Source organism: Bufo bufo, chromosome 6, assembly GCF_905171765.1.
Source record: "Bufo bufo chromosome 6, aBufBuf1.1, whole genome shotgun sequence".
In the NCBI taxonomy this organism is placed as follows: Eukaryota; Metazoa; Chordata; class Amphibia; order Anura; family Bufonidae; genus Bufo; species Bufo bufo.
Window position 1 is genome coordinate 302,926,307 of NC_053394.1, and position 72,089 is coordinate 302,998,395.

Sequence of the window (72,089 nt, forward strand, 5' to 3'; positions counted from 1 at the left end):
ATTCTGGATGTCAGACGAGTGTTGCAACGGTTACGAGAGAACAAGCTGTTCGGTAAGCTTGAGAAATGCGAATTTCACCGATCCCAGGTAACCTTCTTAGGTTACATCATTTCCGCTGAGGGGTTCTCCATGGATCCTGAGAAGGTTTCGGCTGTCTTACAGTGGCCCCAGCCCAGTGGTCTTCGTTCCCTGCAGCGCTTTTTGGGCTTCGCCAATTATTATCGGAAGTTCATCAGGGACTTTTCCATGCTAGCCAAGCCTCTCACGGATCTGACCAGGAAGGGCAGTAATTCCCAGGTCTGGCCGCTCGAGGCCATCCGAGCTTTTGAGGCTCTAAAGTCCGCCTTTGTGTCGGCTCCGATTCTGTCGCATCCCAACCCTGGGTTGCCCTTTGTCCTCGAGGTGGACGCGTCTGAGACGGGAGTAGGCGCCCTTCTGTCTCAGCGTAGAACACCAGAGGGTCCTCTGCTTCCTTGTGGGTTTTACTCCCGGAAACTGTCTTCCGCGGAGTGCAACTATCAGATTGGTGACAGGGAGTTATTGGCCATCGTGCAGGCCCTTAAAGAATGGAGGCACTTGCTCGAGGGTTCGGTGGTTCCGGTCCTCATCCTGACGGACCACAAGAATCTGACCTACCTTTCTGAGGCCAAGAGATTGACACCACGTCAGGCCAGATGGGCTCTGTTCTTGTCACGTTTTAATTACGTGGTCTCCTACCTACCCGGTTCCAAGAACATCAGGGCGGATGCCTTATCACGGCAGTACTCCGAGCTGTCCAGGGAGGAGTCGATTCCGACTTCGGTCATACCTCCGAATCAGATCTTGGCCGCCATTCGCACCAGCCTGACCTCTCCCCTGGGTGAGCAGATTTTGGCGGCTCAATCTGGTGCTCCCTCTGGGAGACCCAACGGCAGATGTTTTGTGCCTGAGGAGTTGCGCACTCGGTTGTTGCGAACCTACCATAACTCCAAGACCGCGGGGCATCCTGGAAAGAATCAGCTGTCCTGGGCTGTTTCACGTCTGTTCTGGTGGCCTTCCCTACGTTCCGACATCGCCGCATATGTAGCGGCATGCTCCGTTTGTGCCCAGAGTAAGTCCCCTCGGCACCTTCCGTTGGGCCTTCTGCAACCCATAGCCACCGGGGAGCGCCCATGGTCACACCTGGGGATGGATTTCATTGTGGACCTCCCTGCATCCCGAGGCCATACGGTCATTCTCATGATTGTAGATCGGTTTTCCAAAATGTGCCACTGTGTTCCTCTCAAGAAGTTACCCTCTGCACAAGAGTTGGCCACGATTTTTGCCAGGGAGGTCTTCCGGTTGCACGGTTTGCCCAAGGAGATTGTGTCGGATCGGGGGAGTCAGTTTGTGTCCAGGTTCTGGCGCGCCTTTTGCTCCCAGTTGGGGATTCATCTCTCCTTCTCCTCGGCCTACCACCCTCAGTCCAATGGGGCCGCAGAACGATCCAATCAGGCCTTGGAGCAATTCCTTCGTTGCTATGTCTCCGATCACCAAGACAATTGGGTTGACCTCCTGCCTTGGGCTGAGTTTGCCAGGAACACGGCGGTGAACTCTTCCTCTGGGACGTCTCCCTTCATGGCCAATTATGGGTTCCAACCTGCCGTGTTACCGGAGGTATTCTCTCCCCAGGATATTCCGGCTGTGGAGGATCACCTTTCCGTCCTACGTGCTTCTTGGGTACTGATCCAGAAGTCCCTTGAGGTCTCTGCGCAGCGCCAGAGACTCCAGGCTGATCGCAGACGAGCGCCTGCTCCTTCCTACCAGGTCGGAGACCGTGTATGGTTGTCCACCCGCAACCTCAACCTTCGAGTGCCCACTCCCAAGCTGGCGCCTCGCTTTGTTGGTCCCTTCCGAGTGCTTCGCAGGGTAGACCCGGTAGCCTATGCCCTTGCGCTTCCTCCTGGCATGCGGATCTCCAACCTGTTTCATGTCTCCCTGTTGAAGCCACTGGTGTGTAATCGTTTCACTTCCTCGGTTCCTCGGCCTCGTCCGGTCCAAGTGGGTAATCGTGAGGAGTATGAGGTGAGCAATATCCTGGACTCACGCCTGGTCCGCGGTCGGGTGCAGTTTTTGGTCCATTGGCATGGTTATGGTCCAGAGGAGCGTTCCTGGGTTCCCTCCGCAGATGTCCATGCTCCTGCCTTGCTCCGAGCCTTCCACGCACGCTTCCCTCAGAAACCGTTCTTTACTCCGCGGAGGAGGGGCCCTTGAGGGGGAGGTACTGTCATGGTCTTACCTTCTTGCTGTTCTCCTTCGTTTGACATGTGCTGGCGGCCACCTTGGTTTCTGGGTTTCTTGTAGCCTCCCACCCTGCGGCTCCTCCTTCCCACTGGGAGGAGCTGGATGCCTAGCTCATATATATAGGAGGTCTGTGGCTTCAGTTCCTTGCTTGGTCCTCCTGTGTTCACATGCTTCTAGACTGCTGCTGCTTCTGGTTCCTGATCCTGGTTTCGTCCGACTACCCTGCTGGTTCCTGATCCTGGTTTCGTCCGACTACCCTGCTGGTTCCTGATCCTGGCTTCGTCTGACTACCCTGCTGGTTCCTGATCCTGGCTTCGTCTGACTACCCTTCTGGTTCCTGACCTCTGGCTTCGCAAAGACTCTGCTTCGGTTTCACCATCCGTTTGGACTTTTGCTTTTCAGCTTTATTTTCAATAAAGCCTTCTTATTTTCACTTATCTCTTGTTGTACGTCTGGTTCATGGTTCCGTGACACCAACACAGAAAAATACCGGGCTTGGCCTAACTTCTCAATAAGCTCATCTACTTCAGTTTGCGGAAATCGTTACAGAACCGCAATGTCCCGTCCCGGTATTAAGACTATCGGACTGGCCCATTCACTTTTTGACTCCTCGATGACACCCAGCTGGAGCATTAGCTGCACTTTCTCCGCGATGGCTTGCAGAGTCTCGGGTACCCGGTATGGTTTTAACCAGACTTTTGCCTGAGGCTCAGTGACAATGTCATGCCGGATTATGGACGTGCATCCAGGGAGGTCCGAGAACACATCAGTGTTCCGATTAATGAACTCCCTGGCTTCCTGAGCCTGTTTAGAGGAGAGGCTGTCAGCAATTTTCACTGTGGCATCAGCTTCCCTTGGTTCAGACAGAGGGGCCGAAACCGCTTCCCCTAGGAACCCTGGTCGTGGGCTGTCTTCCGTACAGGTTTCCCTATTTTTCCAGGGTTTGAGCAGATTCACATGTACACCTGCTCCGGCTTTTGCCTCCGTGGCTGGTGTACTTTGTAAACTACCTCTCCAATTTTTTCAAGTACCTCGTAGGGCCCCGGCCACCTAGCTATGAACTTACTGTCTACAGTCGGTACCAGAACCAACACCAGATCACCCGGGTTAAAGTTCCGGACCCGAGCCTGCCTTTTATAGACCCTACTCTGGGCTCGCTGTGCTGCCTCCATATGCTCCCTAACCAGAGGCAACACTGTTTCCATCCGTCCCTGCATCTAGGTGACGTACTCAACAACACTTTTGTGCGGTGTGGGCTGTTGTTCCCACGCCTCTTTGGCGACGTCTAACAGACCGCGAGGGTGTCTGCCGTATAGCAGTTCGAAGGGCGAGAACCCAGTAGAGGCCTGGGGCACCTCTCGCACTGCGAACATGAGATAGGGCAGAAGAAGGTCCCAGTCCCTCCCATCTTTAGACGGGAGAAATCCGTTTGTGGATGATACACGGACGTCGGTAGCTGTATTATGTAGAGCAACTTACACAGTTTCCTCATGACCTTGGACATAAACGGGGTCCCTTGGTCAGTCAGAACCTCCTTAGGCAGACCCACTTGAGAAAACAACTCCATTAACTCCTTAGCTATGAGTTTGGCTGATGTATGACACAGTGGCACCACCTCCGGGTACCGAGTGGCCTAGTCGAGGACGACTAAGATGTGTTGGTGCCCTCTAGCGGACTTCGGTACTGGCCCTATGAGATCCATAGTGATCCGCTCGAATGGAACCTCAATAATCGGGAGAGAGACCAGGGGACTACGGAAATGTGGCTGGGGGCTGGTTATCTGGCAAGTTGGGCAAGACTTGCAATACTCTTCCTCCTCTCTGAACACACTGGGCTAGTAGAACCGCTGTAGAATCCTGTCCTGCGTTTTCTGATGGCCCAGGTGTCCCCCAAGAACATGTTGGTGGGCTAACTCCAACACGAGCTTGCGATACGCCTTGGGCACCACCAGCTGTTCAATATGCTCACCCCGAAGTTGATTTACCCGGTACAGCATCTCCTGTTGAACCACAAAAAGGGGAACATAGACTCGGCCCCTGGTTGTTGTGGCTCACCCTCAACTACTACCACATTTCCCCAGGCTTGAGATACAGTCGGGTCCTGGTGCTGTGCTGTACCAAAGTTATCTCCGGAGAGGTTGAGGTCTGCCAACTCCGGACCCGGCGGCAAGTCCTCCACGTCTCCCACCATCACACTTAGTGGGGTCGTCTCCCCCTCTTCCACCGAAGTGGCGGTCACCCCTACCATTGGCCATTCGGACTCAGGTTCCCAGGGTTCTGGTCTCCCCCCTGAGCTGGGCCACTCTGCTAGGGTCACATCTGTCTCCCGGGTATCAGTGACTTTCGTTTCCGGCCATAGGGAAGTCTCTCCCAATTATTAGTTCATAGTGCAACTTTGTTGCGACGGCCACCTCATGAGTCCACGTGCCGGCCACCGTGGATAGTGACACCAGGGCAGTGGGATAGTCCTTTAAGTCTCCATGGATGCACACTACGCCTACTTTTCGGCCAGTATACTCGGCAGGCTGCACCAGGGCAGCTCTTACCAGGGACACCAGGCTCCCTGAGTCCAGCAGCGCCACTGCCAGGGTATCTCCCACTTACACCTGGCACAGGTGACTATTGTCTATTGCCTCGGGGTTACCGGATGACCACAGCCTGCTGACATACATTGAGGGGCGGTAGACAAAGTTAGTGTCCATGGGTTCACCCCAATGGGAACAGTCGGCCCTTATGGGGACAGTCGGCCTTATGTGTCCAGGCTCGTGGCACCGCCAGCAAACCACCAGGGCTGGGTCTGCAGGGGGTACGTCCCGGGCGGGTTTGTCTGGCACCAGCCGCCGGACCTGGGGTGGAGATTTCCGGGGTTTGACCCTCCCAAAAGAACCCCCCTGCAGATTTCTGGTGGCCTCGTAGCGCTCCACCAGGTCGACCATCTCTAGGGCATTACCAGGAGACAACTGGTCGATCCAGTGCTGGAGAGGGTACGGCAAAGCCCTCCAGAACACATCCGCCAACAGGCGGTCCATCATAGCAGTGGGACTCAGTACATCAGGCTGCAGACATTTTTGCAGCCGGTGTAGCAGATCATAATACTGCGGTCTGGCGGGTTCAGCCGGGTTAAATTCCCACTGACGCACTCGCTGGGCCCGGACAAATACATTCACTGCCAGTCTTGCCAGAATCTCACCTTTTACGGTCAGGTAGTCGGCCGTTTGGTCAGCTGGTAGGTCGAAAAACACGGAACGGAGCGATGACCTCAGCCCATTGGTCTCGGGGTAACTTTTCCCGCACGGCCACCTTTTCGAACACCGCCAGATACGTCTCAACATCCTCCGATTGGGTCTTCTTAGGGATCGCCGCACGAACAGCTTTCGGTCATCATGGACGTTCTGGGACGCTCCTGCTGCTTGTAATGCCATCATATGCTGTAAAAGCGGCTGGTTGGTTTCCTGCTGCTGCTTGTTTGCCTCCTGCTGCTGCAAGTTAGCCTCTGTGAGGGCTTATCACGACCACCTCCATTTTGTCAGGGGACACTGGTCGTAACCTTGCCGGCTTTATAAAAGACATACACCAGTGCCCAGGGAAAAAACTAAAACTCACTGCATTTGCCCACATCCGACACCAAATGTAGGGGTTTGCTCTGGTAGGCAGCTTAGCGGACGCAGTATAGAGGCAATCACAAAGTCTTTACCTTAAATAGTTCAGTGTTAATTCACACAAAAGGCAAAACAAAATAACTGTTTGCAGTATTGGTGTACGTTCACACCATAGAAAGTCCACAAAACACAAACGTTCACCTGGTTAGCAGTTTTTTATCAGCCATCCACTGCAGGCTTTAGGGGGCCTGTTTTCCAAGCAATGCGGCTCTCAGCCCTTTAGCACGGCACACCTCATGCAGATCCCAAAACCACAGAGTCTCCAAAGCTTCACTGTGAAGTGGAGGATAATCCACACAGCTGAGACTGCTGGCTGGGTTTTTATATCCCAAACCAAAACCTGGCCTGGAACATGGGGAGAAGCCACCCACCTTGCACTTTGGCTGCTCCCAGTAAGAGCCAGCCCGGATCGGCTCTACAGCCATACTAAATAACAAATAGTGTCAGTCAGCACTAACTGCCGCTGACACTTAAAATTACCGGCTCTTACTTCACCAAGGCCAGGAATCTCGGTGACACATACCTTCCGTCAATGATGGACCCTTGCGCCTTCCTACAATATATATAAATATATATATATATATACAGAATTAGAGCACTACTACTCCTATCTAGATTTTTAGGACACTGATACAGAGACAGATACTTGTCCTCAGGATAGGTCATCAATATCGGGGGGGTGTTGTAGAAAATTTGCTTTGTGGTCAGAGTCACTTCTAGCTACGCCCTGGTAAACTGTTTGAGGGTTTTCAAAAAGATGCTATCCTGGAGTATCTCAATAATAAATAAGTGTATAACTCTATATAACTCTATATCAGCATGGGTTTATGAGGGATTGATCCTATCAAACTAATTTAATCAGTATCTATGAGGAGGCTAGTCAATGGATGTCAATGGATGTTATATATCGACTTCTCCAAAGCATTTAATACTCTGTCACATATTGGATCATCTTAACCAGTGTGGTAACACATGGGTCAGTATTGGGCCCTATTCTCTTCAATATATTTATTAATGATCTTGTAGAAGGCTTGCACAGCAAAATATCTATTTTTGCAGATGACACTAAACTGTGTAAAGTAATTAACACGGAAGAGGACAATATACTGCTACAGATGGATCTGGATAGATTGGGGTCTTGGATAGAAAAGTGGCAGATGGGGTTTAAAACGGACAAATGTAAGGTTATGCATATGAGAAGGAATAATGCAAGTCACCCGTACATACTAAATAGTAAAACACTGGGTAACACTGACATGAAAAAGGACCTATGAATTTTAGTAAACAGGAAACTAAGCTGTAGAAACCAGTGTCAGGCAGCTGCTGACCAGGCCAATAAGATAATGGGTTGCACCAAAAGGGGCATAAATGCCCGTATTTAGAACATAGTTCTGCCACTTTACAAATCACTAGTCAGACCACATATGGAGTACTGTGTACAGTTCTGGGCTCCTGTGAACAAGGCAGACATAGCAGAGCTGGAGAGGGTTCAGAGGAGGGCAACTAAAGTAATAACTGGAATGGATGGACTACAGTACCTTGAAAGATTATCAAAATTAGGGTTATTCAGTTTAGAATAAAGACGACTAAGGGGAGATCTAATAACTATGTATAAATATATCAGGGGTCAGTACAGAGATCTCTCCCATCATCTTTTTATCCCCAGGACTGTGACGAGGGGACATCCTCTGCGTCTGGAGAAAAGAAGGTTTGTACATAAACATAATAGAGGATTCTTTACTGTAAGAGCAGTGAGACTATGGAGGAGGAGGAGTGTAATAATATTATAGGTTTATAGTTACTGAAATTCTAGGGTCGTTAATCCAGAGAGTTATTCTAATTGCCTTTTGCCTTCCTCTGGATCAGCCTGTTAACTGTATGGACAGATGTCTTTTTTTTCAGCCTTACAAACTATGTTACTATGTTAATGATTGCAACACTCATGGTCGAGCGCAGGGAAAAGGTTAATAAGACTATCCCTGGTGATCTACAGGAAAGAATGGGTTAATAACAGTATCCGTAGTGGTCTAATGCAGTGTTTCCCAACCAGTGTGCCTCCAGCTGTTGCAAAACTACAACTCCCAGCATGCCCGCACAGCCAAAGGCTGTCCAGGCATGCTGGAAGTTGTAGTTTTTCAACAGCTGGGGGCACACTGGTTGGGAAACACTGGTCTAATGCATATAAAAACTTAAATCATACCTGAGTTTTCAAAGAAAAGATTGCATAATGGCTGTGCTTCTTTGTGCAATCATAACTACAAGCAGGACTTTTTTTTATCTAAAATAGCAGATCTCAGATGGAAACAGCTAAAACGGATACAAAATGTGCATAACTGAGGAGAACGGATGCTTAAAATACAGAATCAATTTTTTTTCTTCATTTTTCTGTTCTTCTGACAAATCAGAAGAAGGAAAAAATAAATGGTGATGTGACCCCAACCTTAAAGGGGTTGTCCAGGTTCAGCTCTGAACCTGGACAACCCTTTTAAGCAGTTTATGAGTGCAGTGGCACTACAGAGGGAAAAAGATATGCCATTTAGTCATTTAGGTAAGCTTTCTCAGACAAAACTACAAATGTCTGACTACAATTTTAACAGAAGAGGGTGACTCAAGGACATTGATGATGTTTTTTTATTTGAGAGGAAATTTATTTTTTACTGTTTCATGCTATAGATGAGCTACAGCACACCATAACAGAGCAAAACTGTCAGGAAGCCACTTTTTATCCAGGCAGCAGTGCAAGATATACTTCATGACATGTACAGCACAGAGTCAAATAAATGGAGCGTATGACATTAAAAGACTTAGAAATGTTTTAGAAGCTGAAATATTGATGTCTTCTATGGAATAGACGGCACCAATCGCACTGTGCATCTACGACAATGAGGTCTTCAAGATCTGAGGTATTAGATATAAGGACATTCTGAGTTAGGAGAATTTTCCAGTCCTTTTATATTGAAGACCTATTCTCAGAATAGGCTATCAATACCTGATCAACGAGGGTCCAACATGCCCCAAACCCGCCAATCAGCTGTTCCATAGTACAGGGGCGGACTGGGAACTAAAAGTGGTCCCATGTTGTAGGCAGATCCAGACTGACAGAAGGAGGAGCAACAGTAGATGGGGGCCAGCAGTAGCTTAGTGCAGCACATAATCCTGCCCCTGCAGAACCACATACCACAGTGCAACACAAAATACTGCTGCCCGTGCCACAGTATTCAACTATATCACTGTCCTCAGGAGTGTGATATAGTTGATTTCAGGGGGGCACCTGCGCATGCCAGCCAGATTCATAAAAACCGGATGCTCCTAGTATTAATTGATGCTGAGAGCATCCAATTGTTAGACACTCAGCCGGCTCCCATGATGAGGGCTCAGGTGGCCCCCTGGGCATCTGCCCATTGGGAAATTTCCCTGTAGAGTCTATGGCCAATCCGCCCCTGCTGCAGTAGCTCTGACGCAGGAGGTTGGTGATGGAACTACAGCTCCGTCCATTCACTTCACCAGGGGCAGCATTGCAATAACCAGCATTGTCCACTATACACAATGGAAGGAGCTGTAATTCCAGCATCAACTTCTGGCATCAGAGCTACTGCAAAACATCTGATCGGTGGGGTGCAAGGTGTTCAGTACCCCAACTGATTGGATACTGATGGCCTATCCTAAGCATATGTCATCAATATAAAAGGACTGGAAAACCCCATTAAACAATGGTAGTATTGAGGGGACATCCATCGATTACCAGAACAGAGAACATCTCTGGCTCTGGAAGACCCATAAGCCCCCTAATATCCTCTGTCATGGCACTGCAGGGAAACTGAACACCTGCAGATTACACTGATCACTAAAGGTTTCTATGGGGGAAAAAAACTGTAAATAGTCTATTTTTGGGAATCCTTCTTACAGAATGAAATTGTAAAACGCAAACAATTCCTTTAAAAACTATTATAACCATTTTTTTTTAGGTTCTGTCTTTTATTTTCAGATGGGAACTACTGACAGCATGGGCTTCAGTTATGGCTCATACTGGATGCTGTTGAATGAGGCCATTTTACGTGGACCAACTGACAGACAATTGTCAGGAAGGAACCATTTGTTCCTGATAATTGCCTGATCACTGAGCAGAGACGAGAGCTGCATTTACATGCAGCAATCATCCCCTCCTTATGGGAAGAAGAGATCACTACTGCGATCATTATTCTCTGTTTATACAGGGCTAGCTGCTGCCAGCAAAAAAGGATTTTATGTGCTGAATTTGCCTGTTCATTTGGTGACTGGCAGCACATTTACATGGGAAAATTATCAGGAACAAACATTCTTCTCATACACAATAATTGCCCCCATTCCTTAGCCTGTGCTAAAGGGACTTAAGAACATGGATAGCAGTCACCTTTATTACAAACTTTAAGACTATTAAATATGTTTTTCTCCACTGTATTCACTGAGGAAATTAAACTGTCATGATGAAATGCAGAATGTAAAAGTAATTTCCCCATTAAAAGTGCCCTGTCTGACCCAGGAAGAAGTACAGCGGCGTCTTAAAAAGATTAAAATAGACAAATCGCCAGGATCAGATGGCATACACCCCCACATCCTAAGAGAATTAAGTAATGTCATAGCCAGACCCTTATTTCTGATATTTAAGGACTCTATACTGACAGGGAGTGTTCCAAAGGATTAGCGCATAGCAAATGTGGTGCTAATATTAAAAAAGGGTACAAAAACAGAGCCCGGAAACTATAGGCCGGTAAGTTTAACATCTGTCATGGGTAAACTGTTTGAAGGTTTTCTAAGAGATGCTATCTTGGAGTACCTCAATGAAAATAAGCAAATAACGCCATACCAGCATGGCTTCATGAGGGATCAGTCATGTCAAACTAATTTAATTCTATGAGGAGGTAAGTTCTAGACTTGACAGCGGCGAATCAATGGATGTCGCATATCTGGACTTCTCCAAAGCATTTGACACTGTACCGCATGAAAGGTTAGTATATAAAATGAGAATGCTTGGACTGGGAGAAAATTTCTGTATGTGGGTAAATAGCTGACTAAGTGATAGAAAACAGAGGGTGGTTATTAATGGTACACACTCACTGGGTCACTGTCACTAGTGGAGTATTAATGATCTTGTAAGAAGGATTGCACAGTAAAATATAAATTTTTGCAGATGACACTAAACTGTGTAAAGTAATTAACATGGAAGAGGACAGTATACTACTACAGAGGGATCTGGATACTTTGGAGGCTTGGGCACATAAGTGGCAGATGGGGTTTAAAACTGACAAATATAAGGTTATGCATAAGGGAAGGAATAATGCAAGTCACCCGTACATACTAAATAGTAAAAGACTGGATAACACTGACATGGAAAAGGACCTAGGAATTTTTGTGAACAGCAAACTAAGCTATAGAAACCAGTGTCAGGCAGCTGCTACCAAGGCCACTAAGATAATGGGTTGCATCAAAAGGGACATAGATGCCCGTGATGAGAACATAGTTCTACCACCTTACAAATCACTGGTCAGACCACACATGGAGTACTGTGTACAGTTCTGGGCTCCTGTGAACAATGCAGACATAGCAGAGCTGGAGAGGGTTTAGAGGAGGGCAACTAAAGTAATAAGGACTCTATACTGACAGGGAGTGTTCCACAGGATTGGCGCATAGCAAATGTGGTGCTAATATTAAAAAAGGGTACAAAAACAGAGCCCGGAAACTATAGGCCGGTAAGTTTAACATCTGTCATGGGTAAACTGTTTGAAGGTTTTCTAAGAGATGCTATCTTGGATGCTATCTTAGCTGGGTGGCTCCCTGCTCCTAGTCTGCCTTGAGCGCCGAGCTGATCATTCGGTGCTCGACTGGTTGGTCTGTCGGTCATGTGACGCTGACCACGTCACATGACCCCCACTCCCCACTATAAATACAGGAGCCTGCTGGCTACAGGTTGCCTGTTAAGATGCTACCTCAATGAAAATAAGCAAATAACGCCATACCAGCATGGCTTCATGAGGGATCAGTCATGTCAAACTAATTTAATTCTATGAGGAGGTAAGTTCTAGATTTGACAGCGGCGAATCAATGGATGTCGCATCTGGATTTCTCCAAAGCATTTGACACTGTACCACATGAAAGGTTAGTATATAAAATGAGAATGCTTGGACTGGGAGAAAATGTCTGTGTCACGGGGTTCCGAAGGTGCACTCGGTCCCCCATTGCCCGCAGACCTGTTGCTTAGCTTTTGGAATGAGGTTCTGTATTTGACCTCATTCCCAGGGCGGCTTTACTAGCTGGGTGGCTCCCTGCTCCTAGTCTGCCTTGAGCGCCGAGCTGATCACTCGGTGCTCGACTGGTTGGTCTGTCGGTCATGTGACGCTGGCCACGTCACATGACCCTCACTCCCCACTATAAATACAGGAGCCTGCTGGCTACAGGTTGCCTGTTAATTTCTAGGTTCCTGGCTATTTGTTGGACTGCTGAATACTTACCTGATCCTGTTCCCTGACTATCCTTTTGCCTGCTCCATCTGTACTGCGCATCCGTCCTGGTATTGTGACCTCAGGTCCCACCTGACTACTCTCTTAGGACTCCTCTTGTACTTCTCTGCTCTCCTGGTATTTGACCCCGGCTTCTCCTGACCATTCTTTGCTTAATCCTTTGTACTGCGTAGCTCTCTTGGTTCTGACCCGGTCCGTTCATGTTCCGTATTTTGTCTTGTCTGTCTTCCCTGCACATATCCTAAGTTAGGGACTGTCGTCCAGTTGTCCCCTGTCATCAGGACTCGTGAGGCAAGTAGGCAGGGCCAGGGGTGAGGGTGGAGCGCAGTGGTCACTATCCTTTCCCCTGTGTGTGTGTGTGGACGTGACCGTTACAGTCTGTATGTGGGTAAATAGCTGACTAAGTGATAGAAAACAGAGGGTGGTTATTAATGGTACACATTCACTGGGTCACTGTCACTAGTGGAGTATTAATGATCTTGTAAGAAGGATTGCACAGTAAAATATCAATTTTTGCAGATGACACTAAACTGTGTAAAGTAATTAACACGGAAGAGGACAGTATACTACTACAGAGGGATCTGGATAGTTTGGAGGCTTGGGCACATACACTGCGTGCAGAATTATTAGGCAAATTAGTATTTTGACCACATCATCCTCTTTATGCATGTTGTCTTACTCCAAGCTGTATAGGCTCGAAAGCCTACTACCAATTAAGCATATTAGGTGATGTGCATCTCTGTAATGAGAAGGGGTGTGGTCTAATGACATCAACACCCTATATTAGGTGTGCATAATTATTAGGCAACTTCCTTTCCTTTGGCAAAATGGGTCAAAAGAAGGACTTGACAGGCTCATAAAAGTCAAAAATAGTGAGATATCTTGCAGAGGGATGCAGCACTCTTAAAATTGCAAAGCTTCTGAAGCGTGATCATTGAACAATCAAGCGTTTCATTCAAAATAGTCAACAGGGTCGCAAGAAGCGTGTGGAAAAACCAAGGCGCAAAATAACTGCCCATGAACTGAGAAAAGTCAAGCGTGCAGCTGCCAAGATGCCACTTGCCACCAGTTTGGCCATATTTCAGAGCTGCAACATCACTGGAGTGCCCAAATGCACAAGGTGTGCAATACTCAGAGACATGGCCAAGGTAAGAAAGGCTGAAAGACGACCACCACTGAACAAGACACACAAGCTGAAACGTCAAGACTGATTTTTCTAAGGTTTTATGGACTGATGAAATGAGAGTGAGTCTTGATGGGCCAGATGGATGGGCCCGTGGCTGGATTGGTAAAGGGCAGAGAGCTCCAGTCCGACTCAGACGCCAGCAAGGTGGAGGTGGAGTACTGGTTTGGGCTGGTATCATCAAAGATGAGCTTGTGGGGCCTTTTCGGGTTGAGGATGGAGTCAAGCTCAACTCCCAGTCCTACTGCCAGTTTCTGGAAGACACCTTCTTCAAGCAGTGGTACAGGAAGAAGTCTGCATCCTTCAAGAAAAACATGATTTTCATGCAGGACAATGCTCCATCACACGCATCCAAGTACTCCACAGCGTGGCTGGCAAGAAAGGGTATAAAAGAAGAAAATCTAATGACATGGCCTCCTTGTTCACCTGATCTGAACCCCATTGAGAACCTGTGGTCCATCATCAAATGTGAGATTTACAAGGAGGGAAAACAGTACACCTCTCTGAACAGTGTCTGGGAGGCTGTGGTTGCTGCTGCACGCAATGTTGATGGTGAACAGATCAAAACACTGACAGAATCCATGGATGGCAGGCTTTTGAGTGTCCTTGCAAAGAAAGGTGGCTATATTGGTCACTGATTTGTTTTTGTTTTGTTTTTGAATGTCAGAAATGTATATTTGTGAATGTTGAGATGTTATATTGGTTTCACTGGTAAAAATAAATAATTGAAATGGGTATATATTTGTTTTTTGTTAAGTTGCCTAATAATTATGCACAGTAATAGTCACCTGGACACACAGATATCCCCCTAAAATAGCTAAAACTAAAAACAAACTAAAAACTACTTCCAAAAATATTCAGCTTTGATATTAATGAGTTTTTTGGGTTCATTGAGAACATGGTTGTTGTTCAATAATAAAATTAATCCTCAAAAATACAACTTGCCTAATAATTCTGCACTCCCTTTAAGTGGCAGATGGGGTTTAAAACTGACAAATATAAGGTTATGCATAAGGGAAGGAATAATGCAAGTCACCCGTACATACTAAATAGTAAAAGACTGGATAACACTGACATGGAAAAGGACCTAGGAGTTTTTGCGAACAGCAAACTAAGCTATAGAAACCAGTGTCAGGCAGCTGCTGCCAAGGCCACTAAGATAATGAGTTGCATCAAAAGGGACATAGATGCCCGTGATGGGAACATAGTTCTACCACCTTACAAATCACTGGTCAGACCACACATGGAGTACTGTGTACAGTTCTGGGCTCCTGTGAACAGGGCAGACATAGCAGAGCTGGAGAGGGTTCAGAGGAGGGCAACTAAAGTAATAACTGGAATGAGGGGACTACAGTACCCTGAAAGATTATCAAAATTAGGGTTATTCAGTTTAGAAAAAAAACAACTAAGAGGAGATCTAATTACTATGTATAAATATATCAGGGGTCAGTACAGAGATCTCTCCCATCATCTATTTATCCCCAGGACTGTGACAAGGGGACATCCTCTGTGTCTGGAGGAAAGAAGGTTTGTACACAAACATAGAAGAGGATTCTTTACGGTAAGAGCAATGAGACTATGGAACTCTCTGCCTGAGGAGGTGGTGATGGGGAGTTCACTAAAAGAGTTCAAGACGGTCCTGGATGTATTTCTGGAGTGTAATAATATTACAGGCTATAGCTACTAGAGATGGGTCGTTGATCCAGGGAGTTATTCTGATTGCCTGATTGTAGTTGGAAAATAATTTTTCCCCTTAAGTGGGGAAAATTGCCTTCTACCCCACAGTTTTTTTTTTGCCTTCCTCTGGATCAACTTGCAGGATAACTAGCCAAACTGGATGGAGAGATGTCTTTTTTTGGCCTTATAAACTGTTACTATGGCTATGTATTATTTATTAGGTCTGCTAAAAGCCTTGTCATGTCCCACCTCACATATAGACTACATGAACTATCAGTTAGAGAACCAGGCCTTTCCGGTGTCCCACCCACTATGTTCTGATGGCTGGTATGTAATTTATTGGACAATGGTAATGGTGTTGTGCCCAGTTGTAATGTAACAAGGGCCTTAAAGGGGTTGTGCCACTAATGTAAATGTATCCTGCCCTGCAGATATCGCTGTTATATCACTTTCTCCAAATACTACCATTTATCAAAACTGCCTTATTCTACAGTTTTTAGCCTACCTACGTAGGAAGCCTCATTGGTAAGAACAAGTGGTATGGTTAATGTCACATGATCTGCTGATGTCAGGACACATATCACTGCCCTAAGGCATATAGGGACAGCAGTCACATGACAAACAGGAAGTAGGATTTAAACATGGGGGATAAGAGAAAAATGCAAATGAGGTAAATTTGGAGTAATTGATGAAAATACACTTCAGAGCAGGCATGGTCAACCTGCGGCTTTCCAGCTGTTGTAAAACTACAACTCCCACCATGCCCTGCTGTAGGCTGATAGCTGTAGGCAGTCTGGACATGCTGGAAGTTGTAATTTTGCAACAGCTGGAGAGCCTCAGGTTGGCCATCCCTGCTTTAGAGTGAAAAGTAGTTTATGGCACAAACCTGGCCACATGTGGCACATCAACCACCCATGCTTAAAGGGAACCTGTCACCAGTTTTATGGTGTCCTAACTAAGGGCAACATAAATAAGTGACTGATTCTCTTAGCAAAATACTGGGTCACTTTCTTTAATTGACTCAGTCAATCTGCCAACATCTTGTATTGAAAAGCTCCAGCTCATAATGATGAGTCCTGAATATTCATGAGCTCCTGCCTCTCCCCGCCTACCTGCTGCTGATTGACAGTTATTTTCCATATGAATCAGCAGCAGGTGGGCAGGGGAGTGGCTATAGCTCTGAATTTAAAAAAACGCTGGACTCACTGACGCCACGCTGGACTCAAATCAGCTCATTAGCATGCGGCATGTGGCATCTTTGTGTGTATATTATGAGGTACCCATCTGTCACACCAGTAAGTGAATACATCTAAGGTACTTTTTAGTAGTTAATGATTGTATATAATTAGTTAGATTATAATCAAATATCCACATGACAGGTTCCCTTCAAAGGGGTTGTCCGAGTTATTTTTTTGTTCTTTCTATGTTCCTAACTGGGCAAATGTAACAGCTTTCCGATTAACTCACTTTATCTCCAGTGGCTGGCTTCTCAGATTTCACTGAGGGTCACATGACCTGTGATGTCAGCTTCTCTCCCTGCTCTGATAAAGTTAGTTTACAAGCCTGTAAACAATATGTCACTGTGCTGGCCCCGCCCCCCTTTACTGCCGGGCTGTCTGCTCTCTCCTAGGATTCTTAACCCCTTCAGCTGCACAGACTGGGTACTGGGTAGCTGCAGCAGTGACAATTCTGGGCACAGGAGCTGACAGACTACAGAGAGCATTGCACAAGAAGGTAGGGGGAAGATCCTGTGTGTATTAGCAGTGTCATTATACAGCTGGGACTTGTAGTTCTACACTTACAAGTTGCTGTTGATTCTCCCAGCACTCAGGGCACCTCTTGTATCCACTCCCTTAGCAGTGTCATTATACAGCTGGGACTTGAAGTCCTACACATACAACATGCTGCTGATTCTCCCAGCAGGCAGACATGTCACTCAGGGCAGCACTTGTAGCCACTCCCTTAGCAGTGCAGGGGGAGGGGCATAGATTGTTTTTATTGCATGTAAACAAAGGGCCAGAAAAGAACCAGGGAAATGAGGAAATATATATATATATATATTTTTTTTTTTTTTGCATAAAACTTGCTTAGCTTAGTTATATACTGCTGCCCATCAGATTTTCAGTGCTATATTTTTTTTTTTCCATAACTCGGACAACCCCTTTAAGGGGATTCTGGTGCATTTATTCTTATGACTCTATGATATCCCATTTCTTTGTTATTTTTATGATAAGTTGATGAATGAATTGCTAGCAGCTTTCAGTAAAGGTACAGATGGGTGTTACCAGTTGGGGGGGGGGGGGGTGTCCCTGCACAGTTTGACACCAGCAGCACTGATTGGACAGTCAGACATACCCGCTACTGCAGGGATCAGCAACCTTCTTCACTCCAGCTGCGATGAAACTACAGCTGCCAGCATGTTCTTCTAACTCTCACAGAAATGAAAGGAGGATTCTGGAAGTTGTAGTTTCAAAACAGCTGGCGTGCCGGAGGTTGCTGATCCCTGCGCTACTGGTACCTCCCAGCAGTACCTTTACTACCGACTGCTGTCAATTTATTTGTAAACTTCTAGCAGGAATAATGCAGGAATGGCACATCATAGAGTTATATGAAAAGATGCTCCAGAACTAGTATTACATGGAAAACGCAAGTAGTTACTTGTTGAGGAAGGGTTGAGACGTATGCATATATATCCATGCATGCCTGCAAACACGTGCGGGCATGTATGGTATATATATGCATACATTAACCACCGCATCATGGGGTGATGTGCGCAGATGTGCCCAGCATCTGCGCACGTCTGCCCATGGTGATCCCCAGGGGCTCATGGTGGCCCCTGTGGGAAATATGTGGTCCCTGGAAGCTGTGCCCCCTTATAATCCCCCTTATATTAGTATATATGCCCTGTATGGCAAGTGGGGACATATGCATGTCCCCTGTATGTGATGCCCCAGATATATGCGAGGGTGTGTGTATATATAGATATGTGTGTATGTATTTGCACACGTGTCTATGTATATACACTTATGTCAGCATGTATGTGGGCTTATTGCTGCCCATTCATACCCCCAGTTTTGTATGTGTATGTGTTTATAGATGTGATATATGCAATTCCAACTCTTATCAACAGAGTTGTTTAGAGAAAAACTTGTGCTGATAGCCTGTAGGATAACAGCTGATTAGCATCTAGTCCCCTTTTGTTCAGGCCCAAAGCAATCAGACTCTTTGGCACCGTTTGTGAGGGGACTTTCTAACCAGAGACATCAAGAACCTGTTTTTCCACACCTCTGCCCATGGCTAAAACTCCATGCCCCTACTCCCAGCATTTTTGGGACTAGGGGGGGGAGGACTCTGGGGATTGTAGGCAGGCATACGTCACAGTAACACTATGATGTCACATCCCTGAGGAAGCAGGAGGGGGGCTGGTTTTGGGCTATAAAGTCCCAAACAGAGCAGAGGTGCGGCCTCTTGCAACCAGACTAGAATCAGAGACGCATGGGAGAGAGCAGCTCCATGATGACCACCTGAAAAAGGCCTAAGTATACCTGTGTAGCCCCTACCTACCCCTCACATATCACCCCTGGTCCTGTAACACCTATATTTCCCTGATGTGCACCTTGGGCCCTGATTCAACCCCTATCCCACCAATGATTAACCCTTTCCCTGCCAGGCATTACCCCTGGTAGTTACCCTGGTCCCTGTGTGCTGGTAACCCCTGATGGACCCTGGTCCCTGCCTACTGTGCACCCTGGCTACCCTTGCCCCTGAAACCCCTGATATACCCTTTCCCTACCCTGATTAACCCCTGGTGGTAACCCCTGCTTAAACCCTCCCCCCCCCCCCCCCCCTCACTGTACACTTGCAGGGTATTTAGCCCCTGCATTGCTGTACAGTTCTGATATTATCCCCATTGTTAACCCTTTGTGTTTGTGGTCGGCTTACACCCCTGTAAGGCCACCATTAACCCTCGGCGTACCCCATAGGGATAGTATAGAACTAGATGGGTGGGCTGTTAATATTGTATGTGTGAACTGTATAGTTAGTTGATGGGTGGAATTGGGAATGTGTAGTGTAGTTTAGGATTGAATATTTAGTGCTGTATTGTTAGTGTATTGCGTAGTGTATTGTTAATAAATACCGTTATATTTGTAACTATCTGTGTAACGTGTAGTTATTGGCGATAGTTAGTTAGTAAGGCGCATGCAGCTAGCATAGTGATTAGTGTAAAGCATAGCGAAGATATTGTGTTATTATTATAATATAAAGGCATAAATGGGCGGAGTTATCACTAGATGGCTCCTCCCATTTATGAATATTAATTATCGATATTTGCATAAATATTGGTGATTAATATTCACCCTTTACATTGGCGAGTCAGGCCCACTGCTTAGATTTTGAAATCTGTGTTTGGTTTTGAGGTTAGAGGTCGGTCATCCTGTGAATTGTCAGGCAAGAGAGACGTGGTCAGCGGTCTGAGCGTCTAGGACCTGATAATTCGGACAGGTAACGTGACTCTTCCTTACGGCACCAAGCGCAGATCAAAATCTTTAGCAGAGAATCTATAATCTGTTCTGTGAATTAATATTTTGCTATTTGCTTTGCACGGTCACTGCATCGCTCAAGTGATTGCGAGGGAGAAGATGGACGCTCAGCAAACGGTGAGTATGGACTTCCCCACACTGCAACACTTGAGCAGACACAGCACATTTAACCCCATCCTCCCCACTACATACAAGTCAGCAGAAATGCTGTGGTCCGATTTGTTGGCACAGGCTTGTAGTTATGACAAGCTTTGTGTGAACAAACGGATGGTGTTGAACAAGGCCACCAAACGGCTTCGGATGCTGGCCAAACTCGTTCATACGTTTGAGGCTAGCATCTGTAAGCCAAAGGAAGTGGCGCTGGTGTCTCAGTCAACGGAGACAATTCCTCCGGCCATTCACTGCCAGTGCTGTGCCAGTAATTCGGACCAGGTTTCGGCATTGCGGGCACAGCTGGCAGAGAATGTGCAGTCTACTGTTGACCGAGATGCGCAGGTGGCTAATATAGAGTCACAGTTAGTAGAGATGCAGAGGCAGAAGGAGGAAATTGAGGCTAAGTTGACTCAGTCTTATACTGAGGTCAAGGCCTTCAAGGAGCAGACTGCCTCTACTGACGTGACGGTAGCCAAATTGAAGGCTGAGGTTGCTGTAAGGTCCCAGCTAATGTCTGGCATGCAACAGGTTATCACCAAGTTGGTGCCGGCCCTTTCTTTTTCTGTAAAGCCAGGGTCGGAATCTCCCAAAACGTTGCCCTGTGCAGGGCCACAAGGGGGGAGAGTAGTCTGTGACCGGTCTAATCATCAGGTCAAGCCGGTCCAGACTAACAGAGATTTTTCCCTGACTTTGGGAAAAAGAACTGTGGTGAAGAGTGCGTCCCTGAGGATGGAACAATTCAGGAGAAGGGAGCACGGCTGCAGTGTAGATGGACCTGGGCCATGCAGAGCAAACTACAGACGTTTTGCATGTGGTGGCCTCGGTCACATAGCGAGACACTGCAAAACAGATAGGAACATAACACACAGGACAGGAAACCAAGTCACGTGTTTCAGGTGTGGGAACAAAGGACACATTGCAAGGAATTGCCCTTGTGCAAGTAATTGCAATGTGTCCAACAGTATCAGCCAGGTAACAAATTGTGCAGTGGGATCTAGTCAGCCTGGCAATAACGGGGTTACCTCTCGGCAGCATCACCAGCTGCTGAGGGGTCAGAATGGCCAAGCTAGGCTAGGCAACATTTGACACCCCTGTACTATTTGTTACACCGTTTGTTCCCTGTGTATGTCCATGTTGTGTGTTTTTGTTATCTGTTTGTAAGTTTTTCTTGATGTTGATGGTGGTAGTCCTTGTCTACGGATGTGTTCTACCATGCTGATTTATGTAGTGTTGTAAGTCCCGTCTGCTGTCTTTGTTTCATTCTGTGTCCCCTTGGAGTGGAACAGTGTTATACTGTGGATCGAGAACGTATAGGTTCGCGAGCAGATAATATCACACGGGAAATCCTGCTGGTCGGGAGAAGGCATAAGGACCTTCTCCATGCAGCACACAAAGGATGATGTGATATTATTCTGGGCAACCAGGGTCTCAGATCGATACAGATGGCGCTGTTGTGCTCCAGGTTTTCGGTAGGGCTGTGTTACACTGGGGACTGGGGTGGACAGACAACATTGGTGTAATGTTGTGCTGCGCACTTAATTCTAGTCCGAGCAGGTAGCACAGCTCTGATAGGGATTGGATGCAGAGTGTTTGGCAGCGGAGTGTGGACTGTGTTCTTGTGTTGTGGGGTCCTGGGGAGCCAGGGCATGACTATGCCATTGGTTCTGCGGGCCTCCACAAGACGGGATCACAAGGGGAAATCAGCCTGGGTACACATGGGTGGACAGGGATGCGGTGCCATCAATAACAAGATGGTGCTTTGTCCACAGAACTCCAGTTATCCTAACCTAGTAGGGTGGCCATCCTTATCTGTTGGTGCAGAGGGATGTGTAGCAGAGGACGCAATCCTCTGAAGGTAGGGTGTTCAGACACCAGTGTTGGGATAATGAGGAGCCCTGTGAGACAAAGGGCAGCCCAATACCTTTCTCTACCCATGAGTCAAAGGTATCGGTGCTGGAAATTTTCACATTTAATTGCACTGTTAGGGGAGAAATTCCCCCGGGAGCGCCTGGTGTTTTCTTCTGCCATAGGATGGAGCGGAAGAAAAACCCAGGAGATGCCACAGAAGAGGCCAGCTATTCCCCCTGACACTGTTGTGAAGCTCCAGAGGATCCCACTGGATTTTGGCAACGAAGCGACCTCTGCCTAGAGGTGTTATAGAAATGAAGACTGTGCCACAATCCAGCGGGAGCATTATTTAAGGCTCTGGAGGAAGACTTGGGAGACGTTCGGGTGGAAGAACTTATTATCACTTGTTTCACCCAGTGAAACTTCTTCTGGTTCTGGTAATCGTAATCGGAGGGTCAAGGGACTTATTGACCAAATACACCAGAACCAGACAGAACTTTACAGAACTATCCGGAGGAGGAGGCTCAGGACATAACTCAAACATTGTTCCTGTAGCCAAATATTGTATGAACACACTTTGTTTCCTATGAGGGTTCGGGACGTATAACTTGTACTACCCTGAAACCCCATAGCACATTGTATTTATTGATTTTGTTTGTCGGTTGATTGTGTACCCATGGACACTCTAGGTACAAATGTGTGACAGCCTATATTTGGCTGTACACATTTGCATCCTATAGTAATTTCCCATTGACACAGGGGTACCTACCTGTGTCTTTGAAGGTGTAGAGATATGCCAGGTTGCATGAGTCTCTATGGGTACACATACATATATTGTTTTGGTGGTGTTGGGAGGGATGTGACATGTGTTTTGTGTGAATGGGGATAAGGTTAGGTCACGATAGGGACAGGCATCATTCATTTGCCACCTTGAACCCTGGAACGGTGAGGTTCTTAAGGGAAGGGCTGGAGGTGTAGTGTGGTGGAGGTGTTCTCCGCAGTAGAATTTAGGTACTATGACATCACCGCTTAAGAGTCTGACCTGCCTTGTAAAGACCTATTAATCTGTCCACGGGAGAACCGCACCCATCAAGATGGAAACAGACGTTGGATAGAAGAAAGTTGGGACTGAGGTTGTGAGGGTGAACCCGCTCCAGATGCCTTCGAGGCGGGCCATACCTGAAGATCGGCAGAACTACCGAGAGACTGTGGGGGTGTGGTCACTCCAAAGTGGGGGTGGCCGACACCAAGAGACTGTTAAAGAAAGGCCAGTTAAAGACTGTAAGGGTGAGCCCGCTCCAGAATTGGGGGGGACGAAGATACCTGAAGATCGGCAGAACTACCGAGAGACTGTGGGGGTGTGGTCACTCCAAAGTGGGGGTGGCCGACACCAAGAGACTGTTAAAGAAAGGCCAGTTAAAGACTGTAAGGGTGAGCCCGCTCCAGAACTGGGGGGGGGGGGGGGCGAAGATACCTGAAGATCGGCAGAATTACCGAGAGAATGTGGGGGTGTGGTCACTCCAAAGTGGGGGCGGCCGACACTAAAAGACTGTTAAAGAGACTGTGGGTGTGTGGTATCCTAAAGATGTCAAGAAAGTTCCAGCGAGAAGAAGACTGTGTATCCTGTGGATGGAGGAGTAGGTTACGGTGAAGGGCAGGTCGGAGGAAGCTGGATGAGGGATGTTTAAGTACCTAAAGTTCAGTGTGCACTACAGTTCTTCCTGAACTTCCACAAAGGATGGGGTTGAAGGGGGGGCAAATATATCTCAACCCGTTCCCCCAATATATTGTCGTATTATATAGTCCGACAACAGGGGGATTGTTGAGGAAGGGTTGAGACGTATGCATATATATCCATGCATGCCTGCAAACACGTGCGGGCATGTATGGTTTATATATGCATACATTAACCACCGCATCATGGGGTGATGTGCGCAGATGTGCCCAGCATCTGCGCACGTCTGCCCATGGTGATCCCCAGGGGCTCATGGTGGCCCCTGTGGGAAATATGTGGTCCCTGGAAGCTGTGCCCCCTTATAATCCCCCTTATATTAGTATATATATGTGTCCCCTTATAGTTAGTATATATTTCCTGTATGACCGTGTATATATTGGCCCTGTATGGCAAGTGGGGACATATGCATGTCCCCTGTATGTGATGCCCCAGATATATGCGAGGGTGTGTGTATATATAGATATGTGTGTATGTATTTGCACACGTGTCTATGTATATACACTTATGTCAGCATGACAGTATGTATGTGGGCTTATTGCTGCCCATTCATACCCCCAGTTTTGTATGTGTATGTGTTTATAGATGTGATATATGCAATTCCAACTCTTATCAACAGAGTTGTTTAGAGAAAAACTTGTGCTGATAGCCTGTAGGATAACAGCTGATTAGCATCTAGTCCCCTTTTGTTCAGGCCCAAAGCAATCAGACTCTTTGGCACCGTTTGTGAGGGGACTTTCTAACCAGAGACATCAAGAACCTGTTTTTCCACACCTCTGCCCATGGCTAAAACTCCATGCCCCTACTCCCAGCATTTTTAGGACTAGGGGGGGGGGAGGACTCTGGGGATTGTAGGCAGGCATACGTCACAATGACACTATGATGTCACATCCCTGAGGAAGGAGGAGGGGGGCTGGGTTTGGGCTATAAAGCCCCAAACAGAGCAGAGGTGCGGCCTCTTGCAACCAGACTAGAAACAGAGACGCATGGGAGAGAGCAGCTCCATGATGACCACCTGGAAAAGGCCTAAGTATACCTGTGTAGCCCCTACCTACCCCTCACATATCACCCCTGGTCCTGTAACCCCTATATTTCCCTGATGTGCACCTTGGGCCCTGATTCAACCCCTATCCCACCAACGATTAACCCTTTCCCTGCCAGGCATTACCCCTGGTAGTTACCCTGGTCCCTGTGTGCTGGTAACTCCTGATGGACCCTGGTCCCTGCCTACTGTGCACCCTGGCTACCCTTGCCCCTGAAACCCCTGATATACCCTTTCCCTACCCTGATTAACCCCTGGTGGTAACCCCTGCTTAAACCCTGCCACACACCCCCCCTCACTGTACACTTGCAGGGTATTTAGCCCCTGCATTGCTGTACAGTTCTGATATTATCCCCATTGTTAACCCTTTGTGTTTGTGGTCGGCTTACACCCCTGTAAGGCCACCATTAACCCTTGGCGTACCCCATAGGGATAGTATAGAACTAGATGGGTGGGCTGTTAATATTGTATGTGTGAACTGTATAGTTAGTTGATGGGTGGAATTGGGAACGTGTAGTGTAGTTTAGGATTGAATATTTAGTGCTGTATTGTTAGTGTATTGCGTAGTGTATTGTTAATAAATACCGTTATATTTGTAACTATCTGTGTAACGTGTAGTTATTGGCGATAGTTAGTTAGTAAGGCGCATGCAGCTAGCATAGTGATTAGTGTAAAGCATAGCGAAGATATTGTGTTATTATTATTATAATATAAAGGCATAACTGGGCGGAGTTATCACTAGACGGCTCCTCCCATTTATGAATATTAATTATCGATATTTGCATAAATATTGGTGATTAATATTCTCCCTTTACATTACTAAAACTGACATGTCAGGAGAGGAGATGGTCCTCTTTAAAGGGTTTTCATTAAAGGGGTTGTCCTACCACCCTGCCACACGCTCTCAAACAGCTGATCGGCGGGGGTGCTGGGTGTCGGACCCCCGCAGACCTGATATTGATGACCTATCCTGACAGGTCATAAATATACATGGCCGGACAACCCCTTTAAATATTCTGTATAGAGGTTACCGTGTTATTAACTTAAAATGAAAGCACTCAGAGACCCATTCTAATAGTGCAGACACTAATAACACATACATGACGCTTTCCTCTCTGGGGAGCAGTTTATCAGCAATTACAAGCATATTCTGTCAATATGATGAAGAGATTAATTACAGTCAAATGGCTGAGTGAGCTGATGAGATTTGAGACTGAGCTTTGATACTATAATGTATAATATATGGGGCGTCTCTTGGTATGAAGAGGGTATTGTATGTGGGCAGCAATGAAGAACTGTAAAGTTAGCGTCTCCTATTTTATGGGCTGCAAGGTACATGGAGATCTTTGCCTTGTCCAGTTCTGATTATAGAATGGACATCACATAATGCCAAGAATACTGCACAGAATTTTTATTCATGTTAAAGGGGTATTCTCATGTGAGATAATGGGGGCATATCACTAGGATAAGTCCCCATTGCCTGATAGGTGCAGGTCCAACCGTTGGAACCCTCACCTATATCAAGAATGGAGCGGGGAAAGTGGTGGCTGATGGACCCCCATGTTTCCCCGGGTCCGGCCACCACCAAGCGCTCTCCCCGTAGAAGAGAATGGGAGCGCATCGCGCTTACACAGCAACCGCTCCTGTTCATTTCTATGGGGCTGACAAAAATAGCTGAGCCAGCACTCGGCTATTTTTGGCGGTGCCATAGAAATGAATGGAGGGCAGCAGCGCATGCGCAGTGCGCCCTCCGGGACTTTGCTGGCTGCCTTTATGAGACAGGTGCGGGTTCCAGCGATGGGACCCCCACCTATCAGACAAAAGGGGCATATCCGAGCGATATGCCCCTTTAAGTAGAGCTTTGTCCACAAACTTATGGGAGAGCATTAGGTTGGAGAGCACCGATATAGAGGGTGCTTCATACAGACCAATTTTTTTTACTGCATCTGGACACACTGTATGAATGGACTGTATTATGCTTAATTGTGGTGGATAAAACATAGGTCATAACTTAGGTAATTGCACGAATTGTATATGGGCAGTCTTATTAGCTGTATTATCGGCATAATATGGCTATCCATAACCCATGAAATGTGCAATGGTGGGTTAAAGGGGTTGTGTCACAAAACATATTCTACATTTTTCAAACCGGCACGTGGGTCTTATTACTTTTGTAATTGCATGTAATTAAAACATTTAGTACAGCTAGTGATCTATTCAATAAAACGTATCTGTATAGCGCCACCTGCAGTTTGTCCTTTTCCTTATTTTTTATTTTATTTTTTGCCTAAGGGGGCACACGGGGGCATACACAGAAGTCATAGGGCCCTATAGCAAAACTTAGTATGAGCCCACCCCCACTGAGATGTCTAATACATTTATGTTTTTTTATTTTTTTATTAAGTGGATGAATTTTTTAGTATTAATACATAATATGTCTTAAATAGAGTAATTAAAAACACTGATAAATCTTTCATTCAGCTCTAAATATCCTGCTTTCCCATACAGAGTATATTATAAAACTGGCTACCTGCAGCCACTACTAGGGGGAGCTCAGTTCATAGGAATGTATACAGTTAGAATTGCACTCCATGGAAGCTCTAGAATCTCTATGCATTGAGCTTCCTCTAGTGGCCTACTCAGTGAAATGCTGTGAATCTATGTAGCTAACAGTGCCCCTCTTCTCAGGCCCCATACCTCTGCCTTCATGGTAGGTATGCCGCTGGGGGCACATAGGGGACACTTAAAAGCACTACTGTACATAGCAAATTATGCTGGGGGGGGGAAGGTGTCCCAGAATAGATTTTGCATTAGGGCCCACAAGCCTCTACAAGAGAGCACACTAGTTATATGCTGCAATAAGTAATCAGTGACAGGCTAGTGAATGTGAGTTAAAATATCAGACACAGCCTATGGACTAACGCGGAGCTGTTTCTGCAAAGAAATCAAACATTTTTTACTTTTTGAGAAGGTACCAGCATTTGCATTAGCGCCGTGGCCTTCTTGCTGACCAAGCCAGTGGCGTACATAGAGAAGTAAGAGCCCCATAGCAAGGATCTAATTAGGCCCCCCACACAGAACAGAAGGGTTCCTGCCTAAACCCCTTTCAATGACTCTTGGGCCATTTTTTCACTGCCTCATTTGCTAAAAGTTTTTCCTTTAGAGGGTAGAATCCTGACCAAGTTTTTACCTCCAGTAGAAGAGGAGATAATCCCAACTAAGACTGGGCCCCCTCTGGGCCGCTATGGAAGTTACGCCCCTGGACCAAGCACAGCGCCGTTGATAGCGGCTGAGCTTGGTATTGCCCTGTTCACTTCAATCCTAGGCCATGTGACCAAAGAACGTGACGTCACATGGCCTAGGGAAAGCTGCAGGTATCGGTGCCTGATCCCCCACTGATCAGATACTGTTGATCTATCAAATCTATGAAAGCTTCTTTCCCTTACTTTACATTTTTAGTAAAGTATATTAAAATGGTATATCAGGACTCTGTTCTCACAATGTTTGGTGCATAGGCCAGGAATTAAAAGAAGACTCCCCTTAAATCATCTACTTAGAGGGCTACTTGATAAATTAAAATGGGTGGTCCTAATACACTGCGTGCAGAATTATTAGGCAAATGAGTATTCTGACCACATCATCCTCTTTATGCATGTTGTCTTACTCCAAGCTGTATAGGCTTGAAAGCCTACTACCAATTAAGCATATTAGGTGATGTGCATCTCTGTAATGAGAAGGGGTGTGGTCTAATGACATCAACACCCTATATTAGGTGTGCATAATTATTAGGCAACTTCCTTTCCTTTGGCAAAATGGGTCAAAAGAAGGACTTGACAGGCTCAGAAAAGTCAAAAATAGTGAGATATCTTGCAGAGGGATGCAGCACTCTTAAAATGGCAAAGCTTCTGAAGCGTGATCATCGAACAATCAAGCGTTTCATTCAAAATAGTCAACAGGGTCGCAAGAAGCGTGTTGAAAAACCAAGGCGCAAAATAACTGCCCATGAACTGAGAAAAGTCAAGCGTGCAGCTGCCAAGATGCCACTTGCCACCAGTTTGGCCATATTTCAGAGCTGCAACATCACTGGAGTGCCCAAAAGCACAAGGTGTGCAATACTCAGAGACATGGCCAAGGTAAGAAAGGCTGAAAGACGACCACCACTGAACAAGACACACAAGCTGAAACGTCAAGACTGGGCCAAGAAATATCTCAAGACTGATTTTTCTAAGGTTTTATGGACTGATGAAATGAGAGTGAGTCTTGATGGGCCCGTGTCTGGATTGGTAAAGGGCAGAGAGCTCCAGTCCGACTCAGACGCCAGCAAGGTGGAGGTGGAGTACTGGTTTGGGCTGGTATCATCAAAGATGAGCTTGTGGGGCCTTTTCGGGTTGAGGATGGAGTCAAGCTCAACTCCCAGTCCTACTGCCAGTTTCTGGAAGACACCTTCTTCAAGCAGTGGTACAGGAAGAAGTCTGCATCCTTCAAGAAAAACATGATTTTCATGCAGGACAATGCTCCATCACACGCGTCCAAGTACTCCACAGCATGGCTGGCAAGAAAGGGTATAAAAGAAGAAAATCTAATGACATGGCCTCCTTGTTCACCTGATCTGAACCCCATTGAGAACCTGTGGTCCATCATCAAATGTGAGATTTACAAGGAGGGAAAACAGTACACCTCTCTGAACAGTGTCTGGGAGGCTGTGGTTGCTGCTGCACGCAATGTTGATGGTGAACAGATCAAAACACTGACAGAATCCATGGATGGCAGGCTTTTGAGTGTCCTTGCAAAGAAAGGTGGCTATATTGGTCACTGATTTGTTTTTGTTTTGTTTTTGAATGTCAGAAATGTATATTTGTGAATGTTGAGATGTTATATTGGTTTCACTGGTAAAAATAAATAATTGAAATGGGTATATATTTGTTTTTTGTTAAGTTGCCTAATAATTATGCACAGTAATAGTCACCTGCACACACAGATATCCCCCTAAAATAGCTAAAACTAAAAACAAACTAAAAACTACTTCCAAAAATATTCAGCTTTGATATTAATGAGTTTTTTTGGTTCATTGAGAACATGGTTGTTGTTCAATAATAAAATTAATCCTCAAAAATACAACTTGCCTAATAATTCTGCACTCCCTGTAGTGACACATATCCTTTGTTTCTAATCTGTTTTTATTTTCTGATTGTAAATTTTTTTAATTCTATTTCCTGAACGCGATTATAGGGGTGGCCATCTTGCATGAGCTATTGTAAACAGCATCTAGAGTTTTCTAGGCATGCTCTGTGACCTGTGCAGAGGTCAGGAGGGAGTAGATAAGCTGTAATATCACTATTGTGAATGGATCCTGTGTTATCTATACATAGGTGATACCTGTCATTCTTATCCTGTCTGTAATGATAAGGGGATGACTGCAGAAAATTGATCTGTACAGTCAGGAAGTGGCACCTACTATTAGGCGCAGTGTGTAAACTGCAGGATTTGGGGATTTTTTTTAAATATAGCGACATGGAAAATTTAATATTATATCACCAAAAATTCTTTACAAATATGTTTATCATAAAAACTTGATTGAAACAATAGGTTATTTCTGATGACACATTCCCCGTAAATGAGATGTCCCAATGACTGGTATGGTCAGAGAGAAGGACACCACTACAGTGCTCTAATCTTATTCTTCTCATTGACACAATGAGGGGATTAAATGGGGTTTCTAGGGATACACATTGATGGTCTATTCATGGTATAGAATGTGAGATTGGCGTCACTTCTGGGACCCCCACAAGGGCCCCTTCTGCGTTTTTCCAGGCACTGCTTTGCATCACTACATGCAGCTATTTCTGGTACTGCATGTCCGCCTCTATTCTTTGTTCTGGAGGCTGAACCCCCAGCAATAACGACCTTTTCTAAGGATCCCTGTGTAGTATTGAGGGTCTACATGCATGTCAGTGATGGCATATAAGAACTGATTATGAAACTATCGCAAGTGTTTGACCAGCTATAATTCTTCTTTGTGCTGCACATCGTTTCACACATTTCGGGCTTTGTTCACATTTTCTCACCACCCTGTTTGTCTCCCTCCAATGGCTTTGGTTTGGAGGTCAGGGGTGCCTTTATTTTTTAAATTTTCAGATGGAACAAAATGCAGCATGCCACACCTTGGATTTATTCAGCATTCCGTTAAAAATGCCCCCTCCTAGACTATCAAAAAGCAGAGAAATACGGGGAGCTAAGACTAGATAATGTGAATGGGACCGTAGACTTATGGACATCAAATGATGACTAAACCAGTCCAAGGTCACAAAGAACAGACGATTCGTTCCTCTTTTTATGTGTCCTTGTAGAATATAGGTGAACGGCGCCAGGGCGGGTGGTGGATGTGGGTCAACACAGGGTAGCATGCTCTATAAAGACAGACTGGTATGAGAGCATAAGGGGGAGAAACATTCTTTGGGGATGGTGGGGGAGTAGAGGTGGTTCTGACTCATTTGCATCCTTGCAACATACCTTGGGGAGCTTTTCTTACAAATGTAAATTTGCGCTTTTATTAAACTTGCCAAAAAATTTGTGTTAGCTAATGGCTTCTTAATTCTGTCTGAAGCGTGCGGGGGAAATGATGCTATTTATCTTGTATTGGTTTAAAATCACATCTGACAAGTAATCGATCATGGAAGGAACATTAACTCTTTGGATCAGACCCAAATCTGTCTCGCGCTCTCCGCTGCGTCCCCCCGATCCATTAACTCCTCTCTCACCACATTTGGCATCCGTCCCACGGCCCTCTCCCCTCTCTCTTCTCCGCTTTTGTTTGCATACACAGATTACAAGAGTCTTTGTGTGTATCGGTGTTTGTATCAGTGTATCTGAGCCCGTGGACTTTTGTCTTTCTGCGAGCGTGTCATTGTGTCTGTGAATGTATCAGAATGTGCGACAATATGTCTACACAGATACCAGGATGCTCGTGGAGAGAATCTAATAGAAGGAATTTGCTATAACGTTGCATCTGATGTCTGCATTGTAGCTGTCATGATCAGGTAAAATGATGTGGTGCCGATATATCAGTGTCCACCTCATACACACGTGAATAGACTCCACATTGTTTCATCAATGTGTAGACACAACACAGGTGTACAGGGCATCACATTTCACATCTATCTATTTACGTGGCTGGCATTGTATGTAGTATGATGAAAGAGAACAATAGCGATAAATGAAATTGCTGCATTTAAAAATAAAAATAAATACCCCAGGCAAAACTGATATACTGGGGCAGATTTACTAAGGCTGGGTTCACCTCTGCGCTGTGAACTCTGGCAGTCTGTGCACCGTTGGAACCCCACTCACTGTAAAGGGATCCTACGGTAATCTGGCTGCTTTCCGGCATATATGCCAACTTTTGGCGGAAAAAAATGTTGGGTGTAGCATTTTTTTGTCTTAATACAGTGACCGGATTACGGTGCTGGAGTTCACAATGCAGATGTGAACTTGGCTTTATCCTGTAGATGGCATTTGGTGCAGGGATAGATGTTTTTGTCTAATTTTATACCAGCTATCGGTTGACTTAGTTTGAGACAGAATTTTACAACAGAACTGTGGCGTAAAAATTTGCCCCTGAAGCCACTCCACCCCCCCCTTCCCCTCCTTGGTGTAACTATAGCCATTGCAGCCATAGCACTTGCTATGGGGCCCAGAGGTTTGGGGGCCCAGTCAGATGCAAAAACATTGTACCTTTTTGTGGGTAATAACAATATAGTGTTTTTTTTCTCTATTATACATATCTTTAACTATTGCTATATATACTGGTGTTCTAATTTTCGTACATTAGGCGATGTGGGCCCCATCTTATTTTGCTACAGGGCCCCCTTTTTGTTAAGCCACAGATAAAGTCTCTAAACCAAGATGTGACAAATTGTGTCATATTTTGCTATAATTTATGACAATTTACAGTCACTGTGTTGTGACTTAGGCTACTTTCACACTGGCGTGTTGGCTTTCCGTTTGTGAGATCCGTTCAGGGCTTTCACAAGCGGTCCAAAACAGATCAGGTTTGCCCTAATACATTCTGAATGGAAAAGGATCCGCTCAGAATGCATCAGTTTGCCTCCGTTCCGTCTCCATTCCGCTATGGAGGCGGACACCAAAACGCTACTTGCACTACTGTATATGGCTCACGTTCCCAGCGACTATCCAGCTTGCTTACTGGGTGATTGTGAGGTGGCACAGCCTTGAGCATATTAATCAGTGTCTGGTTCATCTTACCGCACAGCCCATTCCCCAGAGAGTGATATGAGTTGGTCCTGAGTTTTTTGCAGTTGTACAAGGCACAAAGTTCATAGAACAACTGAGACTCAAATGCGGATACTTGATCAGTGTGTATCTTGTCAGGACACTTATATGGCAAAATGAAGCTCTTCTACATGACAGCTGCTGTAGTTTTAGCAGTTAAGTCCTTTACAGGTACAGCCACGACGAACTTGGTGTAGTGGTCTATGATTGTCATAGCATAGGTGTATCCGCATCTGCTGGGTTCCAGTTTCACGTGATCGATAGCCACGATTTCCAGAGGACTCCTACTCACTATTGGATGAAGGGGGGCTTGCTGATCATGTCTTTCTCCTCTGGCCACAGCACAGGTGGGACACTCCTGGCACCAGCCTTCAATATCATTTCTCATGCCAGTCCAGTAGAAACACCGCCTGATGGTGGTTTCCGTTTTTTGGGTTCCAAAATGACCAGACCTGTTATGGTACATGTCCATTACCATCTTAGCATCTCTTCAGGGCACCACTATCTGATGAAGGCACTCACAGGTGACTGGATCAAGCGGTCGCCTAAGAAGCAGATCTCTTTGTAGGAAGAGCAGTTTCTGTTGACGCCAGAGGCGAACTAGCACCGAGTCGGCTCTCCGCTGCCGGATTCTCTCCGGTACGTGCCCACTGGAAAAATAATCCGACAATTCTCTGATGACTCTACTCTCTGCTTGTAGTTTGAGCCAAAGCTCTTTCTCAACTGGAGGTGAGGGACCACAGGTCTTTGGAGGACTAGTGGCTTTGGAGACCTGGTGCTTAGTGTGTAGAGCTTCCTGCCGGGCAAATCAGGAGTAGAACATTGGCATTTCCACGTCTTCCCACTGATCATCCTTAGAAATTAGTTCCTTCTGGGCAGGTAGCCTGGACAAGGCATCAGCATTGTCATTAGTTTTGCCAGTCCGTTACTTAATAGTGAAGTCAAAGTTCAACAGTCTAGAGGCCCGTCTTTGCTCTAAAGCTCCCAGGTGCTCAGTGTTCAAGTGACCCAGTGGATTATTATCGCTGTAGACAGTGAAAGGTGTGGCCGCTAGATAATCCTCAAACTTCTCAGTTACAGTCCATTCCAAGGTTAGGAACTCCAATTTTGAAAGAGCTATAATTCTGGTCATTTCGCTCCGGTTCTCGTAAAGACCTGCTGGCAGAGGCGATGACCCTTTCAGTTCCGGCTTGTGTCTGAGATAGTACAGCTCCTAAACCTTTCTTACTGGCATCAGTATAGAGGCAGAATGGCAGGCTATAGTCAGGGTAGCCCAGGACTGGTTGCTCTGTTTTTCTTTTAACAGTTGGAAAGCGGTCTCTCGCTCTTCATTCCACTCTACCGGTATCTTAGCATTCTGACAGCCTTTGGGATGATCCTTCAAAAGCTCCTGGATAGGCTCTGCAATTTGACCGAAGTGTGGGATAAATCTCTGATAATAATTTGCAAATCTAAGAAAGCTCTTGACCTCTTTGATGGTCTTAGGACCTGGCCAGCTTTGTACTGCAGCTATCTTATCGGGGTCCGGTTTCACGCCCTCCGCACTCACATGTCCAAGGTATTTCACTTGGGGCTTCAGTAAGTGGCACTTTGAAGGCTTTACTTTCAATCCGTATTGGGCCAGAGTCAGGAACACCTCTTCCAAGTTCTGTAAATGCTCTTCGTAGGTCTTTGAGTAAACAATCACATCAACCAGGTACAGCAATACGGTCTCAAAGTTTTTGTGTCCAAGACATCTCTCCATGAGTCTCAGGGGCATTGCACAGCCCAACTGGCATGTAGTTAAACTCGACAAACTCATTGGGGTAGTGAAACTGTTTTCTCTTTATCTTCTGGTGCCATGGGGACTTGCCAATAGCCACTGGTTAGATCCAGGGTTGAGAATTAAGCAGCAGATCCCAGGGCTGCTAGAGACTCCTCAAATCGTGGCAGGGGGTATGCATCTTTGTGCGTTATGTTGTTGATCTTGCGGTAATCCACACAGAAGCGGATGGTTCCATCCTCCTTTTTTACCAGGAGCAAAGGGGCAGCCCAGGGGCTGTGACTATCCTGGATTACGTTAGCTGTCTTCATATCCTGAACAATCTTCTTCATCTGCTGGTATAAGGATGGAGGCACTGACCTATATCTCTCTTTGATTGACGGATGAGTGTCGGTTGGAATAGTGTGCTGTATTAGGCTAGTTTGACCATAGACCAGAGGGTGTTTGCTGAAGACTTGGTGTTGTTCCTTGGCTAAGTCCAGCACACCTTTGATCTGTTTGGCAGAGGTGGTAGCATCTCCAATATATAGTTCGGCCCACCATGGCTGCTCAGACGGGTCTTTGGCTGCATCCGCTGTTTGAAGCGATTGTTATGCAGCAGCAGTAGGGGGATCCAGGACGTCTTGCAGACGGACGTGATATAGACTCACCACTGGATAGTACTTTTTTAATTCTACAAGCGTATGGGTACATTTCCGCACGACACAGTGACCAAGCTCCTAGCAGCTAGGACAAGGGGATGATCTCGTAGATGTAGGGGTTCCACGAGGGCCGGGTAATCCTGACCTTGGACACAGATGCAAGCCTTGCACCATATCAGGGTCTCTGCTCCAGGCTGGAGTCTAATAGACTGAGCATCCTTGATGCGAACACGGCAGATTTCACCCTGTCCGTTGCAAAATTTTTGTTGGGCAGCTAGCACCTGGATGGTCTGGTTTATGACGCGTTGAGTTACACAGGGTGTGGTCAGTAGGGTTTTCTTCAAGGCTTCCAGCACTTCAGTGTAACAGTTGCCAAGTACATTCATCCCCAGGACCGCAGGGCAATTGTCATCTTCCGGGACCTGGATTACGACTACCCCTTGGTGTAGGAGTTTAGTATCTTCAATCTGTAAGGTAGGTTCCCAATAGCCTAATATAGGCACTGGTTGGCCATTGGTAGCTATGATGTTGAGCCATGATTCCGGGGGTTGCGTCAGCTGGGCTCTGTTCCGGCATCTTTCGAATGCGAATTGACGTTGACGGATGGTAGTCACTTGAGATCCAGTATCAATCAAAGCAGAAAACATTACTCCGTTGATGCTAACTTCAACCACGGGGCGGGCTCCCACATATCTAGGCATGAAGGCTGGATCTTTGTGACCTAATGTTCTTCCTCCCGAGGGGCGGTCCTTGGCCTCAGGGGATACCCGTTTAACTGCCAGAAGTCCCTTTCGGTGTGTCTAGGCCTCTGACAATGCCGGCATACACGCTTTCTGGTGTCTTGATACCCGGGAACTGACAACCTACTGCTCGGCTGGCGTCGATCTTCTTGTGGACCGGGTGTAGGACGGTCTCTTGGTGTAGTAGTCCCTTTCTCAGTCTTGGGCTGCTGTTCCAGTCGCTCTAGCTGCTTCCCCATCCTTTCCATATTCTCAGCTAGAAGGGAGGCTTGAACAGTCAGGGCTGCGACAGCATCTGGGACAGGTGCCTGAGGCCCATGCTCAGCTATCTGGCTGTGAGCAGCAGGTCGCAGAACGGGCCATATCTTCTTGTCTTCAGGAGGTTCAGAAATGTGACCTTCCCCCAGGATGCCAATAGCAAGCTCCTTAAAATCTAAGAACGGGGTATCCGGGTGCTGAACTGACAGCATCTTCAGCTAACGTTTGAGAGGTTCGTCGAGGACACATTCAATAAACTGCTCTCTGAGGGTCTTATCTTGTCCCTCAGCTTCACGGGGATCTATGTGGATAACTGCCCGCAGAGCTTCTTGCAGGGACAGGGCAAAGTCTCTCAAAGTCTGCTTTGACTGCTGTCGCTTCCCAGAGAAGCGCATTTTAAGCTCGGAGGCGGTCCTAGTTTCAAAAGTGGTACTGAGTCAGTCTTGGATCTGCTCAGCTGTTTTTCGTTCTGGCCAGGGCCAGGACTTGACCTCCCGGAGCGCAGCTCCCTGTAACTGGCCAATCAGGATTTCCACTTTCTGGTCCTGAGATACTGGATATAGCTTAAAGGTGGCCAACATTTTATCATGGAATTCGCTGAGTGAATGAGGTTCTCCTGAATAACGTGGGAGCCAAGTTGCTCCAAAGTAGTATGGCATAGTAAGAGGCATGATGCAGGTGGCTGCAGCTGCTGCTGGTGGATCACAGCAGTCCAAGTGGGTGCTATCTTCGCTGTCAGACATGGCTTTTGATACCCTGTACCAGACTAGAGGGGTCAATGTAAGCTAGATTGCAATTTAAGTGCGTGTTGCTATGCGCAATGGCGGCGGAATTGGTGCGTGGCTGCGTTAAGAGTCGCTGCAACTGCTCAATTTTGGGGAGTATGATGCTCTGGCAGGCAGATTATGGCCCTTAACAGTCTTTAGAAAGGTTATTTTCCCCAGCAGTACTCACTCAGACCTCTGGACATTGCTTCTCAGGATCCAGGGAAGAAGGAACTGCATTTTCCCTTTCCCAAAATGGCCACCGCTTCTACTTCCTGTAAGGGGTACAGTTGATTTATCCTAGGAACTTGTACTGAGCACTTCAGTTCCTTCTGCTGCAAGAATGGTTCCTCTGTGGAGGCGGGCTGTTTGGTTCCCTCCCCTCTGCTGGCTGGATGTCTTCCTCTCAACACAGGATGCCCAAATCCAAGATGGCCGATTAACCCCTGTTTTGCCACAGTGCTGCAACTGATGCAGATTCACACTCTCCAGCAGTAAGTAGATGCTATAAAGTCTCTTGTAGAGGGTTTTACAGAAAGAGGGGGCCTTCCAGGCACAAAAGTAGATCCTGTTTTGGGCCCTCTATAACGCAACCCAGGTGTAGGAATGCTTAGTGGTATAGTGCGGCCTAAAATGTCTCTTTATGTGTGTCACGGTGCTCCTACCTGGATATGGCTGGACCCCAGGCTTTGGCTACGAAGCAATAAATCGGGGGAATAATTGAGGGATAAAAGAATAACTGGAGTCCAGACCTTGAGATGAAGTTCAATGGCAGCTTTACTTTGCATTAACGTTTTTCGAAAACAGATTTCAGGCTTTGTCTTGGTCCAGCAGGCTTTAGAATAAAATTGGCATGCAACCCCCACTCTGCTATATCTGTTTCTCTCAGAATCTGCTGTACTGACAGGCTGGCTATATAACTCAGCTTCTTCTGTATTCTGCACTTCACTTTGTAGTCTGACTCTAGGTTATGCCAGGGAACTTTCCTCCTGGCTCCTGAGGCTTCAAGCTTTGGCCTCCATGGCCAGCAGAGCTTAAGGTGCTCTGGCTGACGTGGGCATGTCCAGCAGAGACGTGCCCCTGCACACCCTTTCCCTAGCTGGGGGGAAACTAGACTGACTAGAACTTCTGCCCCACCCTTCCTGCAGGAAGTAGGACTCTCCCACCTCTCTTTAGAGGGGGTTAGAATGGAATGGAAGGTTCCATTCTATCTAAATATAGCTCTGCCGTGTTTGCTGCCACCTGCTGTTGAACCAGGCGCATTACATGAACAGTTACATAACATTAGAAATGCACAGTGTGGAGGACCTGGAATAAATGCATAAGATGACATGAGGTTAGACCAATAAAGACAGTAGCAAGGTGCAGAAGTGGTAACACCACTCTGGGGTGTTACACTTGTTAGTCACAAATGAATCTACATTGCAACGTTTACCATTTCTTTGCTAATTTTATTTTACAATGGTAATAACAGAATTCTAGGCCAATGGACTTTTGATCATGCGCCTTCCATTGCTTCGTCAACATCAATTTATGTATGAAAGAGTATACTGAGTACTGCATGATTTCGCTTGATAAAAGGATGTATTAGACCCCTGTAGTACCACTGATACCAGAAGGCATAGCAGGCACTGGGAATGATGTACGCTGGCAGTGATCAGTGCTTCTAACGCCATCCACAGATTTACAGATCATCACATTGTATAATTCAGCTGGAAATGATAAAGCAGTAAACACATCGGTCCAGATTTGTCTGCGCCTAGAATCTGTCTAAAAAGTGGTGCACTATGGCACAACTAGAGTTTCTAGACTTTTTTCCAACTTGCTCAATATGAGGTGGGGCTTAGTGGTAAGTGACAGAGGTTTGTGCTAAAATAGATGAGGCTAAAGATGCGCATAAAATTCTGTCTCAATGTAAGCCGATCAATAGTTGCCTATCCGACCAAGTTTCTATTCTTGCATCATATTTATCATCCAGCCCCTGTGATGAATCGGGTGCAGGTCTAGATGAAGCTTGTTTAAACTTAGGCCATCTACAGGATTAGTAAAGCTGGGCCAAGATGTCTTGTGTTATGGCAATATAAAGCTTATGCAGAAGAGCTTTAACATACAGTTGCAAGAAAAATTATGTGAACCCTTTGGAATGATATGGATTTCTGCACAAATTGGTCATAAAATATGATCTGATCTTCATCTAAGTCACAACAATAGACAACCACTGCTGCTTAAACTAATAACACACAAATAATTAAATGTTACCATGTTTTTATTGAACACACCATGTAAACATTCACAGTGCAGGTGGAAAAAGTATGTGAACTCTTGGATTTAATAACTGGTTGAACCTCCTTTGGCAGCAATAACTTCAACCAAACATTTCCTGTAGTTGCAGATGAGACGTGCACAATGGTCAGGTGTAATTCTTGACCATTCCTCTTTACAGAACTGTTTCAGTTCAGCAATATTCTTGGGAAGTCTGGTGTGAATCGCTTTCTTGAGGTCATGCCACAGCATCTCAATCGGGTTGAGGTCAGGACTCTGACTGGGCCACTCCAGAAGGCGTATTTTCTTCTGTTTAAGCCATTCTGTTGATTTACTTCTATGCTTTGGGTCGTTGTCCTGTTGCAACACCCATCTTCTGTTGAACTTCAGCTGGTGGACAGATGGCCTTAAGTTCTCCTGCAAAATGTCTTGATAAACTTGGGAATTTATTTTTCCTTCGATGATAGCAATCCGTCCAGGCCCTGACGCAGCAAAGCAGCCCCAAATCATGATGCCTCCACCACCATACTTCACAGTTGGGGTGAGGTTTTGATGTTGGTTTGCTGTGCCTCTTTTTCTCCACACATAATGTTGTTTGTTTCTTCCAAACAACTCAACTTTGGTTTCATCTGTCCACAGAATATTTTGCCAGTACTGCTGTGGAACATCCAGGTGCTCTTATGCAAACTGTAAACGTGCAGCAATGTTTTTTTTGGACAGCAGTGGCTTTCTCTGTGGTATCCTCCCATGAAATCCATTCTTGTTTAGTGTTTTACATATCGTAGATTCGCTAACAGGGATGTTAGCATATGCCAGAGACTTTTGTAAGTCTTTAGCTGACACTCTAGGATTCTTCTTGACCTCATTGAGCAGTCTGTGCTGTGCTCTTGCAGTCATCTTTACAGGACGGCCACTTCTAGAGAGAGTAGCAGCAGTGCTGAACTTTCTCCATTTATAGACAATTTGTCTTACCGTGGACTGATGAACAGCAAGGCTTTTGGAGATACTTTTATAACCCTTTCCAGCTTTATGCAAGTCAACAATTCTTAATCGTAGGTCTTCTGAGAGCTCTTTTGTGCAAGGCATCATTTATATCAGGCAATGCTTCTTGTGAAAAGCAAACCCAGAACTGGTGTGTGTTTTTTATAGGGCAGGGCAGCTGTAACCAACACATCCAATCTCATCTCATTGATTGGACTCCAGTTGGCTGACACCTCACTCCAATTAGCTCTTGGAGATGTCATTAGTCTAGGGGTTCACATACTTTTTCCACCTGCACTGTGAATGTTTACATGGTGTGTTCAATAAAAACATGGTAACATTTAATTCTTTGTGTGTTATTAGTTTAAGCAGACTGTGATTGTCTATTCTTGTAACTTAGATGAAGATCAGATCACATTTTATGACCAATTTGTACAGAAATCCATATCATTTCAAAGGGTTCACATACTTTTTTTTGCAACTGTATATGAGTGCTGAATCCAGGGAACTGGTACATAAATGTATCACCTGTCACAATCGGAGTTTATAATGTACATTCCTATATATTCACCTCCACTGGATTTTCATTGCCCGCATCACATATATATCTGTATACAGTATAGGTTAAATGTCAGGGATGGGATTTATTGAAATGCTGGTTGGGATCAAAAAAAGGCTTTACATGGCTCTTCATGTCAAGAGAATGGAGCAAATGAATACAGGAGAAATTAAAGGTTCATATTAGAGTGATGCAACAAGATTATGTATCTGGCGATACATATATTTTAGAGATAGATCATCTGGCCATTATCTCATGTGGGTAGCTGTAGAGATATAGGCGTCATTACTGCCCGTGTGTTTAGTTGACGGTCTAAAGGCATGTGTTTGGAGCACATGGAATGACCATGCAGGCTCTCTGTGTGCCCTTGTGTCTCCATAAGGCACTTTGAGGGAAGAATACCCCGTGGTGGCCCAGCAGTTAGCAGTGTTCCCTTGCCATGGTGGGGTCCTGGGTCTGAATCTGACCAAGGACACCATCTCCATGGAGTTTGTATGCTCCTTCCTGTTTGGGTGGATTTCCTCCCACACTCCAAAAACATTCTAATAGGTTAATTTGGAATTTCAATTGTGAGTCCCAACAGGGACAGGTCCCAATGTGAGTGATGACTATCTTACAGCACTGTAGAATATGTTGGTGCTATATGAATGAATCAAATAATAATGACACAGAACGCGATTATTGGGCTCGTAACTGTCGATGGGAGCCTAGTATCGTGCCATGTAGCCTTCTTTTCTGTCCATCAGTACCTTTTCTCGCCATGCGCCCACATGAAGTAATAATGACAGTATTTTCACATGGGTATATAGGGATTTGACATTGTAGTGCACTGTATACTATAAAATCTGACCTCGATTTCAGTCTAAATGAATAACTCTTCTACCTTTCCAAGGTCATCAGAGATCTACCAGCAACCTCTCCAGCCCCCAGTGGCATGAGACGGCACACTAGGGCCTTTGCATGCCAACAATTGGCATAGGACATTTTTGAGAATCTTTAGCTGTGCCCTCTCCGCTCAGGAATACGTGTGCCCTCCGTTCACCTGCCCGTATGAACCGCTGTGGATGAAGATACAGAATATTATCGTGTGTCAGAAATAAATGAGAGCTGAGCCAGAACCTAATCTGTTGTTCTAATATGACCACAAACAGAGAGTTAGAGGAATTAGGGTGACAGCTGCTAAGTCTCTCCCTACCTCTCTCTCCTCCCGTCCTCTCCTCTCTCCCTCTCTCTTCTCATTCATGCTAAACATGACTGTATTTCTGCCTGGACCCATCTCCCTCTATTTGCTCCCCTTGCAGTTAGGCCGTGCCAACCTGGCGCTGCCCCTGTCACACCTTACTGCTTTAAAGATCGCTCCTCAGAGAGTTCCTGAAAATGGCATATCTGTGAGAACGCAAGTTGGCAGAGGAGAAAGAGAGAGGGTTCAGGAGACAGCGAGAGAGACGGAGTGGGGGGGGGGGAGAGTTTATGACACGAATGAAAAGAACTAGAGACAGACTTGAAGAGAGAGACGAGAAAGAGGCAATAGTGGAACATATGACAGTATGGAGGGAGAGAGCGAAGTTGGCAGAGATTCCAAGGTTTCCCCCAAGAGGGCAATATGGAAGAGAGGAAGAGGGAAAGGAGGGAGTGAGAGAGAAAGAGAGAGCAGGAGCTAGAAAGACACTGAGAGAACCGGTTCAGAGATAATGAAGACATTTCTACACTAATAAAGTCAAACATTGTGAACCATGGTGCATCTTCTCTACTGTATGCCCAGATGAACACACGTGTGCCATGTGTGTGCGCACTGCTCGGTCTCTGCATGTTCCTACCTTCTCTGAACCCCCCCCCTGTATTTTTTGGGATAGCTGCAGATTTCAGTATGTTAATGAGCTGGTTATAACCAAAACGTTCGTCAAGCTGAGCTGAGAACACATTAATAGGCGATGAATATGCATGCGAATTTGTTAATTAACTTAATTATTCTGCTGAAAATGCATTCGTCTTCCAAGGGCGTTCTGCAGAGCTGGTAACATCCTCCAACCACTAGACTGGCCGCACCGCATAGTGGAGCTGAGAATCTATATACACTGATAATGAACACACCGTATTGTATAGAAGTAAAGAGTATGTAACGAACACGTAACATTATATGGGAGAAATACAATAGCTCTGAATACCTATGTATATATATATATATATATATATATATACTTATATAGTGATACTTAGACTATAATTACCGCATTATAATGATACAGAGAGCACACGGCAAACCTTCCTGCAGGCAACATTAATGAAGCGCAAACTGGAATACTAATCTATTATAGTATATGATGCTGATAATAGATTAATATTAGCCTCTAGTATAAAATCTAGTAAAATATGGTTAATTACATATCATCCACAGATAAAGAGGCTTGGAATTTGTAAATGGATCAGTATGGACACACACTATGTCCATGCATGGAAGAGTATGCAAAACCGCTTTATCCATGTCTACGGTTAGGGACCTGTACATGTGAAAAATCACTACATACAGTTTACATGTGATTATCACAGAAGATTTATCAAGAGGGGAATTTTTAAAGTCACTATTGCAGGAGTTGTGCCATAACTTGCAGCACATTTATCAAATGTCTCACAATGTTTGATAAATCTCATAAGGCCTATTGCACACGACCGTATGGCTGTTTCAGGTTTTTGCGGTCCGTGTGCATTCTGTTTTTTGCGGAACGGAACAGATGGCCCCTGATAGAACAGTACTATCCTTGTCCATTATGCGGACAATAATAGGACATGTTCTATCTTTTTTGCGGACCCATTGAAATGAATGGTTCCATATACGAACCTCAAAAAACGTTAAAAAAAAAGTTTGTGTGCATGAGGCCTAAGGCTAGGTCTACACAACGACATTTTAAGACCAATGGTAGTCTATGGGGTTATTCACATGGCAGTTTTTTTGACGGTCGTGTTCTATCTTGTCCGTTTTTCACTGACCAACTGCCCCCATACAATTGAATGGGTCCGTTTTTTATGTCCGTTTCTCAGAAAGGGATCAGTGAAAAAAAAGTCAGTTAAAAATGGACAGTTGATCCGTTTTTAACTGACTTTTTTTTACTGTCGTGTGCATGTAGCCTAAAAGCGGTTTTACAGGGCCCAATTGTGGGGAACAAACATTACTATGAACACTCGTTCCTGACAACAGGCCCGTGTAAATGTGCGGCAGATCACCCAATGAATGAGCAAAACATTTATTCATAAGGTGAAATGCTCTGGTAGGGTTGATGACGCTGATTAAAACTATACTTGTCTTATGTCTGTCGGTGGTATTGTTGCAGAGAAAAATGAACTTTTAAAATTATGCAAATGAACAATTTGAGCACCAGGGGGCTGGCTTATGTGGTTCAAGCACCGCTCCAGCGACACCCCTGCTTCATAATGACGCCCCTCTGCTTTTCATCATGCCCCTCTGCCTTTAGATTGACAGCTCTAGACCGCACATCTTCGGTGAGTGCGCACATCATCGCTTGTTGCGATGAAGCCGAATATGCTGTGCGAAGATGTTGGAGCATCAGGGGCATCGCTGGAATGGTGCTCTTTTCAAAAAACCCTATTTTGCGATTTTTTTGAAGCCAGAATTCTGGAGTTCAGGACTTGTTAAAGGGGTTCTCTAGGATTTACATATTGATGAACTATTCTCAGTACATAAATTGTACTTAATATATCTTGTGATCTGGTCTTCAATAGCAGATCTTTGGGTCCTCGGCTACCAGAGCTGCACAGTTTATAACATCCCCATAGGGAGTGCATACAACAATGGAAAAGCAAATATGTGCAGCCAGTGCAACAAATAAAGCAACTGACAATCTTAAGTTTTTATTACTTAAAAGGGGAATCCATCCTAAAACATCTCCCGAGTTCCTGGAATTTGGACCCCCATTGATTCCTAAATATTTATCTGGGGGAGAAGAACAGAACTGGATCGCACATCCACAATGCTATGCTTTGATCTAACTCGCTTCTCAGCGCTATATTAAAGTGTACAGCCCCCCATACTGCATGCTGTACAAGAGGCATTAGTGTACATTTTGATCAAAAGGCATAAGCCCACTCACCACGCCAAGGTCGCCTCTTTGAGTGGGACCTACTCTGACAAAGAGGCGCAGCGACAATGCGGTAACAAAGCGGCACTGCCCTAGTAGGAGGTGGGACCCAGGAGTCAAACAGCACCTACTGAAATATAATGACCCATAGTGTCTTGCAGGTCACCACAGCCATGATTCAGGATAAGATCCGAGCTCAAGGACTCCCACTGGTGGCCTCTTCAGACTTATGACGGAGAGGTGGAATGTCCTTATATCTATGATATAACCCCACAGCAGATTATGTATTCATTATTGATTGTAAACTTATGTCCATATCTTCAAATAATCTAAATGTTGGCATGGTTTCCTAAACTTCAAAACTAAAAGGGCTTCACTGGAAAATAGCTTTGGACAAAGAGTGGATATCATAGGTTTGGGTGACAGATGTATGCAGTCCTCTCTATACAGTGTCATTGTTAGCCAGCTTGCACCTGTACCCATGACGGAGGTACTGGTTAATACCGTTGGACTCCCCACAGTTATACCCCAACCCCACCTCAATCAATATGCCTTCCCCAACCCCCTTTCCCCAATAAAGACACTGACACTGCATTTTGGATTAATTTGGCTACAGCAGCCGATTTATTACAAACATACATATAATTTCATAATAATAATAACCTCATAAATGCCAACCAAAACACATTAACCTGTCTGTCCCTTCTTTTCCGAGGGGGAGGTCCTTGAAGCCCTAAAACCCAAAACAACCGTGCCGAGGTGAGCCGACTTACCCCCAGCCGTTGACCACTAGCTTGGAGGCACCCCTGATGGCTCACCCTGACAGTTCCGCCACAGCCGCCCAACAATCCTGGGAGTCCAGCCCCACCTGTAGGGCCCTCCCATCCTCCTTACCATCGAATCACACTGACTCCAAGGACCTCCCACCGCCACAAACGCACAGGCTTGATCCCCCTCAAGCCCGTGCGTCCCTCCACACCTGCACCGCAATCTCCATGCCCTCCTGTATTGCCAAGCTCCACATATCCAAACCCAGGGTGTTGAGGTGCACCCCGTCACTACGCCAGAACCCCCCAATACCCCCCTCCAGATCCCGATGCCGCACCGCTAACCCCCCATTCCTCACCATGAACTTCCCAATAGCCCTATTGACTTTCACTCGGGCCTTGTTTAAACCCTCCACTGAGCGGGCTCCCCGCCAAACCGTTCTCGGCACGATGTCCGACCATACCGTTATCATCCCCGGGTACAACGCCCATAACCGCAACAAATCAAATTTAACGTCTCTCACCAACTCCCTAAAAGGCCTAGATCCCAAATCATTCCCCCCTACATGTAGAACCAAAACATCAGGGGCCCTGTCCTGCCTAACAAATCTGTAAAACTCCGGAAGAACCCCACTCCACATCATCCCCCGCCTGCCAATTCACCTTACCACCGCCACTTTACGAGCCAAACCGAGTTGCAAACCGTCCAGCCTAACCGCAGCCCTGTCAGCTCCCCACCACACATACGAATGACCCAACAGCCAAACCAGCGCTGGGTCCGAACCTGCAACGATAAAGAAAACAAAAGAAAACAAGAAGCAACTATGCCACAACTGCTGAACACATTTCCCCAATTTCCCACCTCTCACCAAATCACCCCTTCTGGCCTTACGTATGACCTAAATTGTACCGATTCCCACCTACCTATCCTTTTTATGACGTCGCCTAACCCCCATCTAGCTGCCTCCTTCGCCGCCCCAATTCTAAACGAGTGGCTGGAAAAACCTAACTCCCCCACGCCCAACTCTGCCAAACACCGCCTAAAAACTGCCGAAAACTGAAATCGAGAAAGAAAGGAACCATGAACCAATAACGGGGTGAACCCGTCTCCCACCCTGCCCCCGATGAAATTCCGCACTCAACGCAGCGGGCACATTAAACAATCCGGGATTTCAAACAAAACAACCCGCCGCCCTTTTCCTTCCATGTCAGTCTTTGATCGCCTAATCACGAATTCCACCCTATCAGGCAAAACATCAACATCATCCCTAAACAACCCCCCTTGTCTATCTACTGTCGAGCTAACCAATTTGCCTAGCCGCAATGCACCAAAAAACGCCAGCGAAAAAGCCAGTCTGAACAACTTCACTTCCCCAACTAACCTGCACACCTTACCCAACTGCTTCCCCAGCTTAATCAACAATGTAAACGACACCAGGCGGCGGGAGTCTACCCCCGCCTTTTCCCAACGCCAACCCTTCATGGCCCGCGCTACCAAAAAAGATTTAGTCACATCCCTTAAATTCCTAAGCCGAAAACAGAAAACCAGCCCTGCCAAGCAACTATTCATCCTAGAAATGGACCAACCCTCATCCCTGCAATGCCCAATAAACAACAACATAGGTATTTCTAAATCCTCGTCGCCCACACCCAATCTCCCTTTCCACTGTGCCCAACACTCCCAAGCCCTCGAATACCTTTCCCACGTACCAGGTGCCAAAGATGACCGGATAAGGCCCGCTACTGCTACTCCAGAACGTTCCACAGCGAGGCTGGACTGTCACGACCATGGTCATGACTCTGGACCCGCATGTGGTTGCCTGCGGTTTGGTAGTTGTCAACTACATGGTGAGGGCTACTTGTTTGTTGCCTCACGTGTGGTTGCCGCTGGCAACAAGATTGTGTTTGGCGGTATAGCATCCTGAGCAGTTGCTAGGCAGCTTGCTGCCAAGTGCCTGCGGTTGCTCCTGGTTTGGTTTGTATGGTGTGCACTGTTACACTTTCCTTCACTTGTGGTTGCCCGTGGCAACGTGTAGTATTGTGTGCGTGTGTGGCAGTGTCTCGGCCTGCTGGCTGATTCCCAGGACATGATTGCCACGCATGCCGTTGCCGGCGGTAACTGGTGCGGTGTGATATTTATGTGTGCACTTTCCCAGTTTGTGGTGTATGAGGTTTAGTTATGTATGCACTTTCCCTTTAAGTGGGTTCACTTCCCTCCTTGGTGTTGGAAGGGTTAATTCCCTTTCCACTGTGTGTCTGTGTGGGTGTGGCCACTTTGGGCTATATAGCCTCAGTTGAGACCTGATGTCTGAGGGGTACTCCAGCCTTGTTTGTAAGCTGGAGGCACCCTCCTGGTCCCTTATACCATCTGCTAGTGAGGGCCACCCTTGTGGTCATAAATGTTTATATGTGATGTTAAGTTGATGTTGTTTTCCTTTCATGTTTAATGCAGCTATGGACCTATTTTCCTGTGTGTGTACAGGGAGTGCAGAATTATTAGGCAAATGAGTATTTTGACCACATCATCCTCTTTATGCATGTTGTCTTACTCCAAGCTGTATAGGCTCGAAAGCCTACTACCAATTAAGCATATTAGGTGATGTGCATCTCTGTAATGAGAAGGGGTGTGGTCTAATGACATCAACACCCTATATTAGGTGTGCATAATTATTAGGCAACTTCCTTTCCTTTGGCAAAATGGGTCAAAAGAAGGACTTGACAGGCTCAGAAAAGTCAAAAATAGTGAGATATCTTGCAGAGGGATGCAGCACTCTTAAAATTGCAAAGCTTCTGAAGCGTGATCATCGAACAATCAAGCGTTTTATTCAAAATAGTCAACAGGGTCGCAAGAAGCGTGTGGAAAAACCAAGGCGCAAAATAACTGCCCATGAACTGAGAAAAGTCAAGCGTGCAGCTGCCAAGATGCCACTTGCCACCAGTTTGGCCATATTTCAGAGCTGCAACATCACTGGAGTGCCCAAAAGCACAAGGTGTGCAATACTCAGAGACATGGCCAAGGTAAGAAAGGCTGAAAGACGACCACCACTGAACAAGACACACAAGCTGAAACGTCAAGACTGGGCCAAGAAATATCTTAAGACTGATTTTTCTAAGGTTTTATGGACTGATGAAATGAGAGTGAGTCTTGATGGGCCAGATGCATGGGCCCGTGTCTGGATTGGTAAAGGGCAGAGAGCTCCAGTCCGACTCAGACGCCAGCAAGGTGGAGGTGGAGTACTGGTTTGGGCCGGTATCATCAAAGATGAGCTTGTGGGGCCTTTTCGGGTTGAGGATGGAGTCAAGCTCAACTCCCAGTCCTACTGCCAGTTTCTGGAAGACACCTTCTTCAAGCAGTGGTACAGGAAGAAGTCTGCATCCTTCAAGAAAAACATGATTTTCATGCAGGACAATGCTCCATCACACGCATCCAAGTACTCCACAGCGTGGCTGGCAAGAAAGGGTATAAAAGAAGAAAATCTAATGACATGGCCTCCTTGTTCACCTGATCTGAACCCCATTGAGAACCTGTGGTCCATCATCAAATGTGAGATTTACAAGGAGGGAAAACAGTACACCTCTCTGAACAGTGTCTGGGAGGCTGTGGTTGCTGCTGCACGCAATGTTGATGGTGAACAGATCAAAACACTGACAGAATCCATGGATGGCAGGCTTTTGAGTGTCCTTGCAAAGAAAGGTGGCTATATTGGTCACTGATTTGTTTTTGTTTTTGAATGTCAGAAATGTATATTTGTGAATGTTGAGATGTTATATTGGTTTCACTGGTAAAAATAAATAATTAAAATGGGTATATATTTGTTTTTTGTTAAGTTGCCTAATAATTATGCACAGTAATAGTCACCTGCACACACAGATATCCCCCTAAAATAGCTAAAACTAAAAACAAACTAAAAACTACTTCCAAAAATATTCAGCTTTGATATTAATGAGTTTTTTGGGTTCATTGAGAACATGGTTGTTGTTCAATAATAAAATTAATCCTCAAAAATACAACTTGCCTAATAATTCTGCACTCCCTGTATGTGTGTTTGCTGTGTCCATTTATGTATGGTCTGGATATCATCTGTGAGCACGGGATCCAGTCAGCAAGGATGTGGCAGGTAGGTTTGAACTAGAGTTGTTCTCCTGCCATATCCATAGGTCTGTTTATGTACCCCATCTCCTTGCAGCTTGGCCACCTTAGACTCCTGTTTCTCCGCGTCCAGGAGGAACGGGCTGTCTACCCAGCTCCTAGCTCAGGGATCTGCGGAGGGTTAGGTTAGTAGGGATCCGAGGTTCCGGAACATGAGCCCTCCTACCATCAAGGTCGGCTCATGCAGCTAGGAGTCAGGGTCAGATTAGGGATGCGCTAGGAGGTGACCTGCTCCCTAATTCTGTGGTCCTGGCCAAGTAGCGACCTACCATCTCCTGGCATCGCACGGCTGAGGGTTTCCCCTATCCTCAGCCGTGACATGGACATTCTATCCCCACCTCCGCCACGCCCGGAGCTAGCTGACGAAACCGGTCCCACTGTGAACGAGAGAGAGCATCAGCGATACAGTTGTCAACCCCAGGCACATGCACAGCCACCACCCAGGCGTTAAGTACCAAACACTCCAGCAACTTCTGCAACAACCGAATCACCAATGGCGATGAGGCCGATAAACCGTTGATCGCCTGAACTACTCCCAAGTTCTCACAATGAAAGCGAACTTTCTTGTTCCGGAAAAACTTCCCCCACAACAGAACCGCCACTATAATCGGGAAAAGTTCCAACAGGGCCAAATTTCGTACCCAACCCCTCTGGACCCAGCTATCAGGCCACACTCCAGCGCACCATTGCCCACCACAGTACACGCCGTACCCGCAACCCCCTGCTGTGTCTGAAAACAACTCAAAATCCACTGCATCCACCACCTCCCCCATAAACAACGACCGACCGTTATACTTATCTAAAAACAAACCCCAAACCGCTAGATCAGCCTTCAACTCTCAGCCAAACCTGATGAAATGATGCGGAGCCCGGACCCCCGATGTTTGGCCCAGCCAACCGCCTACAAAAGATTCTGCCCATTGGCATGATCCTGCATGCCAAGTTCAGCTTACCAAGGAGCGACTGAAGTTCCCTAAGCTTTATTTTTTCCAACCGCCCCACCCTGGCCACCTCCCTTCTCAAATCCTCCAATTTATCCGATGGCAGCCTACACTCCATTCTCTCCGAGTCAATCATGATCCCCAAGAAACTTAATTCAGTTGTAGGCCCCACCGTCTTTTCCCCCGCCAATGGAACCCCGAACTGCCCAAACAACCCGCATAACGTGTTTAACAAAACTGAACAAACCCGCGAATTTGCCGGGCCCACGCAAAGGAAGTCATCCAAGTAATGGATGACGGAGTTACAACCCGAGACATCCCTAACCGCCCATTCTAAAAATGAACTAAAGGTCTCAAAATACGCGCACGAAAGGGAGCAACCCATCGGTAAACAACGGTCTACAAAAATTCCCCCCTTCCAAAAACACCCCAGCAAATGCAAATTATCCGGATGCACCGGCAGCAGATGGAATGCTGCTTCAATATCAGTCTTTGCCATAAGCGCCCCCTTTCCGAACCGCTTCACCCATGCCACTGCCGCGTCAAATGACGTATAAACCACGGAACACAAAGCCGGGTCTATGCCATCATTGACCGACGTTCCCCTAGGGAAGGACAGGTGGTGAATCAGCCGGAATTTATTGGGCTCCTTCTTCGGGACCACCCCCAGCGGAGACACACGCAGGTCTGCTAGCGGCGGCACCGAAAAAGGGCCGACCAACCTACCTAGCTTAACCTCCTTTACCAACTTATCCGTAACGACCCCCGGGTGCTCCAACGCCGAACGCAAATTCTTTTTAACTAAACGAGCACCGGACTGAACAAACGGTATCCGAAAACCCGACGCAAACCCTTCCTCCAACAAAACCGCCGCCTGCCTATCTGGGTACCTATCGAGGTAAGGCCGCATCCTTCCCAGCCGCACTGGCGTCTCCCCCTTTTCCAAAACCGTCTGCCCCTCTCTGCTTACCTCCCCTAAGACATTGTGAGGCTTCGTGTGACCCGCCGCAAGTGGAGCATTTGTGCTTAGACTTGCACTTTGTCCCAAACTTGCAACTCCCCTCGTTAAAAAGGAAGCACAACCCTTTTGCGGATGCCACTGCAAATCCGGACTGCCCCCCACTACTAGATTCCCCCCAAAAGGACTGCCCTGCCCTAACCGGCGCCGTCACCTTCAACCACAATGCGATATCCTTGTGGTCCCATTTTATCCCTGGACGCACTGCCTTCCGCTGCCTGAACAGCTTGTCGTAACGCAGCCACGCCATACCCCCATACGCCTCCCCTATCGCATCAAGATAACAAAAAAGGGTGGAGCAGCACTCCGGCTCCTTTTCCCCAATGACACTCGCCAAAATCGCGAACGCCTGTAACCAGTTGGCAAACATCCACGGAATTAACCGGTGTCTCTGTCTCTCTTCCTCCTCCTTCTTGCTCTCATCTCGCTTCGCCCTATCCAAATTAAATCTTTCTAAGGGAAGCAGGGAAAAAATATCCACATACTCCCCTTTCCATATTTTCTCCCTTAACTCATGTTTCAAATGGGCGCCCAATGGTCCCTCGAAACAGACGTACACTTCACCTTTAGCCCTGTAATCTAACCTCTCCACTTCTTCCTCCCCATACCCCCCTGCTTGCGTTTGCACCGATACCGTACTCTCCCGCGCATCCGGAGCCCCCGTCCCAACGCCCCCAATCCCGCCAAGGCCCCCAACACCCCACGCCGGTAACGGGGACAGCCCCCCTACCCAAGCCCGCAACCAAACCCGCCAAGCCTCCCAACAACTGACCCAAACCCCTACCTAGATCCGACTGGGACCCCCCATCCCCGCTCGCTAAATTAACCCCCAACTGAACTATAGAACCCCAAGGTGCCTCACCTGGCTGCGTGGGTGCTGTGACCCCACCAGTCTCAGATCCTGAATCCGGACGTCCCGACCTCCTTGGATCCTCTTCTGCCAGATGTCCCCTGACCGAGCTGGAGTCAGGGACGTAGCTCCCAGAGCGCACCAGTCCATCTTCAGAGGAGGCGGAGCCTCCCTCCTCCTCTCTCCTGGATGTTCCCGCCGAGGGCCTGCTGGAGCCGGTCTCCTCCCCCGCAGCAGCCCCGTCCTGTCCTCCATCTTGCCTTTGCCGAGGGCCCCCAGCCACCGGTCCATAGGCTGGAGCCGCCGTTCCTGGTCCGGACTCCAAACGCCGGGTCAACCGCCGGGCAGACCTGGCACGGACTGCGGGTGGGCTCGGCCGACTCCTCGGATTCCTCCCACGTCCGGGGGTGCAGGGAGGCCCTGAATCAGCTGCCCCCCTGCGTGAAGGGTCCCTGGTGGGGCTCCGTTTTCGGCGCTGAGCCCGAGGGGACGCCATTTCCGGGCTGGGGCCGCGGCGGGCCGGCGGCCTGGCCCGCCGCGGCCGGGACGCCACAGGCAGAGGCATAGCTGGAACCTCCACCTCCCCTCGCAGAAGCTCCTGCACTCGGTCCTGCAGCCACCCTTCTCCTCGCTCCGCTGCCGCCCTCCGCAACTCCTGGATAATCGCCTCCATGTCAGCCACCGGTAAGTCAGGTCCTGGTGCTTGCCTAACAAAATGGCCCCTAACCGGCTGCTGCCCCACACTTTTAACCCGTCGGACACCCCCACCAATCCCTGTTCTGGGGGGTCTCACTAACCCCCCCCCTCCGTCATGGTCGCCTCCCCTAAGGGCTCCCGCCCCCCCAGTCCGGCTCTACTAATTGCTGCATACTGGTGCCCAAAATGACGCATGCTCAGTCTTTACATGACCAAAGTCATTCAGACATTAATCAGCAATGTTCAAAAAATATAAATGGAGTGTCTGGTTTAGAAATCTCATTTTAAGATACTCTATTAAAAAATTCGGAGATAATTGAGCATTGTCCGCCATTCAGGCCCCTCATTATTAGAATGTCTCTCAAAAAGAACTGGCAATTCCATGCAAAACATAGGCTTGTTTATTTCATTGGGGGGCTCTGTAATACTGCCTTTCACATGGGGTAGTATTTCAGCTGTCAAATTCTCCCACAGATTCCAACTGCTCTGGGAGAATCATACATATCAAAATGGTGGAAGTCCAAGGTCCGGTATCCCCACCAACCAGCTGTTCCCTGCAGCCTATGGTGCCAGAACTAACTGGAAGCACCGCTTCATCCGAAGTGTAGTGGCCGTGCCTGCTTAATGCAGCTTAGATGCCATTCAATAGTGCCCAAGTGATGCCCCTTTTGTGCCCTCACACATTATGATGTGCCACACAGCATGATGCTCCATAATTTCCTGTATCCCTGGCCCCAGATGCTGTGACCATCAACATCAAGGGTAATGGCTGTGTGCTTCACTACTGTATTCAACTGTATCTGAGTCCTGAGTCCACCACCACCACTGATTCTATAGGAAGACAGCTGAAATCAGCGATGGGGGCAGGGATAGATGGGAGCTCGTGGATATGAGGACTCCTGAGCTTATGCCCAATATTGAGTGGACTCCAATTGGCACTGGAGATGCTCAAAGCCACACCTGCTATTTGGCATAACAAAACAAAAAAATCACAAAAACCTACTAAGATTATCTTCATAATTGGTGGCTCTCAGTTGGTGTAAGGCAAGTTTCACACAAATGTGTCGGTCTGGGAAACAGGCTTCGCATGATTTTCTAGACCGAACACTGCTCCTCTGAACTCATGGCATCATAATGATACTGTGAATTCCTGCCTAACCACAAGTCTACTGTACTGTATTGACTGCATTATGAGTACAGTACAAAAGACCCACGTTGGATAAAACTGTGAGTCTGGGAAGTGCAGATGTCACATGGAGTAAGTTTTCCGGACTAAACATTGGGCTAAGGGTGCAGTAAAGGGTGCAGGGTCACTTAATGCTGAACTGCACATGTACTTGCAGTCGTTTAAAAAGCAAGTATGGGTGCAGGCCAGCAATCGGGGTAATTCCCATTTGGTTACTGCACCCCAGCTGCACCGTGTACGGGCACCCAAAGGCTACAACCGAATGACAACAATCGCCTGATACAACAATGGTGAACACTTCCGAATCAATACATTTAAATGAATACAAGCTTTGAGTTCTTTTATTATTTTTTCAACAAAATAAAAGACTGCAGGAAAAATAACATTGGTAGACCAAACAGTTCCTGAGGTAAGGAGAACATGAAAGTCAGTCCAAAGTTATTGTCACACAAGATAATGTTTGGCCACAAGGTTTCAAACCCAAGAACCTGGGTGACAAAGGCACAGCTTAAACACAAAGGATTTAAAGTGTAATTGTCATTTCAAAATACTTTTGACTTTCAAAGTGACACCTCAACAGTTTTGAAAGGTAGAGGTGCAGGGGGCGGACACAGACAGCAGTGGGCCCCTGTGCAAAGAATGTGCCTGGGCCCCCCACCCACCATGCCAAATTATCAACCTAACCTATTCTATCCTAACATTACATACAGCAATACAAAACATACAGGGTAAGGCTACTTTCACACCTGTGGCAGTATAATCCGGCCACCTAATCCGGCAGAAAATGCAAGGAATCGGCCGGACACAAACCGCAGCATGCATTTTTGCCAGATTGTGGCTGAATCTCTGCCATACCCCATTATAGTTAATGGGGCTGGGGGGCATTCTGTCTGCATCCAGCAGTGCTGGATACAGTGAATTCCGGCAGGCTGTTCTCAGCTGGTACAGCCCGCCAGGATCACTAACGCAGATGTGAAAGTAGCCTAATACAGCGCCACATACCTCTTCCATCCAGTGACGTCTCCTTTGATGTAGATTTTCTCTTTTTTTCTTAATCTTCTCCATTCATACCAGACCACCATGATTATTTCTTTCCACCATCTCATGTCTCTTCAGAGTTTGACAGACATCGTAGTTTCCTACTTTTCCATCATCCTCCTATTAACATCCCATCATGCACCCCCAATACTGAGAAGCTATGCTCCTCAAAACTATACTGCAGAAACAGATAAACCCCCTGAAAATACTAGTTACACACAGATAGTGCCCTCTTCAATAATTATTGGAACACAATGCCCTAAAAAATAACTGCATCCAGCAAATAGTGCCCTTGACACTAATAGTGTATACATAATGTCCTCCAAAAAGAACTGTGCTAAGCTGATGCTGTGCCAGAGTGCCCCCACAGTAATAGTGCTTCCAAAGTCCTTACAATAGTAATTATTTCTTTGCCAGAGTGCATTTAGTAGTAATAGTGCTCCTACAGTGCCCCAACAGTAATTGTGTCCCACAAGTAATAATGCTCCCATAGTCCCCCAGTTGTAATAAAGCCCACCATAATGCCACGATAGTAATAATTCTCTTTATAATGTGTGACAGTAGAAAAACGCCCCCTTATAATGTGTGTCAGTACAAAAAATGCCCCGTTGTGTGGCAATAAAAAAAAAACTTCTCTTAGTGCCCCCAGTAGAGCCAATGTCCCCAGAGTGCCCTCATGTGTTCCAATGACCCGTACTGTGTGCCACTACAAAAAACACTTAGTGCCAAAAGTTGAGCTTATGTGCCCATAGTGCCCTTATAATTTGTGGCAATATAAAATACTCATATATAGTGCCCCCAGAGGATGCCCCCATAGTGCTCCTTCCCCATCCCCATAGTGCCCTCCATAATGTGCCAGTATAAAATGCCCCTATAGACTGCCCCACATAGATGCCCCCATAATGCTGCTCTCCTCCCTTTCCCATAGTGGCACTAAAATGGGTGGCAGTATTAAATGCCCCTATAATGCCCTCATAGTGCTCTTCTCCCCCACTTCTCCATAGTGCCCCCCTATAATGCATGTCAGTATATAGTGCCCCCAGTAGATGCCCTGTGGCAGGCGCAGCACTGTGCCTTTTGCACTCTAGCATTAGAAGAATTTTGATATCTCTGACTTTTAGTCTAACCAGACTGTCTATTACTCTGTAATTCCTCTAGCGCTGTTCTATGGAAACAGTAGGTTTAAAGAACACACCAAATGCTTGGAATAACATCTTTATTAACTTCAACTTTTCTTCATATATAACACTGCCGCCTCTGCAGCAGATAGTCCATGTCAATAACATGTGTTGAAAAGATATCACAAAATGGCAGTATGCATAAAATGGTGGTTCAACTGTTCAATCTTGTTATTCAACATAAAATGGTGGATATATTTCTCTCTTGAGTATCTGTACTCTCAGTTTAAGTTATTTAAGCACTTTATGATCTCTCTCAGAGGTATATCTGAGGTCTAACTAATAGTTCACTTTCTGAATTTGGTTGCAATTTTCAATATGCAGTTAGCAGTAACTATTTGCAGATTGGTTGAGTATGATCTGGTATGGTTGTATGCAGTTTGGATTGTAATGTGGAATTTGATTTGGATTGTGAACTTTGTATTTTGCAATTGGTGGAACTGTAAGTAAACACACAAATAACTGGTTCAGTATACAGTTGTAATCATTACATTAACAGTAGGAACATTATATAACTGTTTTAAATACCTATTTTGGCCTCTCTGCTTCCATAAAACACAGCTCTTAGTGGAGTGAATGTCTGTACAGCTTCTCTCTCTGGTGAATAATAATTTCTAGCAGCTCCTGCTAGGGAATTTCCCACACAGGCTGTGTGTGAGGCTGGCTGTGATTTGCCAAGACCTTTGTTATGTGTGAGGCTGGCTGTGATTGGTCTAGACTCCTGCCCAGCAACAATAGTTTAACTCTATGCTTTTTGATGTTTCTGCTGTGCCATTGAGCTTACCTCACATCCATATAATGAATCTTAAAGGCATATTATCTTTTCTGCTTCTGTTAACACTATATATATATATATATATATATATATATATATATATATATACACTGCTCAAAAAAATAAAGGGAACACTTAAACAACACAATGTAACTCCAAGTCAATCACACTTCTGTGAAATCAAACTGTCCACTTAGGAAGCAACACTGAGTGACAATCAATTTCACATGCTGTTGTGCAAATGGGATAGACAACAGGTGGAAATTATAGGCAATTAGCAAGACACCCCCAATAAAGGAGTGGTTCTGCAGGTGGTGACCACAGACACTTCTCAGTTCCTATGCTTCCTGGCTGATGTTTTGGTCACTTTTGAATGCTGGCGGTGCTTTCACTCTAGTGGTAGCATGAGACGGAGTCTACAACCCACACAAGTGGCTCAGGTAGTGCAGCTTATCCAGGATGGCACATCAATGCGAGCTGTGGCAAGAAGGTTTGCTGTGTCTGTCAGCATAGTGTCCAGAGCATGGAGGCGCTACCAGGAGACAGGCCAGTACATCAGGAGACGTGGAGGAGGCCGTAGGAGGGCAACAACCCAGCAGCAGGACCGCTACCTCCGCCTTTGTGCAAGGAGGAACAGGAGGAGCACTGCCAGAGCCCTGTAAAATGACCTCCAGTAGGCCACAAATGTGCATGTGTCTGCTCAAACGGTCAGAAACAGACTCCATGAGGGTGATATGAGGGCCCGACGTCCACAGGTGGGGGTTGTCCTTACAGCCCAACACCGTGCAGGACGTTTGGCATTTGCCAGAGAACACCAAGATTGGCAAATTCGCCACTGGCGCCCTGTGCTCTTCACAGATGAAAGCAGGTTCACACTGAGCACATGTGACAGACGTGACAGAGTCTGGAGACGCCGTGGAGAACGTTCTGCTGCCTGCAACATCCTCCAGCATGACCGGTTTGGCATTGGGTCAGTAATGGTGTGGGGTGGCATTTCTTTGGAGGGCCACACAGCCCTCCATGTGCTCGCTAGAGGTAGCCTGACTGCCATTAGGTACCGAGATGAGATCCTCAGACCCCTTGTGAGACCATATGCTGGTGCGGTTGGCCCTGGGTTCCTCCTAATGCAAGACAATGCTAGACCTCATGTGGCTGGAGTGTGTCAGCAGTTCCTGCAAGATGAAGGCATTGATGCTATTGACTGGCCCGCCCGTTCCCCAGAACTGAATCCAATTGAGCACATCTGGGACATCATGTCTCACTCTATCCACCAACGTCACGTTGCACCACAGACTGTCCAGAAGTTGGCAGATGCTTTAGTCCAGGTCTGGGAGGAGATCCCTCAGGAGACCGTCCGCCACCTCATCAGGAGCATGCACAGGCGTTGTAGGGAGGTCATACAGGCACGTGGAGGCCACACACACTACTGAGCCTCATTTTGACTTGTTTTAAGGACATTACATCAAAGTTGGATCAGCCTGTAGTGTGTTTTTCCACTTTAATTTTGAGTGCGACTCCAAATCCAGACCTCCATGGGTTAAAAAATTTGATTTCCATTTTTTTTTTTTTGTGTGATTTTGTTGTCAGCACATTCAACTATGTAAAGAACAAAGTATTTCAGAAGAATATTTAATTAATTCAGATCTAGGATGTGTTATTTTTGTGTTCCCTTTATTTTTTTGAGCAGTGTATAACAGTTATATGACATCCAAACATGAAGTCACTGTAAATAACTCTGCTTTTGTCTTTAACACACAAACATAGGAACTGTATTAAGGTTATTGGCAGATCTAGCCGTGTAAACATAGAAGCTTTGTTAGCAACCTAGGACAGGTCTTAGCTGGCCAGCTACATGCCCCCATAGTGCTCCTTCCCCCCACTTCTCCATAGTGCCCCCATAATATTTTCCAGTATATAGGGCCCCCAAAAGATGCCCCCATGGTGTTCCTCCCCCTCCCACTTCTCCATAGCACCCCTATAATGTATGGCAGTATATAGGGCCCCTAGTAGATGCACCCATAGTGCCCCCCCATAATATGTGCCAGTATATAGGGCCCCCAGTAGATGCCCCTATAGTGCTCCTCCCCCTTCTCCATAGTGCCCCCCATAATGCACAAGTATATAGGGCCCTCAAAGTGCTCCTTCCCCCATTCTCCATAGTGCCCCTATAATGCACCAGTATATAGGGCCCCCAAAGTGCTCCTTCCCCCATTCTCCATAGTGCCCCCATAATGTGCCAGTATATAGGGCCCCCAAAGTGCTCCTTCCCCCCTATTCTCCATAGTGCCCCCCCATAGTGTGTCAGTTGTGAGACAGTGACAGATCTCACACAGGTTAGAGGCAAGGAAGGGGTGGATAGTGCGGTCCACACCCCTATTCCAACACAGGTGAGACCAGCTGGAGGTACTCAGGCTGGCATAAAGCACCTCCCAGGGTGTCAGTAAGGGGGCGGGGGGGGGGGGGGAGTGTGTTACTCGTGGACAGAGGCCTGGAGGCTTTGAGAGTGTGGTCTCAGCCGGGCAAGGCTGAGAGACCACTAGGCTGGGAGAAAGCCTGGAGTTGGGGGAGGAGGCTGTGGGACATTGGCTGGGAAAGCCGCATCGGATCACAGTGTGTGAACTATACCTAAAAGGTGAGTAAGGGACGTTATGTATTAGTGAGAGCCTGGACGGGCGAGTGTTTATTGTTTTGTTGTTCTGCTTCTGCTGGTGTGTCAAAATAAATGCATTGTTTGGACCTTTAACCTGGTGTCCTGAAGCCGTATCTGTGAGGATGATCCCCTGAAAGAAAGCTACCCCTTACACAGTATATAGGGCCCCCAAAGTGCTCCTTCCCCATAGTGCCCCCCCCATAATGTGCCAGTATATAGGGCCATCAAAGTGCTCCTCCATTCCTTCTCCATAGTGCCCCTCCATAATGTGCCAGTATATAGGGCCCCCCACTCCCTTCTTGCCATACTATACTAAAAATAATGAAAGCAATAAACTCACATACTGTACTTACCTCCATGCTGTTTTCAGTTATGTGATGCAGGCCTCAGACGTCATCGCGCCCAGCCTGCACCAGCCTCTGATAGACTGCAGGCCTAGGGCCTGTAACCTATCAGAGGAACGGGCAAGGGAGATGCCTCTCCCCTGCCCCGCCGCACCATTCATCTGTGTCGCTGTCCTGAGGACGGCGATACAGATGAATATAGAGATAAGCGCTTCCACAATGGAAGCGCTCATCATCACTTCTGCTGCCCTGCCGCCGGTCAGAAAGGGTCCCCCTCCTACACTGGGCCCCTGTGCAGCCGAACCAGCTGCACAGGCTGAATGTCCACCCCTGGAGGTGCTGATGCTGAGCCCCCCACCGATTACTAAACCCAGGAGCCAGAAGCACTCAGCTGAGTGCTGTCTCTCATTGCTAGCTGTAGATGGGATTATTGTTTTTCTATGGAGTTCATCTTAGGCTAGCTAGCTTGTAAAATTCTAAAAGCCTACTTACCTACCATTGCAATGCTGTGGTACTCACCTGGTACTCACCAGTTTTTGTTTACTTTCCCTACTGTGATGACTACTAAAGCCAATCACTGGATTAAAGGGGTTCTCTGGGAATTAAGAAAATAAAAAAACTTAAATATTACTTTATTATAAATATATTCCAAAATACCTTTCATTAGTTATAATGGCAAATTTTTTTCTAGGGAGAAATCATTAGGAAAAATAAAATGGCCGCCGTCCTATTAGTACACATGAAACCTGTCCTAATCAACACAAGTTACTTTACAACACTGAGGTAAAGAGCTGCTTCATCCTCCTCTCCTACTTGGCAGGTATTATGATCCTGAATACAGTTTAATATCATCTTCAGCTGAATCTCTGTGGGAATTGAGTTCATGAGGAGACATGAAGTACAGAGTGGACAGACAGGACAGACTGTGGTGATGTGGGGCTGTGGTAATGGAGACTGAATACAAGTGCTGCTGCTCATCAGCCACATCCCCACCTCCTCTCCCTATTTCATGTCTCCTCATGAACTCCATTCCTACAGAGATTCAGATAAAGATCTTATCAGCTATATTTAGGATCATAATCCCTGACAAGCAGAGCAGAGAGAAGTATGAGGTAGTTCTTTAGCTCAGTGTTGTAAAGTAACTTGTCCTGCTGTGTGATTAGGACAGGTTTTGTGTGTACTAATAGGACGGCGGCCATTTTATTTCTCAATATCATTGCTCCCTAGACAAAATAAGCCATTATAACTAATAAAAAGTATTTGAGAATATATTTATAATAAAGTAATATTTAAGTATTTTCATTTTCTTAATTCCTGGAGAACCCCTTTAAGCAGTGATGCTAGCATGTATGACACTTGACCACTGAGGCCAGAGATTCGCTGCAGAGGTTACTTGGATGTAGTACCTGACATCATTGCTACAGGAAAAGTAAACAAAGGCCAGTGGCAACTGCTGGACCATCAGAGCTGGATCATTGCTGAGATATAATCCAATCCCCTATAGTAAATCCAGGGACAACCAAGGCTTCCCTGGTTCAAGGGGAGTTTCTTTATTCAAGTACTAGCAGAAGAACCCAGCTTCGCACGGGTATATTTCATCTATTTCATTTAATGTTTGTGTGTGTCGTTAAAATATATCGACAGTATCCCCCATAACAGTGACCTCTACAGCACCCCGCCCCTTTAAGGCCTCTTGCACACGTCCGTTTTTTTTTCCCCATTTACTGGCCGTTTTTTGCGTTCCGTATACGGTCCGTATACGGAACCATTCATTTCAATGGTTCCGCAAAAAAAACGGAATGTACTCCGTATGTATTCCGTTCCGTTTTAACATAGAACATGTTCTATTATTGCCCGCAAATCACGTTCCGTGGCTCCATTCAAGTCAATGGGTCCGCCAAAAAAACGGAATACATACGGAAATGCATCCGTATGTCTTCCGTTTCCGTTCCATTTTTTGCTGAGCCATTTATTGAAAATGTTATGCCCAGCCCAATTTTATCTATGTAATTACTGTATATGCCATACGGAAAAACGGAACAGAAACTGAGACACAACGGAAGGAAAAAACTGAACAACGGATCCGTGAAAAACGGACTGCAAAACACTGAAAAAGCCATACGGTCGTGTGCAATAGGCCTAACAGTGAACTCCACAGTCCCCCACCCATTAACACTGACCCCCGCACAGTGCCCCACCACTTTAAAATGCGACCTTCACAGCAGCCCATCCCCTTAACTTTGACCTTCACAGCGCCCTGCCCCTTTAATGCTAGGGCTACATGATGACATGTGTCGTGCGACATTTTGTCTCAACAATTTTTATAATGATAGGCTATGGTGTCGCAATGCGACATGTGGCATGCTGCGACTGCGACACAACAGTTGAAAAAAATCCATCCAAGATGGATTTTTCTGCGACTGTCGCATTGCAGTCGCAGCATGTCGCAGTGCAACACCATAGACTATCATTATAAAAATTGTCGTGCGACATCAATGTCGCGCAACACATGTAGCAGTGTAGATGTGCCCTATGTGTTGTGCAGACCTAGCCTAAAGCTGACCTACAGCAGTGAAGAAAAATGGCTGGGTTGTTATGGAAACTTGGAGTAAAACTGTGTGTATGTGGAGACTAAGGCCCTGCGAGCTTCTATTGGCTGATAAGGGACATGTGACCGTGTGTATGGCAGTTGGGATATGAAGAGAAAGACTTGCAAGGCTTGTATTGGCTAATGCAGGTCATTTTTTGGGAATATCTCAGGAACGGTATGTCCTAGAGAGCTGAGACCCCCACAAGATTTATTTCCAGGTAGCAAGGGATGTGTATATCAGGTTTAGTTGAAATCGATGGTTGCGTTTTTGAGTGATCACGGAACATACATACACACACACACATATATATGTCCTTCTTTATATGTTGTGAGATAGTGACAGATCTCACAGAGGTGAGAGGCAAGGAAGGGGTGGATAGTGCAGTCCACACCCCTATTCCACCACAGGTGAGACCAGCTGGAGGTGCTGGAGCGGGCATAAAGCACCTCCCTGGGTGTCAGCCATGGGGAAGGAGACAGAGTCTTTGTGAAACAGAGTCCTGCTGGAGGCTCCGTACGAGTGGTCTCAGCCGGGCTGGTTGAGGGGCCACGGGGCTAGGTGCTAGCCGGAACATTGGGGGACGCCATGACGCCTGGGCGCAAGGGTCACGAGGCCGGAGTCGGGAGGACTACTGGGCCATACTCCCCCATAAAGGTACTGGACTTGAGACCGTGTGTGAACGGTACTCTGTACAGCCAGGAGGCTGATCGACATTGGGCTGGGAAATACGCATGTTATAACCGTGTGTAAACGATGCTTTAGGTGAGTCAGGGATATACTTTGTTTAGTTAGAGCCCAGCCGGGCAGGTGTTTATTTTGTATGATTTATGTTTGTTTTGCTAAGGTGCCAAATAAAAGCGATGTTTGGACCTTAAACTTGGTGTCTGGTGAAGATACTTGTGTGAATGACCCCCGGAGAAGAGCTAACCCCCACAATATATAGATCATATGGCACACATGCTTGTGAAAGCACCAACTTTTTTTCAAAGCTGTATTATTACCGGCATAATTTTGAAATATGAGCAACCAAGAAAGGTGGAAACCATCCCTAGGATCATACCTACCTTATCCCCTGCAAGATATGGAAAGGGGAACCCAACGCCTCACATTCCAGTAACCAGAATGTGAGGTGACATCAACCTGTCTCCAGAGTTGGTTCCATTTTGACTTTTGCTCTGAGGACCCGTCTCTTCTGTGTTGACCCATGGATCTGCATGTTAGTGCAATGAAATAAATGAAGCCACACATTATCATATTTCACTGTGTAATATAATTTAGCCCTACTGATAATAGGGCGAGTCTTCTTACTATAATCTGTCTACGGATTATTGCAGTATTAGTGAATTTTATAGTGTTACCGTCGTGTAACCCATGTGTAATACTACAAAGGCCTGCGTCAGGATTTGCACTAGGGGCATGTGTCGGGCCCACCCTAGAAGAAAGTCGGACACTGTCATTTCACTTTCTTTTGTTTTATGACAAACTTTTTTTTTTTTCTTTCCTGGTGCCAAATTTTCAACACATTAATTAATTGCTGTAGCCAATTAACTGTACTTGTGCAAATGAGTTTAGCACTAATTACCATGCAGTGCCTGCAATCACAGAAAAAACTAGCTGAGAGAGAGAGAAAATGACGAAGGGAAAGCAGATAGAGGATGGAGAAGAGTGAGGTTATATAGAAACTGTGTGATTCAGGAGTGTGACAGACGGGTGAGAGAAGAGCAGGAAGACGAGGGAGGCACTAATGACATATGTCAAGGTGTGAAGCAAAACGGAGACATTCTGCGACATGTGCAACTGTAACACACAATGGGACATTTTTGGTTAAAACGATAAAGTGCTGTGTATCCAGTGTGTATGTGTGCAATGTGATCCTTCATCTATACACAAAGGTGGCGGCCATTTTCTTGCCTGAAGCAATGCACAGAAGAGTGTAATGTATTTATTGACCAGAAGTGCCTCATGACTCTATAATATGTGAATATACAACATACTAATAGGTGGTTAACACGCACTCTACTATTCAGGGTCAGTTCAGTTCATCAACCCTAATACATATAGAATACTGTTTCATATATACAAAATTTTTAAAAAATATATAAAGATATTAAAAAAAGAAAAACGTTAAAAAAAATTACAAAAATAAGAGAATCCAGATCCCACAAGACAGTTCAATTTCCTGAATCAATAGTTAATATTCCTTTTGTTGTTCCATGATTTCATCAGAATCGAATAGTATTTTCATGAGAGGCAGAAAGTTCATATTTCACGTAATTATCAAATATCTCTCAAAACCAGTGAACATAAAAATGACAGTAAATACGTTTCAATTAATCATAGTTTTAATTAATCATTGGTGATCCATGATTTGTATAATTAATGATCAATTAAAAATATATTTCCTTCTGTGTTATTTAATATTCTGGGATTCGCGTCCCCACCTATCCCTTGGTTGAACTTGATGGACGGTTGTCTTTTTTCAACTGTATTAACTATGTAACTATCCTTTAGTTTATCTTGTTTGTATATACTGTAGTCCCACTTATTATGAAAAAACGTGCCAACAAGAAACTATGTCTCCTTGATCCTCCATTTAGTTTATAGTGTCCCTTATCAAAATAGAATATCCATTCAAAAAATGAAACTTATTAGATTGTGTTTGTTGTGATATAATTACATTACCGCCTCGATGTCTTCAGCGGAAACAACTTAGGGCTCTTTCACACTTGCGTTGTTGTGTTCCGGCATAGAGTTCCGTTGTCGGGGCTCTATGCCGGAAAAATCCTGATCAGGATTATCCCAATGCATTCTGAATGGAGAGAAATCCGTTCAGGATGCATCAGGATGTCTTCAGTTCAGGACCGGAACGTTTTTTGGCCGGAGAAAATACCGCAGCATGCTGCACTTTTTGCTCCGGCCAAAAATCCTGAACACTTGCCGCAAGGCTGGATCTGGAATTAATGCCCATTGAAAGGCATTAATCCGGATCCGGCCTTAAGCTAAACGTCGTTTCGGCGCATTACCGGATCTGACGTTCAGCTTTTTCTGAATGGTTACCATGGCTGCCAGGACGCTAAAGTCCTGTCTGCCATGGTAAAGTGTAGTGGGGAGCGGGGGAGCAGCACACCCACCGTCCGCGCGGCCCCCCACACGCATGGACCATGCGATCGCATGGATCACGTGATCCATGAGCATGGGGCGCCCCGACGCCACCCCGGAAGCCGCACGGGCGGCAAGCACACTGCTCCCCCGCTCCCCACCACTACCATGGCAACCAGGACTTTAATAGCATCCTGGCTGCCATAGTAACACTGAACGCATTTTGAAGACTGATCAGTCTTCAAATGCTTTCAGTTCACTTGCGGTGTTACGGATCCGGCGGGCACCTCCGGCAACGGAAGTGCACGCCGGATCCCAACAACGCAAGTGTGAAAGAGCCCTTATAAGGGAGCTACTTCACATATACACCGAGCGCTGTAGCCACCTCGATGTCTTCAGCAGGAACAGACTTGTACGGGAGCCGCTCCACACATACACTGAGCTCTGTAGCCACGATGGTTCTTTTCCAGACTTGGCGTCCCACGTGTTTGGTAGTATTGCCTGTCTGCTGGATTACTGGATCGCTGATCACTCTAAGATCATTGAGAGTTCATTTCAATCGAGTAGTATCAGTATTTCTTCTCTTTTATCTTTAGTTAAGCAGTCTCCTCTTTTTATTTAGGTTCCATCTGTGGCTGCACGTCTCGGTATTGGATTCTTTAGAAGATTTTCTTGGATTGCACTTAGTTTATCACCAGACGTGTTTCGGAGCCTACATGCTCCTTTATCAGTGGTATCATTGAATATACAACATGCATCCCCTCCAAAGTTGGGAAATTTAAAAAGGAATGCACACTCTGTTCTCCAGACTCTTAGCCCACACGACACCTTTTTTTAAAATCAAAACTGCCTAAGTGGCCATTCACACAGAATTTTTTGACAGCTGAATTTTGCGTTGATTCCACGCCAAAATTTGCTGGCTGATTGCACAGATAAAGCCTCCCACTGTTTGTATTGGATGGATTTTCTGCCGGTCATGCAGCCGCGGTTTATTGCCTTGAACTTTCTTGGCGATGTTGTGGATATAAATCACAGTCTCACATTGAAAACTATGGGAAGCGCTATCTGTGTCCCCACCTGGTGGTTTTTAGCAGGTTATCTGCACCAAATTCAGCTATCAAGAAATCTCCGGTAAAATTGGCTTCATTGTCCATAGCAACCAATCAGAAGTCAGCTTATATTTTTTAAACAGTTTTTGGGATATAAACTCTGCACTGTCCAAATGAAGTATTTTTTTCATGCTGATGTTGGAAATCCTGTGAATAAGGTTTCTGCAACCCTGTGTACAGGCAAAGGAAAATTTATGCACAGATTTTCAGCCACGTTGCAGAAGCAGGTTACCACTGATTTTCTGCAAAACACATGAAGATTAGGGGGTTAATCCTCATGTGGATCCGTGGCAGTGCGAATTGCAGATCTGGACTTTAATCTGACGTGTGAACATATCCTTAAATACGTTTGATAAATGAGGTTCCAATGGGTTTTGGACACCAATGTTAATTTTTCATATCCCATTTTTCGGTCGCTCAAAGTTCACAGGGAAGATAGCAAGACACGAATGTGGCAGTCATAGAAACTACCATAAATATCAACCACAGGTGGATGGTTGGGTAAGGACATGCAACAATGAGTCATGGGGCAGGGAAGGCTTTGCTGGCATGTTTCCTTTTCACATAAAGTATAGTGCCACTGCGCTCAAATGATTCTTGCTGAATCAAATGTGTTTCATTTTTGGGAAAACAATATGGTCCAGGTGTAAACTGCATACAAAATGACATCCACTTATTGATTAAATGTGTTGGCCATACATTGACCATCCTTAGCACAGTGAATCTAAAATGCATAAAAAGAACCATTGTCACCATCAATAATAAATATCATAAGAAAGTGTAAGCCAAGAAACAGAGCACACCTAAAATATAATATTCTTTAGGTTTAGTTATACATATACCAACATTCACCTAGATGATAAAATCAAATACAGAGGACAGACTAATTATCAGTCAGTTTTTATGGAAAAAATGATAACCCCTGTAAACGTACATAATGCCAGAACAACTGAAAAACACTGAATTACTATACAAGAGGCCGCCAAAAGAAACAAGTAATAGTGCCAAGTAGCTATATAGAGAACCGCCATTGGGGAACATACCTAAAAGCATCAACACAGCAGATATAAAAGACAGTACCTGTGGTTCAAGAATGATAAGACTGCTGGACCGTCATGTAAATGGCGGTTCCAGTGTTCGAAAATACTCTATCCACATAACTGATCGGGTTGACTTCAGCTATTCCCTATGGATACCAGAAACGCTAGAACACCTGCCTGGCAGCCCAAACCCTGCCCTGCTCCTCTCCTGCCACCACCCTGGTGACAGGAGATGCAAGCCCCGCCAACCAATGTACGGGAGGCGCGCAGACAATGCCTGCTGGGCCGTGGCAAGAGACCCAGCACCTCAGTGAGAAAAGGACAAAGAAAATAATCAGCTTACATAATAAACAGAATAAGACATCAGTCTGTTACACACTAAAGGATTTATATATTGACTGCTATGGTATATACCTGAAGAGGAAACAAGGGAGAATTAACCCCTTGTACCCAGGGCGAATTTTCGCCCTCCTGCCCAGGCCATTTTTTGCAAATCTAATATGTGTCACTTTATGTGGTAATGACTTTGGAACACTTTTATTTATCCAAGCCATTCAGATTTTTTTTTTCTCGTGACACATTGTACTTCATGATGGTCATAAATTTGAGTCCATAGATTTTACCTTTGTTTATAAAAAAAATCCCAAATTTACCAAAAAGTTTGAAAAATGTGAAATTTTTAAAATTTAAATTTCTCTACTTTTAAAACAGAAAGTGATACCTCATAAAATATTTATTACTTAACATTCCCCCATATGTCTACTTTATGTTGGCATCATTTTGTAAGTGTCATTTTATTTTTTTAGGACATTAGAAGGCTTAGAATTTTAGAAGCAAGTCTTAAAATGTTTAAGCATATTTCCAAAACCCACTTTTTAAGGACCAGTTCAGGTCTAAAGTCACTTTGTGGGGCTTACATAGTGGAAACCCTCTTAAATGACCACATTGAAGAAACTACACCCCTCAAGTTACTCAAAACTGATTTTTACAAACTTTGTTAACCCTTTAGGTGTTCCACAAGAATTAAAGGAAAATGGAGATGAAATTTCTAAAGTTTCACTTTTTTGGCAGATGTTCCATTTTAGTCCATTTTTTTCTTTAAAGGGAACCTGTCATCAATTTTTTCCCTACTTCACTGAGGACATCATAAATTAGTGACAGAAGTGACAGAAATGAGCTAAAAGTCAGTGGTTGCCGAGAACCAGCATCATAATCATTGCAGCCCAGGCCTTGAAAAGAGTCAAATCTACCTGAGAAGAGTCATGGTTATTCATAATCTCCTGCACTCTCACCCATCTGCTGATGACTGGCAGTTCTCTCCTAGAGAAAGGGAGAAAACTAGGTGGAAGACTGTCAGTCATCAGCAGGTGGGCAGGGAGAGCAGGAATTCATGAATAACCATGACTCTTCTCAGGTGGCTGGACTCTTTTCCAGGCCCAGTCTGCAATAATTGTGATGTTAGTTCTCTGCAACCACTTACTTTTAACTTTTAACTGACAGACCTCTGAAATCAACTCACCTGTCTCTACTTTACCCTGTTGTTAGTATGGGCAGCATAAAGTTGATGACAGGTTCCCTTTAACACATCGAGGGTTAACAGCTAAACAAAACTCAATATTTATTACCCTGATTCTGCGGTTTATAGAAACACCCCACATGTGGTCGTAAACTGATGTAAGGGCATAGTTTTTTTATTTTTTGACCGATTGTTTTAGGTTGGGTCTCATTTTTACAGGATGAGGTGACGATTTGAATGGTACTGTTTTGGGGGGCATACGCCTTTTTTATCGCTTGGTGTTGCAATTTTTGTGATGTAAGGTGACAAAAAATGGCTTTTTTTGGCAGTTTTTATTTTTATTTTTTATGGTGTACAGCTGAGGGGTTAGGTCATGTGATATTTTTATAGAGATGGTTGTTACGGACGCGGCGATACCTAATATGTATACTTTTTTTATTTATTTCCCTTTAACACAATAATAGCATTTTTGAAACAAAAAAATTGTTTTAATGTCTCCATGTTCTGAGAGCTATAGTTTGTTTTTTTTTTTTGCGATTTTCTTATGTAGGGTCTCATTTTTGCGGGATGAGGTGAGTGTTTGATTGGTACTATTTTGTGGGACATGAGCCTTTTTGATCACTTGGTGTTGCTTTTTGTGATGTAAGGTGACAAAAATTGCTTTATATATTTATAGAGCCGGTCGTTAAGGATGCGGTGATACCTAATATGTGTGGGGTTTTTTTTCCTTTTTTTTTCTATTTTTTATTATAAAATCAGGGGAAAGGGGTGTTTTTTTTTCTTTTTTTACTTGAAACTTTATTTTTATTTTTATTAAAAACACTTTTTTTCCCCCCTTTTCTTCAAAAACATTATTTCTGTCCCACTCTGGGACTTAAATTTTTGAGGGTCTGATCCCCTCTGCAATGCATTACAATACATCTGTATTGTAATGCATTGCCTGTTAGTGTATTACACTGAGTAATACACTAACAGGTTGCCTAGGAGACCCAGTCTGGGGCTGGATCTCCTCGGCCCTGTAGAAGCATTGGGCAGCATGTGCATGGCATCGGGCTGCCTTGTCACCCATCGGGTCCCCGCCACAGCAGCGCAGGGACCTGATGGGCTCCCTCACCCGCCGCATGCACCTTCTATGCCGCAATCAGTGCTGACCGCGGCATAGAAGGGGTTAATCCACCGGCATCTGCTTTTACAGTGATTCCGGCGGATACAGCAGCGGCCCGGCTATCAGGGACTGCCGGGCCCCTGAAGTGGTTGCCATGACGTATTAGTACGTCAAAATGTGTCAAGTGACTTGCCGCCATGAAGTACTATTACGTCATATGTAGGAAGGGGTTAAGAAGATAAATTAATTTCTCACAAAAACAAAAAACGGACAATAAAGGCGGTGCTATTGGGGTTATGGACAAATCATTTTATTTGTCTGAGGTGGTTGTCCAATTCTTTAACCTATGAAGTGTTACTAGATAATCCGATGTGGCGGATTGCAAGAAAGATGGAGGACGTATTGAGGGAATATAGTCTTAAAGGGGTCATTGATACACCGACTGTTAATTTTCAAAATAATCTCAACCCTATAACACCAATGTTTATGTACTACCTAAAATTCACAAGTGGCTTAGTAACCCGCCTTGAAGTCCTATTGCGGCACCTTCCGCGTCTGTTTTGTCCCCATTGACAATCTATTCTCACACTATTGATCAGGCGTTCTCGGTTTTCTTGCTGGACACTGGTGATTTTCTATGACTCTAGATAGCTGCTGGTTTTTAACTTTTGATGTTATATATATGCTATATACTTTAACTGAACACCAGAAAAGTCTAGCAGCTATAGTAACATAGTTTATGAGGCTGAAAAAAGACATCCAGTTCAGCCTGTTATCCTGCAAGTTGATCCAGCGGAAGGCAAAGAAAAACCCTGTGAGGTAGAAGCCAATTTTCCCCACTTTAGGGGAGAAAAATTCCTTCCCGACTCCAATCAGGCAATCAGAATAACTCCCTGGATCAACGACCCCTCTCTAGTAGCTATAGCCTGTAATATTATTACACTCCAGAAATACATCCAGGCCCCTCTTGAATTCCTTTATTGTACTCACCATCACCACCTCCTCAGGCAGAGAGTTCCATAGTCTCACTGCTCTTACCGTAAAGAATCCTCTTCTATGTTTGTGTACAAACCTTCTTTCCTCCAGACGCCGAGGATGT

At 45.9% G+C, this 72,089-nt stretch overlaps 2 long non-coding RNA genes across 2 annotated transcripts; one reads left to right on the forward strand and one right to left on the reverse strand.

The window, feature by feature from the left end:
* The first annotated feature begins 1,031 nt into the window (after positions 1-1,031).
* On the forward strand, positions 1,032-16,110 carry LOC121005435. Its single transcript, XR_005779945.1, has 3 exons — positions 1,032-1,042; positions 15,706-15,713; positions 15,982-16,110. It is a non-coding gene; the product is annotated as an uncharacterized LOC121005435 (long non-coding RNA).
* LOC121005434 lies at positions 11,159-14,696 on the reverse strand. Its single transcript, XR_005779944.1, has 3 exons — positions 14,592-14,696; positions 14,024-14,028; positions 11,159-11,198 (listed from the first exon to the last, which is right to left on the reverse strand). It is a non-coding gene; the product is annotated as an uncharacterized LOC121005434 (long non-coding RNA).
* Positions 16,111-72,089: the final 55,979 nt, after the last annotated feature.